Raw genomic sequence first — 72,089 nt, forward strand, 5'->3', positions numbered from 1 at the left:
TGGAAGAGCTAAATGTACATTCGGTGGTGGCTGGTGAATTTTATTACTGGAGGGGTGTAAAGAAGCATGAGGGACTTTGCACAGTGAGGGACCCAAACCCTGCAAGGGAGGACCCAAAGGAATGGGAGAAAAGGGGGCAGGAATGTAAAAGAAATTGTTTTTAAAATAACTGTGTTGAAAAGGTGCATTTTACAGCAAACGTGAAAATTGGTTAAAGAGACACAGTTAACCATTCCATCCTCATGCAATGGCTACACCATACCCTTGGTATCTCGGAATGACCACTGGACTGGCTGACCTCTTCCCTCTTCCCAAGTCATCCTGGGTACCTTCTGTTCTCCTCCTTCCCTCTCCACTTGTGGTGTCCTCCAGGGCTCTATGCTTTCCCCTGGCTTTTCAACAACTACCTTGCTCCCCTTGCATGTCTCATCAGCTTCTCCTCCAGCTTCCAGGCTTATGCAAATGGCACACAGCTCTTTTTCAAACTCCCTGCTTATCCTTTTGCACCCCCCATCATCCCTGACTGCCTATCTGTCATCCAGTCCAGGTGTGCCTTCAACGATCTCTGCCTCAATGCCTGTAAAATGGAGATCCTTCCCATTGGGACCCCTGGTCCCTTCTTCTTCCCCTCACTCTGGCCTTCCTCCTTGGGTACTCCTCCTGGACCTTCAACTGAAACCAAGAAACCTTGGAGTCATCTTTGACTCCTCTCGCTCCTTCCTCCCTCACACTCAGGAAATTGCCAAGAAGTCCCACTTTTAGCTATTCCTTCTCAAAGGAATGTTACTTTTTCTCACTTTACCTCAGAGGCTCAATGCGACCCAAGCCCTAGTTCTCTCTAGGCTTGACTACTGCAATAGCCTCCTCCTGAATCTACCATCTTCCACTCTGCGAGCCCTCCATCTAATCCATAATAGGGCAGCAAGACTTATCCTTGGCCATAGGCCCAGGGACGCATCTCTCCTGCACTAAAAAGTCTTCACTGGCTCCCAGTTGCTGCATGGATCAAATTTAAATCCCCCCTGCATCATCCACAAGGCTGTCTGGGCCCTGTGACCACACTATCTTCAACTTTATTTCACTAAATACTCTCCCCCTCGACCATTACATTTGTTTGGCACCAACTCTCTTTGTGTAAAGCATTTCGCTAAACAGAGAGTAGGTGGTTGTTCACTTTCCTCAGCGGGCTCCCTCCTATGGAATAGCCCATCTCCCCTCTGTGCCTTGAGCAGGATCTTGTCAAATTCTGGAAGCTCCTTATGTCTTTACTCTTTTCCTCCTCCTTCCCTTCTTCTATCCTCTGCTAATCCTGGGAGGATATCTCAGCGGCAACGTGCTCACCTTGTAAGCAAGACGACACAAAGCAACGCAGGTTTGATCCCAGTGTCCGCGCTTAGAAACCTCTGTGTGTTATAAATGCGCAACTAAGATAAACAACTCTTGTAACAGCACCTCGATGCCCCTGGGCTGTGATTGATTGATTGATTGATATTCTATTTCTTTCGTGCTCATACACAAGTGTTTCAGAGCCCGAGTGTGAGTGCTGTAGTAGTATATAGTGTTTTATAGTGCCTTGGAGTGTGTAGCACTTCTCTGAATGCAAAAAATAGTGCTTTATAGCGCCTTGGAGTGTATAACGCCTCACTGGATGTGATGTGATGGCATTTTGTTGCCAGCAATAATGTGGCATACACATATAGCCAGTCTATGTTGCCAGCATAACATGTGAGTATGTGGCTGGAGACAGGATTTATAATACAGCAAAAAGCAATGTGAGGCTGCAGCTTTAAAAGTGCACCAGAATTTTTTTTTCTCTCTCTTCTTTGAAATACCTCATACGTAGAAGACTGCATTATTCATCTAACTAACTGACTTAATTAACAATTACTAATTACTAGAGCTAACTTATTAACATTATAATGTAATCTCTATGTGCACAATGGGGTGAAAATACATATTCTGAAATTTGTTTTTCAAACGTGCACTGAATTTTTTTCTCCTTTATTGTTCAGTGTTTGCAATAAGCAGAGAGCCTGCATAACAGGAAATGATATTGGATACAGTTGCTCACTGTGTAACTGGCCTATTGTACTAAAGGAAGGGTGATGCTAACTTCAATTTGATTGGAGCAGGTTATCTGCAGTTTTGCTACGTAAGCAAGAACTTTGCTGGGGGAACAAGGGCAGAGGGAGAGTTAGTTCGGGGAATGACTGGGCTCCCAGACAGACGTGCCTAGTCTCACTTAGCGCTGGCTTGAGAACTCTATGTTTTCGCCACACACTTCAAACATCCGAGATAACAGAGGCAATCCATGCTGACTGGGCTTGTTCTTCTGAAGCGCGCAAAAGGAGGTTGTGTGGGAGAGGGAACTGCAAATCTTTGGTAAGCATACAAGGTCGAAGTGAGGTTATTCTTGTGTGATTGTTTGATGGATGTGGTCTAAAACTAACAGGCAGTCAGAGTAGCAAAGCAAAAGAAAATCCTCTGCATTTTTATTCGTCATGTGTTGAATTATAAAATGTGATGCCTAGTTTCAAAAGGATTTATTTGCACTGTATCTGTGGTTTTGTTTTTCTCTTCTCATTTTGTTACAGGTAGTGCTGAGATGTAAATGATAAGAACTGTATCATGACATTGTAATTGTTTGCAATATAAGATATATATATATAAACAAATGCTTCTGAATTTTCATTGTTTTGGGTTTGCCTATGCGGACGTCGGGAAGATTCGTGTTCTTTAGTGATACAGCTGCCAATTTGTTCATGCAGACAGAATAACAGATAGACTTAGCGGTGATAAATAGAGGTATGCGTGTGTTCCCCAGTGCATGTTGTCTGGGGAAATCTAATACGAAATTATAGATTACTGGGGGTCTATGAACCAGTAATGAGGCCTAAGGATGCATAGTTCACTGGTGTAAATAAATCAGTGATACCGGCCACAGGTTGTAGGTGGCACTCTATGTAAAAGTGTGGTGTCTCTGAATGTAGGTCCAAGGCCCTCTATAGCTCACAAAGTGTATTATAACATTAGAGAAAGTTTTGTGTATGATGGGGCTTTTATGTAGGGAAGGAAAATTATGCTCACCACTAAGTAATTTACTACCACCAAATACCGCCACCAATACATATTACTCGATTTGCCAATATAATATAATAAGGTATGGTCTCTAGGATGATGTGAGGACAAACCCAATCTAAACGCAAGGATAAGTATTTCTAAACTACCACTCTTCTTTTGGCAGTAAGAAAATACGGCGAGACCCCAAATTTACACAAAATATCCTAAAGCGCTTTAAAAATGCAAAAATAAATAAATCCCACAGTTGCTCTGATCGGTGTCCTGGGCCCTTATGCATCCTTGGGGACCTGACCTCCCACACCAATCCTGCCCAACTTCTGTCAATCCACAGCGCTTGCATCTGCACACCCTCCACCCTGGAGGTTTGCACTTACACCTCCCATAGCTCTAGTCCATGTAGCACTCAACATTCCTAGCACTTCATCTATGGCTCCCCATGAGCTGGGAATCCCCAGCACGTACCCCCTCTTCCCTCTTCCTTGCTGCACTTGCACGTTCTGAATACTCACAAGGCATAGTAGGATTGTCCCTTCTACCTATTTCCTCCCTCTGCTCTTAAATATTGTGTTTTAAATGTTTTTTCTCACCCTTGCTCCATCTCTTCCCTGTGGGTGCTTTGAAAGAGTATTTTCTTAATTGTATACGCGCCTAACAAGTAAACAATAAAATAAATACAAATAAATGCAAGTTACAATCAGTTAGGTAGGGTTAAACGCATATATCCAACATATACCAGGCCACCAACAGCACACAGGAGCATTGTACAACATTTTCCTGATGTCTGCCCCCACAATACATAACAGCACTGACATTATTAAGCACACATTCAAGATCCCTTTGCTCACGTTATATATGACAGTACTGCCAGCACAAAACTATATTCACGCTGACAGTGTCCAATTATCTCAGCATGCTACTGTAATAACACACGTTCATGCTGGCTGTGCCATATGCCAGGACTGTATAGTGAAGTCCAGCACTATTCCAAGGTAGTGAACACTATTTAGCTCTCAACATTTAGGCTGCAGCAGCCTCACTCTACCTTGATTAGCTCCTGACACACGCCTTAAAGATAACATTCTGACCTATCATGGGCTTCCCTGATGTCACAAGCTGCTGTAGGTTCCATTAAGAACACAGGCAGCATCATGTATAGTGTAAGGCTTATACACTGCATAACACAAACTATGTACACTGTAAGAATTCACGCTATGTGCATTACACAACAGACTGCAGCGTGAACATGTCGTCATGCAGCCAGTGCCTGTATATGCCAGGATTGTCCTTAGAAATACCAGGCACATAATGTAAACACAGTTTCTGGTGCCTGTGCCTGCCATTGACAATCTAACACCCCCGGCCCAGCACACACACACACCCTACCCCCAATAATTTGTAGAGTGCCTTTCAGCAAACCTGTGCATGTCTGAATAAGCAAACGTGACCATGTAACATTAATCTCGAGTATGCGTGACAACTTTGAATGCATTAGCAAAATAGGCATGTCATTTTCAAATCATTTCCAAGCTCTCCCGACACAGCAGTCATTTTACAGATGCCATTTTAAATGAAGTGCTGCTAAATGTTACATTTTGGGAGAAACAGCCAGGTTTTAGTTGCTACAGCACAGCAGAAAGTGCTTCGTCCAACACCTGCCTCTTGATGGCAAAAACATCCCACCCAGTATTTTCCAAATGGTTCTATTGCACTCCACCTCCCATTGGGCCAAGCTTCAGGGACACAACCCCAGCAAAGCGCAGCATCAGCTCCAAACACTTCCCCTCTAAGCACTGTGTATTCAATCGGCAGTAGGAGCACAACGGAAGAGCATAGGAGAAAAGAAAAAAGGCAGAAGGCCCTCAACAATGCCACAAGAATGACGGCCATGAAGAACTTTCCAATAATAAAGACTGCCTGGGCCATGTATCCTGTCCCTGTTAAGGCGCTAGCAACACTACAAGCAAAGTGAGTCTCAGTATTTACTCTTTTGCCTCCATCAATTCTCTGCTAAAAATGATGATCATTGCATACCCAACACTCATGGCAGCACATATCCAAGGTCGACTTGAACATCTGAAGGGAAATATTTAATTTCAGTGTCAACTCGTTTGCTTTAAGATGGCGAGAAAAACGCTGCAGACAGAGACCCGAAGATTCACCGCCTGGTTTTCATTCAGTCAGCTGTACTTCGAGCTGTGCCAAGTGTTGCGAGTGCATGAAAGAAAAAAACCGAACTAATGTGCACGAAATGATTGCCCTGTGGATTACTTCATGTAGTTTTCCTTTCATGCATTCATATATCCAAGAGCAAGAACATGAAGATTTAAGGAATTTTAAGAAACCCTTTATTCGTTCTTTATTCAAGAGGGAGCCCCTTCATTCACAGCGTCAGCAGGCAGCACCCCAGGCCCAACTCTGCATATGATTCATAAATGCACACAAGTAACATGACCCAGGAGTCCCCTCCAATCCCCTCAAAAAACATGCTTTTAAGAGACTTTAGCTAGTAGTTGTTTAAATTATGAAACTTGTTCATGCAGTAAAACACCAGAGAAGCAATGGTGATATTTTCTATTGGCATCTTTTTCTAGATTCGTACTACCAAATGCATCTATTAAAGAACATGTAAGAACTCTGTAAACTGCATTGTCTTTCCCAGTGCAATTATTAAAGCAGTTGGCACACATTCCTTGTGCTGGTGGATTAATCTGGTAAACAGATACCCAACGTGGCATGCTGACATAAAAACCAGGGTATGCATTATTTTACGGATTGTAAAAGAGATCACTTCTTGCAAGACCCACCTATCATGAACTACTAGCAACAGTAGCCGAGGCATCTCCTCCGTAAGAGCGAGAGGATGCCAACCTAGCTTCTGGATTGATCTTAGCCTTCCATCACTGTTCACTATGCAAACCTCTGCAGGCCTTCCTATCAGACTGTGTTCAGCGCTCACCTTATTCGTGCTGTCACCAACTCACCCCAAATCATTACCGTCCCTATTTCCTGTCCTGGCTTTTAATGTGATATCACTTTGTATTCTGGGACATGCAGTTCCAACTGTTCTAGTGTGAGCATGCAGTGTTGAATCCTAGCATGGAAAGCATAGGGGGGCTCAAAAGTCTGCAATGGATAAAGGTTACCCTTATACTGTGGGGCCAGTGATTGGGCATGAATTCAGCAGATATTACCTATTTCTTTCATTATTTCCCTTCTACCACCAGATCCTCTCTTCCTTGCGCCCTAGAACCCCTACTAATTTGGATCATCGTTGACTCTTATGCATGTAACTTGTTATCAAATCATAAACCAATAAAGTCATGCTGGCATTCTCTGGGCTTGTCGTGGGTAATGGTTGGCGCTCGCACAATAAGAACAGTGTATACCCTAACACTGTTTCTGATTTCTGGCACTGCATGCTGCGAATTCAGGCTAATGGTTGATAAAAACCCATCCGTCCTAATTTTACTTACAGGAATACATGCACACAGATGCACAAAAAAGCACTAATCTAATCAAATCACTTACATGTCTCCACCATCATCCTGATTTGCCACCCTGCCTTTGGGTGCTGAGGCTGGTCTTGGACACTGATCCTTAAAACAGCAGACACTTAGTGGCTCTGTCACATCTATCGTGGACTCGGTAGGACACAGGCCGGGTCCGAATGCCTTACCCTCCATCTACAGAGCTAGAATGGAGGGGCACATGGCTCACTCATGTCCTTGTGCTTTATCTTCAGTGCATTAAAGCACATGCCTAGAGCCAAACACTACACATGAGAGCACACTGGCTGACAGCACACCAGTGCCAGATGACTGATTGGGCATGGGCAGCCATAAAATAATATGAGGGTTACTGAGCTTGGATAAAGGGATTTGAGTTCTCAGCTTTGGTCGTCATCACCTACATCCACCACAAGGCGTCCTGGCTAGCTGGGACTGAGTGAGGAACCCATTAAGCCTGAGAGTGGAGTCTGCCATAAAACCCAATAGTTGCTATTCTCCATGCTTTCTTCATTCTGCAGCAACAGTGGCATGTGGTATCACAGAAACATGTGTCCTCTCCTAACTCTTGCACGTGCCTAGCTGAGCCCTGCCCACTCATTGCCAGCTCCCCCACCCCTTCACAGTACACATTCAATTTCAATTGGTTAACGAAATAGACAATCGATATTGAGGGAGAGCATGACTGACAACAGGCACTGGCTTTGGATTGGCCAAGGTCTGCTGTCAGTCACACAGAAGTAGCATGCTGAAAGTGAAGAAAAGGATGCCTCTGGGGCTTTTCTTTCTTACCAACCCCCAGGCATCCTTTTCAGCCAGGTTTTTTGGCTTTTCAGTGCCACCCAGGACTGACCTGCACTGTGCATGTGCAGTGGGGATAGCTGATTGCAGCGCTCCCTGCTGCACATTCATTGCAGCACTACATTGTCCACGAGTAACAGAATTTTACTGTTACTCGTGGACATGGTGGGGGAGTGTCATTGTTGGTGGGGCACCACCCCTCCCAGCCTCATGTGCCAGCCGCACCTGTGTAGATTTGGACCAAATCTATCATGGGACTCAACTGCAGTATATAGGGAGCAGCATCTAAAGGAGAGATAGCTGGAGAGACCACTGTTCCAGGGTGTATGTCTGGACTGTACTCACTGAATGGTGAACTGGGGCATGTTGAGGCCATGCACAAGAAAACCAAGCAGCAAAACCATTCTAGTTACATTCCTAAAGCCCCCAACAACATGTCTCATGAGTTGTATGACTGCTATCTGAATTTTCCAATTTTGCAACAGCTGCCTGAAAAGTGAGCGAAAACGTCAGATTTGCTGGTTTCCTCATTGATTTATGTCATGTTTACCAAAACCCTAGGATTGTGCACAAAGTGCTTAAGAACTGTAACCCTTTATATGCCTTATCTGAGGTCAGACGTCTGAGCCTTCCACAGAGTCATTGTGAGATAAGGCATGTAGAAACCATTCCCAAGAAAATACAGCATGCAAAGCCCCACTATTCACTTCCCTCAGCATAGAATGGCCACAAACAGCCATGTGCTATAGATGGGAACACTGTAAGGAAATATAGGCACATTTAACTGAGGGTGGGATTTCAACCAACGCATCTTGAGGGCAGAAGCTCCAGTCCAGCGATACCTGGAGGTTCTCAAGTCCTGCTAGGGCCTCTAATGTAATGGTTATATAGGTGTGTGAGGCAGAATCCTCTGATGCTGAGGCTGGTCACTTATGGGAGTGCATTTACATAATTCTGTCTTTGTTGAGCCTTCTCACCCTGGGCTGCAGTTACTGTGTCCTGCTAATAGATGGTATCATGCAAAAGTTAAGTCAAAACAGGACCCTATGGTCTAGCTAACAGATTAGATTTACAAGTCTACCCTTCTGGTTTGTCTTTCATTTTTTTGTTTGCGTGTTTAGGGGGTTGCCACCTGCTACCTTATGGCAGCTTCAAAGGCACTTGAACATTAGACATTTAAAGCAAAACTTTATAATGAAACCTCAACATAATATAAAATGACTGATCCAACTGCTATAAAAGAAAACCAAAATCATATCCCCTTCCCGCCTCGAAGAAGTTAATGGGTACATACAGTAGCACTCGGGTACATTCTAGTTAACATGCACTTCTCTTTGGGAAAAGAACAAATTGAAACAAGACATTAAATAACATGTTTCTACAACTTACCTCTTTTATTCTTGCTGGCATATTTTAGATTCTGTCTTTCAGTTCTTTTATAAGTCTGACTCTCCCTTAACTCAATACTTATTGTCTCTTCCTATGTCTCCTTCTATCTCTGTTCTTTATACCTCTTGAGTTATTGAGTCCCAGGTGAAATGAAGGAGGATGAACCAACATGGTGGCTGGATAATGAGTGCCAGGCAGAAAAACATATTGAGATGCTTGCCCAGGAAAGTGTACCGGTGTTGAAGAAGGATGCTGACACATAGGTGGCATTGTTTTAGTTATAGACTTTTATTTTGAAGTGAAAAAGTATCATTACTATCCCTAACTTGTAAGAGAGGTTTATCTGCCTCAAAAATATTACTAAAAGGGTCTGTCAGAACGTCTGTCCAGGTCAATTCCACCATCCTGTGTCAAAACCTACTTCTATCCCTCGCACTACAACTAAAAAGGTAACTAACAGAAAGTTCATTCTTTTAGGAGAATGGCTCCCTTCTCCTGCTTCTTGGATGGGGTTCAATGAAATGTTCCTTCTACACAAATATACCATGGGGAATGACTCCCAGGTTTCAGACAGTCTTTACACAATTTACTCTGCAGGAGAATGGTTCACGTCTCCTGGTGTGTCACTGTCCATTTTCCAATTCAACCAGGGGAATGACTCCCTCACCCTGGTATGGCTTGATACAATTCACAACAAGGCCAGGGGGAATTACTTGCTTTCCCTGGCTCCTTCACCTCAACTCTCAGCTCAGGACCAAGAGAATGCCTCTCTTCACCTGGTCTTCTTTGGCACAGTTCAACACAAGGCCATGGGGAAGGACTCCCTCCCACTGGCATCTCTATCACAACTTCTGATTCGGTACCAGGAGAATGACTCCCTTCCCCTGGTACTGCTTGATACAGTTCCTTCTTTCGGCTTCCATCTTGATATTCACGTTGCCACTGTGACTAGTTTTTCAACAATGTCCCAAATCGTGTCAGTATCCCAGCGCCTTCTCTGGGTTCTAGTGGTCACCTCTTGAGTACTGTGATGTTGAAGAATCCCTTGTGAGTTGTGTTCATTCATTTTGGGGTCCCAGATCCTTCTCTTGTAACTAGTAAACTTATCTGTTCCACTATAATTTATTTATTTATTCAAATAAGTTCACAACCAACAAAGGCTTTACATATGTTTAAGAAGAGAGGATCCAGAAAGCTACAGGCCCATAGCACTTTTGGACATTGTGCGAAAAATCCTTGCTACGCAGCTGTTGGACCACTTCAGGATTTGGGCATAAAGTGCGCCCTGCGCAGACACCTTCCAAACAGGTTTCCAAAAAAACAGAGGCATGGCAATAAACATCTTTATGATAAACATCTTGAAAGCCAAAGTGAGAGAAGGCGCACCAAGCGTGTATCTCGCATTTGTAGATTTATCGAAAGCCTTCGACAAAATAGACAGAGCGAAACTGTGGTTAAAACTATGCAACTGGAAATGTCCTTTGGCAATTTTGGGCCCGATAAAAGCCCTCCACGCTGAGACCAAGATCAGGGTGAAATTGAACAAACAGGGAGTCCTGTCCGAGGAGATTGCAGTTAAGCGAGGAGTCAAACAAGGTTGCCCTTAGCGCCAGCTCTCTTTATTGCCTTTCTTGGGGACCATCAAAATGCTGAGGAGAAAATAAGAGCATTTCCACCAAAAATCGGGAAGGCTCCTATTTCGCGACTTCTTTATGCAGACGACGCCATTATCATTGACCAAACCCAAATTGGTCTACAAAGGAAACTAGCAAATCTGGCAAGATAAACAAAAGAAAATAATGTGGAAATCAGTACAGCAAAAACGAAAGTACTGGTCCTGGACAAAACAACAAAGAAGACATCAAGACATCCCAAATGGTTTCTCGAGGGAACCAAACTGGAAGTCATTGACCAGTTTAAATATCTAGGGGTGACCATTGATGGGTCATCCATAGATAAAGCGATGCAAGATCAGCTCTGGGATAAGGTGAAAAGATTAACAGCTCAAACAAGATCGGTAGACAACAAATTTGGGAAATTCTCCCTCCTTCCGGCGATCAACTTTTATAAAGCTAAAGTTGTACCGTCTATCACCTATGGAATGGAAACCTCAATGAACATACTCAACGTGATATGGCAGAAGCTGGAAGGACACATTTGGAAATCGGTTCTAGGCCTACCGAAATCGACAACCATGCCAGCGATCAGACGAGAACTAAGCTTAGTCTCTCTGACATCTCTAGTTGAGCAGAGCAAGATGAGACTATACAGGAAAATCATGATGGCGGACACCCTGCCAATTTATTCCATCATCGGGGAGGAGCTTAAGAGTGGCTCATGTAAGGCGCTCAATAAGTGGGCGTCAACACTCCAAGAAACCCTCAGAGTAATATCATGCTCGGAAGAAGATCTGAAAACCAACCCAGACTGAGTAAAAAGAAAAATGGAACTTATGGACTGGATCACGACGATAGATCCAGCCAGCGCAAATAAGCTACTGCTTCATTTACCACCGTTTTTCAATAAAGTAAAAAAACCCTTGAAATACTGCATGAAATTCCCAAATAAAATCTTGCGAGGAACTTTTTCTTTTTTTAAAGCTAGATTAAACTTGCTGACGACGCATGAAATCCTGGCAATTCGGGTCCTGACGATGGGCAATAGTTGCCGCCTTTGTAAAGACAATGAACAAGTGGAAACACTGATACATCTAGTGTTAAGATGCCCAAAGACACAGCAAAACAGAGATAAATATCTACAATCCTACATACAAGGGGCATTAACGCTAGATGAAGAGACAGTGGGGAACAGACTAATTTCAGGAGAGACAACGAGATGGACACTAACAACGGTGAAGTTAATAGAATTAGCCTTTAAATCAATCACACACTTTTCGACAGAGGGAGCAGAAATAACGAAAATCCCAGAGGGGGAGACTGAAACACTCAAAGTTGGATCCGAGACCAGAACAAATCACGATATGAATATGCCAGTGGAAGAGCCAGCCATGGGCTAATAGGATTAACAATAGAATTTCTTAAAACAATTACACGGTGCTGAACTGATTTGCAGAGAAAAAGACTCTAGTAAAATTCGAAAAAAAATGTTTTGATTAAAATCAAGATAAATAAAAAAATAAATATATGTATGTTTAACAAAAAAAAATCCAGTTTCATCACATACAATTAAAAAAGAAATGCCATCAGATTCGAAGTTCATTGTAATAAAAACAGTTTCTATAAAAACAGAATCCCATCAGGCAATTGTTTAAGAATAGATAAAATTAATTCATAAAACTTCATCATATGAAAAATTAGATTAAAATTATTTCTGTAAAAAGAGATTCCCTTATTTCATTCATATTCTCGTTATTGGTAGTATTTAATATGGTCAAATATTTAAATCTTAAGGAGTTAAGACTCTTGCATGGATAAATAATGTGTTCAGCATATTCTATTGAAAGTGTACCAGTCTAGATAGCCTTTGATCTCTTGCAATAACACATTTTGCCCCCATTATTTCTAGAGTGTCACACATGTTAAATTTAAATAATAAATACCTCCCAATGGTGTTGCTGTCTGGAAAGGCAGCCTGATATATAGGTTTTCCAGAGGCATCGACGATTACTGCAGAAATATACCACTGTTTACCTTTGTTGCAAGGTTAATCATGTCTCTTTCTTTCCCAAAGTCATGCATCAACACTTTCAATAGATGTTTAATCTTTGCATGTGAGTGTTCCAACTTCACATAGGCATTTTCTTTTGCCCATTTAAGATACACAGTTCAAATAGAATCTATTACACATAAATCATGGTGATTTCCCATATTATTAAAACATTTCATCAACTGAACAATAAAAGTGTCACTATCCAAAGTGCTCAGTTTTACATATAGCATTGCAATGTTATAGTCTAAACTATTGCTAATGCACATCAAATTACACTCAAGTAAAATATATTCACGGGGCACGGATTTTGGCATTCTAAATAAAATCCTTAACATTTTTGCTTCGAACTTATTCATTTCAGTTTAACAATTTTTGCCCCATATTTCTGCAGCATATAATAGGCATGGTAGAACTTTGGCAGAATACAGCAGTAAAACTGTGCTAACAGAGAAACCCCCTTGTAGGCCTATAAAAGGACTCCGTGCCATGGCAATCTTCCTACATTTTATTTTGGTCTCACTCCAGTGCTATTTCCAGCACAGATTATGGTCTATTAGTACACCTAAATATCTGTAACACTCTACCACTTCAATCTGTTGGTTATTGATAAACCACTTTACATTTTTTGGACAAGAGCATTTAGATTTTCCTAAGAAATTAATAGCTTTAGGTTTCCCAATGTTCATTTTTAGACCATTTGAGACTGCAAACTTCTCTAAAGCATTCAACTTAGTCTGCAGGCCTTTTGGGGTGTAGTCTAACAACAGGAGGTCATCCGCATAGCCCAACCAGCCTAGTTTCAAACAGCCTATTTTGATGTCATCAGAAGGTATTGCATTCAGGCAGTGGTCGAAGTGGGCCTGAGCAGTCGGGAGAGGCGCTCCTCTACTTCTTTTTTTTAAGTTTTACTGTTCCTATACTTTTATTTTAAAAAGAATCCGTTCCTGAACGGTTTCGTTTTAAAACAAAAGTGTAGCAAGAAGTTAAAACTTTCACTTTCAGTGCACTGCACTGAGCGTTCCCCTAAACATTAGGAGAATGTTTTTTGGGGTTTGTATTGTGCGTGTGAAGGTGTGTGGCGATGGGGTTCGTTGGGAGGGGTGAAGGCCAGTAGGGAATATAATTCCACTACTTCTTTTTGTGTACTTCGACCACTGCATTTAGGTCAAACGGAAGGTCAGCTAATTACAAGTTAAAAAGCATAGGTGCCAAGATGCAGCCTTGCTTAAACCCTCGCAATGTTGTTATAGATTCTGATATTTTTCCTTCTCCATCTTGTTGCACTCGCACAGATGTATCTGTATACAGAAGATGAATCATGGATAACAGCCCAGCCGGTATTCCCCATGACTTTAACTTAATCCACAGATTTTCCCTTACTATGGTATCAAAAGCTGCACTGAAATCTATAAATGTGCCGTAAACAGGCAATTTGCGGTATCCAGTGATTCCCTCGAATACATAGCATCGAATGCAAAAGCCTCGAAAAAAATGCATCGAAAAAATTCATTTTTTTTGTAGGTAAAAGTTTTTCTTTTTTAAAATGCGTTTAAGGGGTAAAAAACGGCAGGTGGGGGAGGAGCCAACATTAAAAAAAGAAAAAAAATGCATTTTTTCTATTAATTTCTTTTCGAGGCTTTTGCATTCAATGCTTTGGATGTCAAGGCTATCACTAGGAACCGCAATTTGCATCTATTCCATGAGTATTCAACTGTGGCCACTAGGTTAGCAATGTTGTGCGAGGTGGATGATTTTGCACGAAATCCTGATTGGTTTATTGACTTAGGGAGAATGTGTTTAACTGCTATCCATTGATTCAGTTCTGTGAGGAGGATTTTTGCAACTGTTTTGACAGGGATGTCTACCACTGCCAGCATCCTATAATTCGCTGGATCTTTCCAACTTCCTTTTTTATGTATGGGTAGGATGACACTTTCTCGCCATTTTTTTGTTACCTGACCATGCATTCCTATCAACTGAAATAGGACGTTCAGTGCTTGTGCTCATTTCTCGGGGGATAACCGGACCAGCGCCTTGCAGGTGCTCTCTGGGCCTACAGCCCTAGAGCTATGTAAGTTCTTTATCACTTTTGTCAGGGCATGACGCACGTAACTGCCACTCTAGAATGCCACATTAAGTTGGACTTCATCCTCTTCAGTTGGTTTGGCTCCTAGTGTCTTGTTCACATGAATAATCCATTCTTGTTCTGCTACACTATTTATTGGCAGAGTTTTCTTTTTGGAGCCATTAACCACAGACCATATGCCCTGATTATTATTATTCTTGGCAAATGAGGCTACAGTACGCCAAGTTTCATTTGCCTTGAAATCTTGATGTTGTCGTATCCACAATTGGTGTTGTTTTTTTAGCTGCTTTTATTTTTCAGGTTGCATCTAAGCATTCAGAATTCTTGAGATCTCTAATCGTTACTCTTAATGTTTTCTTGGCCTCGTGTATAACTCTATCAAAGGTTTTCTCCTTAGCATGGCAGGCATTCCATCTCCCACTATTACTTATACGTTTTTGTATGTTTACTGCTTTAATAGTTTCCAGCATTTGATGAAATGTTTGGATCATTATATCATCACAGTTGTCTATTTGAGAAGCTTTGTTCTCTATGAATTTGGTTAACTTGCATTCTGCTACCATTCTACCTTTGTCTAGTTTGGCTGAGGTCAAAATAATTCGGGTACCTGTGATTTTAATACCTATATTGCCATTCAATTGATAGTTACAAATGTTTCATTGCAGGAGTAGCTTAGATTCTCAATATGGCTGCTACGCGTTAAAATGTACTCAAGAATAGGAATAGCTGAGCACCATACATTAGTAGTTGCTATCACAGGATTCACTAGTTGATCAACTATTTATTAAGATATCTTTGGATGACACCATACTTAGAGAGACTATTGCTTGAGATAGTTCCAAAATATGTGTTCTATTTAACAACACCAGTTCTTTGGTTTGATCCATTGCCTGGAATCGTAGAGCACGTATATGGTTCTGAGAGTCCTTCACGTGAACATTTTTGGTGATCTTGTTCAATAGGTCATGGTTAATTTCAGTTACTGCAGATTCCATCACAGATTTCATAGTATTAGAGACGGATGGAGTACTATTTAAAATGTCAGCATATTTTTCATTAAGACATTCTCCATCTCTTATTTCTTCAAATACATTCTGTATATCGATCAACGATGTGCTCAACATCCCTGTGTCTTTTTTTGCCTTCTTTTTTCTCTTTATGATAGTTTTGCAAGCTCCCTGCCAGCTGTCAGTAGGTTGGGAAAACTCCATCTGCATTGGACTCGCTAAGAACGATCTAATATCGTTAATACGTACCGTTTTTAATGGTCCTCTTGGAGGTGGTCTCTCAGTGTTAGCATGTACAGCCACAGTGTGGGCCCTGGCTCTATCCGGCTCTCTGGAGAGCAGGGTGGGTTTCTGTGACTGCTTCTTTGATATATCCTCTGTAGGGTGCAGTAAAGTTATGTCTCTCTCAATGTGAGATGATGAACTGTCCATATGAATGTATCCATATTGATACGTGGAAAGGTCCTATCGCTATACATCGCAGCTTGTGAGCTTTTTTTCTTCTTTTTAATGGGATTTTGTTTTCTATTCAGTTTACCGTAATTCCTGTTCTTTTTTTAATTTCTTTTATTATCCATGGTAAAGCTAGTATTATTTTCAGTAATATTATATCCTTCACTTGCTTTAATAGATTTAACAGCAATATCCATGTGTGTCATGCTTCCAATAAATTGATGCAAAGTATTTTGATACTTTTATGTAGTAACAGGGAGTGCACATCAAGTTTGCGCTCCATGTTGTCACACTGGTCAACTGGTGTTGTTAAAAGGTTTTCTGGTTCTTCAGACATTTCTCCAGATCGCATGCTAACCAAGCTCATGTAGGGTGGAGAATCAGTAGTACTGACATGGAGCAGATTCCACTCTGTGTTGTTCTCTATTGTCAAGCAAAGAGTTTCATCTAAGCTAATAGGTAAGTATTTTTGAATTATCTCACCAGTAGAGGGATCCACTTCAACTCTACTGGTGGAATTAACCAATGGCACAATGTCATTGGGCCATACAGGTGCTATTTTCATTAAATTAGTGTCTTGGTGTAGCGAATTTGACAAGTCATTGTAGGAACGGATCACACTATCTTTATTATTACTACATACGTCCGTCACTCGATCTGGTGGCACAAAGTCTTCTGCATCCATGTCTTGAGCTGCTGCATTTAATATAGTAGCAGCTATTAATGTTCCTGTCATGCTTTTTTCAGCTATCACCCTAAGAGACAGCACTTCTAAAGTGACATCAATGGTCATGGGGTAGCAGTGAGAGCACACTTTGATTGGTAATGCAGCTATAGTGTCTACCTCAGTCAAAATCACCTCATTAGGTGTGCATTCACTTCTTTCCAGTGGATCACACACTATGGAGGGTGCACACCCGTTACTTACAAACACCCTTTCAGTAGGTCTCTGCAGCAGCTGAGAAAAAAGCATGGAAGGTTAGAACTCAAATCTTGTAGTAGTTTGCAGAGGCTATTTTCTTCTTCTATCACACTAAGTGGACACAACTCATCATTTGCAGTCCACTCGATTTTACGAAATAAACTGGTCATCTTGGCAAATTTCACATCGTTTAGCAACCCAGGTTTGGAAATAATTTTACGGGCACAAGCCCTACTAGGACGTACAAGACGGTCAGTGGGAATTAAGCCTAAGTGCTTCTTCGAAGAGCGATGGGCAGAATTTGCTCTTTGTGTGCGTTTGTTACTGATGGCTGATCTAAGTTCCATCAGTCTTCAGTAGTCAACGTTGCACCGTCTGTGTGCAGAAGGTTGTCCGAATGATCAGAATTCTAATCAGACGCCGGCTCCCACGCACAGAGGGTTGTTAAACATTGCTTTCTCACATGTTACTCAAGATAACTATATCAAGCAGTCAGAAATCTTCCAAAAATATGTAGAGGGACAAACCTCGCACTAACGCCAAACAGCCAAAGGCAACACCACAGAAAGCAAGGAGACCACACACCACCCTGTGAACAGGGGGCAGTAAGCAAAATATTCCGGACCTGTGCAAGTGCTGTTGCATGTCGCTATCCTGTGAACATCAAACAGCCACTTCTAGAGGCACTACCGCAGTGCGCACACGCTGGTGCGCGTACACACCTGTATTAATAGTGCACAATAAATTAGGGGTAGGAGCCACATGCAAAAATGCCTCCACAAGTGATTCCAATGGCATTCACAGATTCCAAAGGTGCCAGGGCAGCGTTCCTCACCAGCAAACAGTGACTTCTACAGGCACTTCCGCTGGGCGCGCACCACTATAAGGCAGAACACTTCCTCTATTCTTTGGTTTACTCTTGTAGGGGTCCCATTGCTTTCCCTGCTGGCCAGTGCACTTCCCTTCCCCACTGTTATGGAAGACAGGGTCCCAGATCCTTCCCTTGTGGCCAGTGGGTTTCTTTTCCCAACTGGAGGGGAGATTGGATACACTCTTGACCCTTCAGCGGTCTGTCAGCGGTATGTCTTGTATGAAGCCAAGTAAGGATTGCGTGCATGCCTCCTGCCTGCAACCCTTTGTCACGTCCGGGTCTCCATTACCACCCTGTACCTGCTCTCGGGCTTCAGTACGTCGCTGGGGTTTCCATGGATTGCGGTGCATCTTCTATGTTGGCTCGGTTTTCCCTGTCTGCTTCTGCAGCTCTGCAGTGTCTCCAGCTGCTAGGCCACCCAACTCTTCTTGCTCTTAGCATTGTGCACGAGACTGTTCATGCAGAACCCTGTGAGGAATCACTCAGCCGATCACTGGTGTCCTCGGACCCTCTTCTCTTCGGGTCTGTAACCAGATTTTGGATTTCGTAGACCAAACACTCTCTGCATCTGTTGCTTCTCCCAGCAGGTGCTGCAGCTGCAATCCGCGCTGGGGTTGACGACTTTCCTTGTCAGTTATTATACAATTCAGCCCATTCGTAAGGGGTGGGCTGTCAAAGTCCCTTGTTACTTTTGACAGGCTGACCTCTATGCCTCCTTTGGGCCTCCTAGTCTTAGCACTTGCATTGGGAGCAGTCGCTGTGTTTTCTGTGTTCTTCCTCATCTCAATGTTTGCAAGGCTATTTGTTTCTTTTGCATCACAGTAGTATATGGTTCGGCTTTCAACAAGAAGGTTGCTTATGGAAGGATGGGTTCGAGAATGTGATGATGTTTTATTGTTCTCTGAGCTAACCCTATGGTTGTCCGAAGGAAGGAGTTCCACCCCATGAGGTCCTCCCGCATTAAACCACCCCTAAGGGGATTGTTGGGTAGCATCCTCACTTCCTTAGCCTCATGAGAATGGGCTCTCCCTTGGGGATTAGTGACGACACCTTGTGAATCATCACAGAAGAAGCGTTTAATAAATGACCATCCAAACATCTTAGGAAATAATGCCTTTTCCTTTAGGGGAACAGAGTCTGAATGTTGTGAATTCACTGGCACTTTAAGAAATACATTTATTTCTTTGGCACTGAGAAGGAAGAATTGAATAGAAAAGACGCCATCAAGTGAAACAGTCTAAAGCAAACAGCAAGAATCCTGCGTAATACAACGTTGCAAACCACATGAAATTAAACATACTTTTGTTATTAACATGAGCATCAAAATAAACAAATACAATTCACCTGCTCCCACTAGTAGTCCAGAGATTACAATGTTGCCATTTCCCTTAAATGAAAGCATTACCATCACACTGAAAAGCTCCACTTGAGTACTAACGTGATTTTTCTGTATTTTATTTACATGCTTGGAAAATAAAGGGACCCAGTTCACAGCTGGCCATGTCAGCAGGTCTCAAAGGGAAGGGATGGAGACCTCACAAGTCCAGGTCAGTTTTAAAAATCCAAGATGACTGAAGGCCTTGATATCATGTTAGGCATGCCCAACATCAGCCTTTATGGCCACATGCACATGGCCCCATCACAGATCAGCTCAGCCACACTACAAAGGTACAACCTATGCCTTTGAGCAGGGTGGGGAGAGGTTGAACTATTAAATTCAGCTTGCTCAGACAAAGAGTGTGAGGTATTCTAGTTATTATTTTTTTTATTTGATTTAGTTGATAAGCCATCTTTACAAATATATATGGTTTCATCATTAATATTACTATTCAGTTAACATTTAAAAAACGTGAATATAAACATAATTCTTGACATATAAAAGAAGACTGTTTTCAAAATATTTCATAGATCTTCCAATTGAGGAGTGTCATAATCATTTAATTGCAAAACTTGGAAAAATTGATGTTCTCATTGTATTTCCATGTTGGGATTTGCAATAGAGAGGAAGGCAGCATCCAAAATATTCATAGTCGCAATTCTAACTGAGATTTTACGTGTAGCAAATATCTCAACCCACAGTTTGTTACTGCTCGTCTGTATAAACATTGGCGACATGTGAGCTAAGAGTGTTGAGCATTGAAATGCAAAAACTTTACATTTAGTAATGCTATGTCGCAGCGTTTCTTTATACAATTCGACTGACAATAAGCTAGTTCTTTTTTGATCAAGCCACGTCTGGCCAAGATTTAATTAACAGGCCACAGGTTGAGGCAAAATCTTAGAATCTTCATTCTTAAATGGGACGATGGACAACGAGATAATCTGCCATGATGCGCAATCGTTTGTGACCAAATACGTTTCTATCAAAGTCTCTTAATGTCAAACATTTTTCTTGCGTAAGCAAACAATCGGCCTGATATAATTTAACTTTGGCTCGATTTGGATTTGTAAGGAGAAGATCAATAGAGCTATTTGCATTAGCTAATGCATCCATGGTATGTGTTCGCCATTTCAGTGGAAAAATCTGTTTGGAGGTCAACAGGTGAGTGGCTAAAATGGAAAGACTATTTCGATTACTCATTCCCAATAAACATTTTTGAAGTAAGGCACACATTTTCCAAGTTACCTGAACATGTATAGATAATAGACCTAGTTCAAATTTAAGAAGCATAGAAGGTGTGCTATTTGGTAGGCTTAGTACATTTTTCCAGAATCTGGATTCAAATCGATTCAAGAATTGTTGAGTTTGCGGCAGTGTTGCTTCCATGCCACAAGTAATAATGGGTATAACCTTTTGTTGATAAAAGGTCATAAGGGGTACACATGTGAACTTACCAAATGTGTGTAAAAGAATTCTCGCTTGAGATGTTAATGTGAGAAGTTTAGAGGTCAATATTGCTCTCTAAGTTTTATCGGATATGGAGTTATTAAAGTTCACTCCTAAATATCTGTATTCCGATACAACTTTTAACTTTTGTTTTCCTATTGACCACTTAAACTTATTTGAGAATTTTAATTTTGGTTTCACAAGTTCAATAATTTGTGTTTTTTCATGGTTTATCGTTAGATTGTTATTAGATGCATATTGGGCAAGTTGGTCTAGTAGCGTCTGTAGACCACTAGGGGTCTGAGACAACAGAACCAAATCGTCAGCATAGAGTAACCATGCTATTAAATGATTGTCAAGTTTTGGTGCGTCAGCTGAAACAGCAACGAAAGATTCTCCCATGTCCAATATAAAAAGATTGAAAAGTGTGGAGGCAAGTATGCACCCCTGCTTGAGACCCCTTTCGGTCTTAATGATGTTAGATAGGAGGCCTTCCATATTAATCTTAATTTGGACTGATGTATTCGTGTGGAGGAGAGTCACAATTTTCACCAAGGATTGAGTGCAACCATATTTGATCAATTTAGCTTGAAGTAGCTCTCTATCAATCTAGTCAAACACCACGCGGAAGTCAACAAATGCCATGTACAGAGGCTGCTTCCGCGTGGCGTAGGACCCCTTCAAGGCATTTAATAGTGTTCTATTGATTGCAGTGCCTTAACGGGCCACAAAACTCGTCTGAAAGGGATCTCTTCTGTGTGCTGCCAATGACCAAGCATTCAGGTCTCGAAGAACTAGCCGGCAGTATATTTTCCCCGGCACGTCTAATAAGGCGATTGGCCGGTAGTTCATAGGACTCTGACGATCACCCTTCTTATAGATAGGCACTATGATTGAGTGCACCACGATTTCGGTAGTTCCTGATTGTGTTGTATTAAGAGGAACATGGTATAGAGAATCGATGCCCAAAGGTCCGGATTCTTTTTTAAGGTAGCATTAGATAAACCGTCCGGACCTGGGGCTGTAGACGAGCTGGCCTTGTCAATGTAGATTCGAATATCATCCCCATCAAAGTCCAAGTCAAATCTGGAGATTATTTCAGTTGAGCTTGTAGGAAAATGAGCCATAGGAGCTGCGTATAAGGACAGAAAGTGGGTGGTCCAATATTGTTCCGTCACTCCATGAATTTGAGAGGCTAATTGTGATGTATTAGTGGTAGAATTTATAAATTCCCAGATCTGGCTTGTGTTTTTGTTCTGGATCTCTTTTAACATCAATTTGCCCACTTTCTGTTGTGTTAGAATTTTATGTTCGTAGACCCAATTCTTACATGCGGTCTTAGCAGCCTGGAGAGCAATAGATCTTAGTGCCAATGGTAATAACAAGACTTGTCTTTTTTTGCTTTCTAAAGAGGGATTTTCTGTTTTGAATCACATGATCATATTCATATGTTGTATATGATCTGGATTTATGAGCAGAGGCAACAAATTGCATTTGGTCATAGTGAGTCATGCTGTTTAAATAACGTGTTTCTGTGCAGGTCTTAAGGCTAAGTTTTAAGTACTCTTGATATTGTAAGAGTGACCTTTCGGTCCATCTCAATCTATTTAGAGAATTGTTCATTTCAACCATACCTGATAACACATTTCTTTGTGATTGTGCAGCCATATCCATCTTTAGTTTAAATGTGAGAGGAGAGTGATGACTAAAATCTGTTGATATTACTACAAAATCAAATACATAATTAAACAGATTTGCGTCACATAAACATAATCAATAATGGCACTCTGAGTTCCTCGATGCCAAGTAGCATGTGGGGGTGAATCAAGAGCTTTGGTGCCATTCAATAATATCAAGTTCCAAGATTTAACAAAGTTGTTCCACATCTTTGCTCGTTCATCGTTTTTGAAGATTTTCTCAAATAAGTGCAAATTCAGATCTCCTGCAACAATAATATGTACAATGCCACAAGATATCATGATATTCTTCATTACACTGGTTAGTTCTTTGAGAAACAACATGCTTGAGATACCCAAGGGATTCCAATAGAGATTAACGCATGCAACTCTCAGTGAATCAATGGTCAAACATGTAAATTGTATGAAAGCGTTAGAGACGGTTTGTGAGCTCGATTGGATATTCGCTAATGAATTTGTGGCCGTAAATATTCCAGACATGGTCTCCCTTTTATCGCTCGTATGGCAGGTTGCAAATGAATATCATAGTTATCCCAAGAGGGAGAAGTTGTCAACCAAGTTTCTTAAAGCAATATGAGATCATAATCTCCTAGGATACTTTGACATTTGTTAATTATGTGACTAAATCCTCGAGTATTCCAGCTAATTACCGAGATAGTTGGTTGATGTATTGAAGTTTCTAGTTACATTCTCGTAATATGGCTGGATTCTCAGAGACCATTGTCTTGCTCTATGGAATTGTGTTTTGACGTCTTGTTCGAGTAACCCTGGGGGGTTTTGAGAAAAGATTTCAATGGGGTTTTCATATCAATATTAGTTGAGATCAGAAAGCCTAGATCATGTTACGCAGCTTTGGCCACCCAAATGGTGCTTCGTATAATGAGAGATTTAGTCCATATTAGGGCTATGCCAAGATTATGCTCATTAGGAAATTTGATCTGACCCAAGTCATGGAAAGGTACCAGTTCTGCATGTGAGTAGCAAAGATTGTCTTGTTTCCACTTTTAAGTTAGATTTTGATAAGGGTGCTACATAGTGCCTTGTATTCGTTGCATGATGTGGCATAGATATATGTGGGTTAATGATTTGCGAAACTTTTGGATTATTAGTAAAATGACTGTGTAAAATTGTAGGAGGCCCATTTTTGGAATTCATTTCCCACAAACGTGCAATAGAATCCTTAATTTCATCTAGGTCCTCCCTACAAAAGTTATTGGAAAATTTGGAATGTATTAGACGCTCAGATGAATGAGTCTCAGAGTTAGCAAAGGATACTCGTTTGTAAGTGGGATCAATAGTGTCATTGAGAGGAGCTTGTGATACAGAAGAGGTGGTAAGTACTGCCGTACATTTGGCCAATCCATTTGCCGTAATGGGAAGACAAGCTGGTTCAAACTTAAACTGTTGCATATATAGATCAATTTCCCGCCTTAATGCTGCTCTAGAGACGACCATCCCTTCTAAAGTCGAGTCTCCTTCTTTTTGGTCATTATTTCGGTGACAATTCTGTGATGATGAAAGCAAATTCTTAGTTTGAGTTGTATTAGTGGCCTGAGTTTCCTCCACTATCTTGATTAAATTGTCAAGTGGTGGGGGGATTGGAATAATTTTAGGAGGAGCATGACAATCAGGTTGTTTATTTTTCTTCATTTTGGCCAGTGTAACATATTTTTTTTTCATTATAGTGATCTATTACTTGATCTAGCCAAATTATTGATAACCTGTCAAGTGGAGGAGCTTACATTAGATTTAGAAGCTTTCACATTTTTTAATTTTTTTTCTTGTGTTTTTTTTAACTTTGGTTTTTGAGCTTGCGACTGATATGAAGTTTTTTTATCGAATACAGGATAAGATACCTAAGAGGCTTGCGTACTATTCTTAGTTTCAACCGTCTTGCCGGTATTTTGATCCTCATGTATAGCGGAACTAGTGTCTCCTCAGCAGCTTTGTCTGTTATTATGCCGCTAACATAAGGTACTACACAAGTTGACTTCATGATTTCATTATGCGAGGGTGGAATTGCTTCATTTTTTTCTAGTTCAAATCCATTTTTCTCTACTTCACATTCACAAGGTACATTGTTTTCCACATTTATAATTTTATTCTGGGCCAGAGTTGAAGTTACCTCTTTCTGCGAAATAATTAGACTATTAAGTTGTTCATCAATTCTAACTTGATTTTGATTCATAATTGTGAGCATGCTTTTTTGCTCATTTACTATATTATCAAATGTATCCGTGTAGCCATTTAGTTTGTTATCTATCATCTCAAATAGCTTGGCAAAAGCCATCAATGTGACGTTCATTACATCTAAGGTGATTTCCGTTGTCTTAGTCACTGGTGAGACTTTTGGTGCTGCAAATGATTTCTTAGTTGGCTTGTGAGGAGTTGGTGCAATATATGATTTAGCTAGAGCTGAGATATTGCAGCTTGAATGTTGGAACATATCATATCAGGAGCAAGAATTAAGTGAATTAAGTTCAATAACTGCTTCCTCTATGGGAGTTGAGATATCAGGAATCGCAATAACTGGCACACATGATTGTGCATTGCGCAAAACCATGCTATCTGTAATAGAAGTATTAAAATTCACATTATTAGCATTCCGTGCATCAGATTTTTTAGATTCGTAGGCAGTTTGAGCCTGCTCTTGTATGGACTTAGTTGGCAATATTTGAGGTACAGAGCCATCAGTACATGGTGTGGGTTCCTTTATAGCCCCCCAGAGCCAGGTGAGTGCATTCGCGTACGTTTAATCGCCTATTCCACCCTTCTGGGGGCTTCCATGGTCCCCCTGCCCCCCCGGTAGCCCATCCGCCTCCCATTCCCTCCTCGCATCCATTTCCTTATTCCCCGGCCCTCCCCGCCTCCCGCTCCCGCCCACCCCCTCCCATTGGTCAATCGAACCCACACAAGCAGCCTAACGACTCGCTTGCCTGCCCCGGCTCCCTTAGCCCCCCAGAGCCAGGTGAGTGCAGCCGCGTACGTTTAATCGCCTATTCCACCCTTCTGGTGGCTTCCGTGGTCCGCCTGCCCCCTCGGTAGCCCATCCGCCTCCCATTCCCTCCCCGCATCCATTTCCTTATTCCCCGGCCCTCCCCGCCTCCCGCTCCCGCCCACCCCCTCCCATTGGTCAATCGAACCCACACAAGCAGCCTAACGACTCGCTTGCCTGCCCCGGCTCCCTTAGCCCCACAGAGCCAGGTGAGTGCAGCCGCGTACGTTTAATCGCCTATTCCACCCTTCTGGTGGCTTCCGTGGTCCCCCTGCCCCCTCGGTAGCCCATCCGCCTCCCATTCCCTCCCCGCATCCATTTCCTTATTCCCCGGCCCTCCCGCCTCCCGCTCCCGCCCACCCCCTCCCATTGGTCAATCGAACCCACACAAGCAGCCTAACGACTCGCTTGCCTGCCCCTGCTCCCTTAGCCCCCCAGAGCCAGGTGAGTGCAGCCGCGTACGTTTAATTGCCTATTCCACCCTTCTGGTGGCTTCCGTGGTCCCCCTGCCCCCTCGGTAGCCCATCCGCCTCCCATTCCCTCCCCGCATCCATTTCCTTATTCCCCGGCCCTCCCCGCCTCCCGCTCCCGCCCACCCCCTCCCATTGGTCAATCGAACCCACACAAGCAGCCCAACGACTCGCTTGCCTGCCCCGGCTCCCTTAGCCCCCCAGAGCCAGGTGAGTGCAGCTGCATACGTTTAATCGCCTATTCCACCCTTCTGGTGGCTTCCGTGGCCCCCTGCCCCCTCGGTAGCCCATCCGCCTCCCATTCCCTCCCCGCATCCATTTCCTTATTCCCCGGCCCTCCCCGCCTCCCGCTCCCGCCCACCCCCTCCCATTGGTCAATCGAACCCACGCAAGCAGCCTAACGACTCGCTTGCCTGCCCCGGCTCCCTTAGCCCCCCAGAGCCAGGTGAGTGCAGCCGCGTACGTTTAATCGCCTATTCCACCCTTCTGGTGGCTTCCGTGGTCCCCCTGCCCCCTCGGTAGCCCATCCGCCTCCCATTCCCTCCCCGCATCCATTTCCTTATTCCCCGGCCCTCCCCGCCTCCCGCTCCCGCCCACCCCCTCCCATTGGTCAATCGAACCCACACAAGCAGCCTAACGACTCGCTTGCCTGCCCCGGCTCCCTTAGCCCCCCAGAGCCAGGTGAGGGCAGCCGCGTACGTTTAATCGCCTATTCCACCCTTCTGGTGGCTTCCGTGGTCCCCCTGCCCCCTCGGTAGCCCATCCGCCTCCCATTCCCTCCCCGCATCCATTTCCTTATTCCCCGGCCCTCCCCGCCTCCCGCTCCCGCCCACCCCCTCCCATTGGTCAATCGAACCCACACAAGCAGCCTAACGACTCGCTTGCCTGCCCCGGCTCCCTTAGCCCCCCAGAGCCAGGTGAGTGCAGCCGCGTACGTTTAATCGCCTATTCCACCCTTCTGGTGGCTTCCGTGGTCCCCCTGCCCCCTCGGTAGCCCATCCGCCTCCCATTCCCTCCCCGCATCCATTTCCTTATTCCCCGGCCCTCCCTGCCTCCCGCTCCCGCCCACCCCCTCCCATTGGTCACATCAAGGGGACTTCCATTCATAGCCAATCTCCCCAGGGCAGCCCCTGCCCGGCAGCCCCATCGGCTAAGGACCCCAAGGCAAAGAACGGCTCCAACTTGACGGCTCCAGATCGTATCTGCAGGTATCCGCAGGAGAAGCAAGAAGCCAACAACAAGTAAGTGTGGCAAGGGCAGGGCCAGAAGCAACTACTTCAAGCCATACTACCCTACCACCCCTCTAACTCAGCATCAATCCCTCTATAGTCAAACTCGGAATCCCAGCAGTGCATTGTTCCCAATTTCATTTAGGTGTTGCGCCCAATAGCCTCTCTGAGGAAAGTTACATTTAGAAGTGTTCCCAATTGCATTTAGAAGTGTTCCCAACTGCATTTAGAAGTGTTCCCAATTGCATTTAGAAGTGTTCCCAACTGCATTTAAAAGTGTTCCCAACTGCATTTAGAAGTGTTCCCAATTGCATTTAGAAGTGTTCCCAACTGCATTAAGAAGTTTTTCCAATTGCATTTAGAAGTGTTCCCAACTGCATTTAGAAGTGTTCCCAATTGCATTTTTGAAGTGTTCCCAATTGCATTTAGAAGTGCTCCCAATTGCATTTAGAAGTGTTCCCAATTGCATTTTTGAAGTGTTCCCAATTGCATTTTTGAAGCGTTCCCAACTGCATTTAGAGGTGTTCCCAACTGCATTTAGAAGTGTTCCCAATTGCATTTTTGAAGTGTTCCCAATTGCACTTAGGTGCTGCGTCCAATAGCCTCTCTGAGGAAAGCTGCATTTAGAAGCATTCTCAACTGAATTTAGAAGTGTTCCCAATTGCATTCTGAAGTTGCGCCCAATAGCCTCTCTGAGGAAAGTTGCATTTAGAAGTGCTCCCAATTGCATTAGCAGTGTTCCCAATTGGATTTAGATGTTGCGCTCAATAGCCTCTCTGAGGAAAGTTACATTTAGAAGTGGCCCCAACTGCATTTAGAAGTGTCCACAACTGCATTTAGAAGTGTCCCCAACTGCATTTAGAAGTGTCCCCAACTGCATTTAGAAGTGTTCCCAACTGCATTTAGAAGTGTTCCCAATTGCATTTTGAATTTGCGCCCAATAGCCTCTCTGAGGAAAGTTGCATTTAGAAGTGCTCCCAATTGCATTAGCAGTGTTCCCAATTGGACTTAGGTGTTGCGCCCAATAGCCTCTCTGAGGAAAGCTGCATTTAGAAGTGTTCTCAACTGCATTTAGAAGTGTTCCCAATTGCTTTTAGTAGTGTTCCCAATTGCATTTAGAAGTTGCACCCAATAACCTCTCTGAGGAAAGCTGCATTTAGAAGTGTTCTCAACTGCATTTAGAAGTGTTCCCAATTGCATTCTGAAGTTGCACCCAATAGCCTCTCTGAGGAAAGTTGCATTTAGAAGTGTTCCCAATTGCATTTAGAAGTTGCACCCAATAGCCTCTCTGAGGAAAGTTGCATTTAGAAGTGTTCCCAATTGCATTAGTGGTGTTCCCAATCGCTTTCTGAAGTTGCGCCCAATAGCCCCTCTGAGGAAAGTTCCATTTAGAAGCGTTCCCAATTGCATTAGCAGTGTTCCCAATTGGATTTAGGTGTTGCGCCCAATAGCCTCTCTGAGGAAAGTCACATTTAGAAGTGTCCCCAACTGCATTTAGAAGTGTCCCCAACTGCATCTAGAAGTGTTCCCAATTGCATTTTGAAGTGTTCCCAATTGCATTTAGTAGTGTTCCCAATTGCGTTTAGGTGCTGCGTCCAATAGCCTCTCTGAGGAAAGTTGCATTTAGAAGTGTTCCCAATTGCATTAGTAGTGTCCCAATCGTTTTCTGAAGTTGCGCCCAATAGCCTCTCTGAAGAAAGTTGCATTTAGAAGTGTTCCCAATTGCATTAATAGTGTCCCAATCGCTTTCTGAAGTTGCGCCCAATAGCCTCTCTGAGGAAAGCACTTAGAAGTGTGCCCAATAGCCCCTCAGAAAAGTTGAATCCAGAAACGCACTTAGAAGCTGCATCTAGAAGTGTACCCAACAGGCTAAATTGTGAATCTAGAAGTGCGCCCAACAACCTGTCTATGCAACTCTAACTTAGAAATAACTAACAGTATAACTGCGCAATGTAGAATCTAAATGGTGACTACAAAGTTGATTTAGATCCACGCAAAACACCGTCCCTGTATAAAGGCGAATTGGAAAAGTCCACCACTACCGTGCCCTACTCAATCCTATCAGTATAACCAAGAGTACCACTGTATATTATAGAATCTAAAACTGTGACTAATAATCTAACACCCCCTCTAAGCAAATAGAATCTAGAGGCTGACCGAATATCCCCCTGGGGACAAACGAACTTAAAAGTGTACCCAATAAACTAAAACAATCTCTATCTACAACTGTAACTAGAAAAGCACCAATTAAACCTAATACCATCTTTGAGCAGTTGAACCTTGAAGCGTACCTAAAAGCGTGTCATCACCGATCTTAGAACTACAATCAGAAAGCCCTCCTAAACCATCCTTTAAGCTTACACCAATCATGAGTGCACCCACTCCACCAGAATCAGTCAGAAACATCTCCCATGGACCACCCCCTTCCTCCGATCAGTCTTCCTTCCCATCCCGACCCCTCAAACCCCCCACCCTCTCCCTCTCTCCCTGCCTTTCCCCTCTCCAAACACCAAGCCAGGGGAGCACGATGGCGAACCACCCACCCTAAAACCACTCTTCCCCTGAACCCCACCCCCGACCCACCAGCACTTCCCATACCCGCTCCCCTCACTATAATACCTAGCACACCCCACCCTGCAATCACCCACCTCCCGCCCTCCCCTCATACCCCTGCCGCCCTCCACCCCCGACCACACCATTTCCCCTCCCTAAAAACTGCACGGCTAGCCCCAGCAAGAACCGAAGCTGCCTCCTGCTCACCCTCCGACCCCCCTACTCTCTCCCACACACCAGTCGCAGCAAAGAAACTAAAGAGGAAACGTTCTTGGTCCCCCTCAATCTCCCAGCACTCCTCGCCTCCCCTGTCTCGACCCATCACCTCTATCCCGCAATCCCCTCCTTCCCCCGTCGCTTCTCCCTGCCTGAAACCCCTCTCCCTCGATTTCTCATCAACTCCAACTGAAACTCCTAACCGCCAACATCCCTCTTTCAAACCCCCCCAACCAAAACCCGACCATCCTATCACACACAGCCTCCCAACCCCACCCGAACCCAGCCAATCTCACTGCTCGCCCACTATTCCCATCTATCATCACCCACCCTACCCCTTTCCGTCCACACCCCCCACCACCGCCCCGTCCCGCTCCAACACCGAGACCATCCTTAGCTGCCGATCCTGCATCCTATTTAACGCCCGATCAGTAGCAAAAAACAGACATTCCATCTTTGACCTCCTCTCCTCTGCCACACCAGACCTAGTTTTCATCACTGAAACCCGGTTCTCTGATGACTTCGGCCCAATCGCTAATGAAGCTTTTCCTCCGGACTACTCCCTCATCCCACTGAACCGCACGTCCAGGGGAGGAGGGGTAGCATTCGTCTTCAAATCCCTCTTCCGCACCTCAATCATCGACAACCAACCCTCCATTACATCCTGCGAATCGCTCCTTGTTAAACTATCCCTCTCCCTTTCACTCTCGTACAGCTTCCTAATAATCTACAGGCCCCCTGGCTATGATAGACACTTTGCAAACAACCTTTGCGACTCCATCTCCACCCTCCAACTAAACCATCCCAACCTCACCCTTCTTGGAGACTTCAACATATGGCTCGACATCCCCTCCAACCCCATGACATACTCCCTGATTGACGGTTTAGATGCAATTAATCTCCAACCCCACATAAACGGGCCGACTCATTATAAAGGACACACTCTTGATGCCATCTTCAGCACCAACACCCTGATTCATCTAATGCCGCCCACACCTATCATCTGGTCCGACCACTTCATTCTCTCGTTCGCCATCCACTCACCTGAACCCCTTCCCATACTCATATCTGAACCTCCGAACATTCGCAAAAGCTGGAAGAAACTAATAATCACCCCGGACCTAGCCGAGGCACTCCTCCAGTCTCCACAACCTACCTGCCATCTCAACAATCAACTAACCCCTGAGGCCTTTGATTCATGGCTCAACTCATCCCTGATGCGCCTGACCCCCTCGTGCAAACCATCAACCCGACTTGGCCTTTTCCCCAGATGGCTCACTCCTGAGTTAAAGAACACTAAACGACATTACAAATACCTAGAACGCAAATGGCATAAAGAAAAAACCCAAGACAGCAGGACCACCTTGGCACGACTCCTGTACCAGTACAAAGCCGAAATCCGGAAAGCAAAAAAGGCCCACTACAACTCACGAATCCTAAACTGCAAAAACCCATGCAAAGAACTTCACAAAATTATCTCCGAATTCACCAAACCGGCATGTAACACAACCACCCCGACTGCGTCACAATCACTATGTGACTCACTCTCCCTCCACTTCTACTCCACGGCCATTGAAAGGACAAAAACTCTGACCACCAAACAGGCTCTCTTACAACCACCAGGCAATCCTCAGCCCGTACCGGCCAGCCCACCAACTGCGACCACTACGCAACCAACTTTCGAATCCTTCAGTCCAATATCACCAGAACAATTTCTCAAACTCCTATCCGACCGCAAACCATCTGGATCACCACTGGACCTTTGCCCAGCCATAACCCTTAAAGAAATCTTTGCCTCCACCTGTGCAGGAGAACACGCAAGATCTATCATAAACGCCTCCCTTTCTTCCGGTATCTTTCCAGATGCATTCAAATTAGTGCACGTCAAACCTCTGATTAAAAAACCCTCACTCGACCCTCTCGAGCCAAAAAACTACTGCCCGATCTCTAACACCAGGTTCCTTGCCAAACTCATTGACCGAACAGCCTACTCCCAACTAAATGCCTTTGTTGAAGCCAACAATCTCCTAGACCCCGCCCAATCAGGATTCAGATCTTGCCACGGAACTGAAACCACCCTAACCTCGATCTGGGATGACCTAAAAATGACTGCTGACTCTGCAGGATGCGCCGCACTAATCCTTCTCGACCTGTCAGCCGCCTTTGACACGATCAATCACTCAATACTCCTTGACCGCCTCCACTCCCTAGGAATCCGTGGAACCGCCCTTAAATGGATAGCCTCATTCCTCAAAGACAGGCACCAAATAACGACACTCTCCAACTTTACATCACAAGCCCGACCAGTTGACACAGGAGTGTCAAAAGGAGCATGTCTATCCGCCCTCCTGTTCAATCTCTACCTGATCACCCTCCCACCAATAATTCGTGCTCACAACATCCTGTGTTACAATTACGCAGATGACACTCAACTAATTCTAAAGTTCCTGAACACGAAACCCAACTCCCAACCTGACCTGACCTCTTGCCTCCTTAACATCGAACGCTGGATGACCCAAAGCCACCTCCTGTTAAACCCCTCCAAAACAGAAATCATGGTCTGCGGCAACTCAGATTTTCTTCCGCACCCACTACCCTGGCCACCCGCCATGGGCAACTCACCGACCCCCTCTAACACAGTAAAAAATCTTGGGTGCACCCTGGACTCCGACCTAACACTCTCGCGCCAAGTCAACAATGTCTCAAAGTCCTGCCACTACCACCTCAAAAACCTTAGGCGCATCTTTCCATATCTCTCATTCCCTAACAGAGTCGCCGCGGTCCAATCAATCGTCATATCCCGACTGGACTATGGTAACCCCCTTTACCTCGGAATTCATGGCTACCAACTGAATAAACTACAAAGAGCACAAAACGCAGCAGCCAAAGTGCTTCTTGCGCTCGGTCCAAGGGACCACGTATCCCCAGCCCTTAAGACACTGCACTGGCTTCCGGTAGCCCGTAGGGTGGCTTTCAAAACCCTATGCCTCACCCATCGAGCTCTACATAAAACCGGACCCCATTATCTTCAAAAAAAGCTAACACCTTATCACCCTACCCGCACCCTTAGATCAAGCTCAGCCGGCCTCCTAGTAATCCCTAAAACAAACTCAGTCAGGTTAGGCGGAGCATCATTCTCAGCCCTGGCCCCAACCCTGTGGAACTCGCTCCCACCCCACATCTGCCTAACTCAGGACTTAACGGCCTTCCGCAAACTACTGAAAACCTGGCTCTTTCCCTAAAACCAACCAGCCCCAAACCAGCATCATCACAATAACACCGACCGAACAAACCACCAAAAAGTAACCGAACCAGATTGTAACCTACATTGACAAACAGAACTAAAACGAATAAAGTAGATCTAAACAGGGAAATGATTAGATAGAAAAAGAATCACTGAATAATGGAAAGAAGAGAGCGTGGAGAGCGGATGAACAAGGAGAGCGGATGAGCATAGAGGGCACGACCGGATGAGTGGAAAGAACGAATGAGTATGGATGAGTATAGATGAGTATGGATGAATGTGAGGATAAATGCTGTTGGCAAATGAGCCTGGAGAACGTGCAGAGCGCAAGATCGTGCAGAGCGGAAGAGCGCTGAGAACAGAGGCACATATAGAGCGGAGAAATGTGGGGAGCAACCGAGTGGGGGGAGAGACTGAGTGTGGGGAGCGTATGAGTGTATGGAACATATGAGTGTGGGGAGTTATGAGTGTGAGTAGCGGATGAGTTTGGAGAGCCGATGAGTCTGGAGAGCGGATGGGTCTGGAGAGCGGATGAGTCTGGAGAGCGGATGAGTCTGCAAAGCGCATGTGTCTGGAGAGCGGATGAGTCTAGAGAGCAAATGATTGTAGAGCGCATGAGCACGTGGATTCAGATGAGTGTCGAGAGTGGATGAGTGTCGAGAGCTGATGAATGAAGAGGGCGGAAGTATGTGGAGGATGAGAGGGCGGAGGAGAGAATAGCTGAGTGTGGGGAATGGCTGAGTGTGGGGAATGGCTGAGTGTGGGGAATGGCTGAGTGTGGGGAATGGCTGAGTGTGGGAATGGCTGAGTATGGGGAATGGCTGAGTGTGGGGAATGGCTGAGTGTGGGGAATGGCTGAGTGTGGGGAATGGCTGAGTGTGGCAATGGCTGAGTGTGGGGAATAGCTGAGTGTGGGGAGCAGAGCGTACGAGTACGCAGAGCAGAAAAATATGTTGAACAGATGAACACGTAAATCAGAGCCAACGAATAGGTAGAACGGCTGAACTAATGGATCGGACGAGCACGATGAGGAGAGCGGTGTACATAGAACGGACGAGTATGTAGAGCGGACAAATATGTGGAACTGATGAGTAGGTGGAACAAATGAGTGTATGGAATGGATGAGTCTATGGTGCCGATAAATATCTGGAATGTTGCCGACAAGTGTGTGGAGCGGGTCAATACGTAGAACGGATACATTTGCAGAACAGATGTGTATGTGTCTGTGTGTGGAGCGGACGAATGGGTGAAATGGACAAATGGGTGGAACGGACGAATGGGAAGAACGGACGAGTAAGTGGAGCGGACGAATACATGGAGCGGATCAATACGTAGAGCGGATGAATTCATAGAACGGATGAATGAGTGGAGCGGACGAATGTGTGAAACCAACAAATACGTAGAGCGGTCGAGTAATATGAACGCATAGGCAGACTGGAGTGCATGCGCGGGGAGGACAGGAGTGCATGCATATGGAATACATGAGAGCATGCATGAAGCACACTGAAAATGAGGGATAGACTAGAGCACGCAAGACGAACTATGAACGCGCGAGTATGTTCCTGATCGCATAAATTGCGTGACGTACATAATAAGCATTGGTATGCGGGAACATTTGAATGAACATATACCATACCACACCCCACGCCTACTCTCCTCTTTACACCACCACTCAAATAGAACACATGGATACTATGACACCATTCGGTATAACTGTTCTCATATCAACATCTCACGCTCACTCCCAATCACTCTAAGTAACCACCGCTGGTTTAACACCCCCAGCCAGGCGTTTCTCCTCAGGCCTAACGCAGCCACTCTCGAGCTGGATAAATTCCGCCAGAGCGTACACATTCTCCTGACCTCTCAACCACCACACCTACCGCTATGAAGCAGCTACCACATTAACCCCGCACCAGCTGCACACATACTTTGTGCGCACACGCACCTTTTGACTCTCTTCACCCTCTCTACTGACTCGAACCTCGGTTCCCAAGGGCGTTCAACCTACCAGCGCCTTCAGACCATACCAATGGTATATAAGGCGCTTTATAAATGCAAAATAACAATAACAATAACAATAACAATAGAAGGCAGTGGGTTGGATACAATATTCCCAAAGCCGAATGTGCGAATGTCAACGTTGTTTGTTGAAACAGATTTCCTCTTTATGGATTTAGTTCTTGGATGAGTTGTTTGGGCGATTGGCGTCGAACAAGTGTTCATGGTCCCAACTTCTTTGGGCAGTTTGTTCGGATAGGGTTGAGATTCAGACATTATAAGCTGCCGTATGAGAAGTGGCACGTCCGTAGTAAGACGATAAGGTCCTCTTTCTCTATGCACCATGCGTGCGCGCAACAGATTTCAGTCAGCACAACAATTCCAAGAAGTAAAACTTACCAAGGCAACCAATTAGTGTGTCGGAGAAGCACTGCACCCTAAGCCCTGGGCGCGGTGGCGAAGCGGCAAAGCGGTGCTTCACGGTTGCTTCCTCGGTGCGCGCGCACTGGTGCGCGCTGGTGCGCATGGGTGCCCAAATTTGTACATTTGACGTTTGTGGACGTGGCTTAATAGCAAAACAGCTAGATATAAAGAAAATAAGAGTATTTAGACTCTAGATATAAGTAATATGAGCAAAGTATAAAGTGTACTATTAGTTGCTGGCAGTTTAGATGATCAAATTACCGTGAGATAATTCGTTGAGAAAATAATTTGAAGAAAAGTTCTCGCAGAGGTCCAAGGGGAGCCGGAAAAGCAGTGCTTCACAAGTGCTTCCTCGGTGCATGCGCGCTGGTGCCCAAATTTGCACGTTTGGCATTTGTGGGCGTGGTTTACTAGCAAAACAGCATGAGATAATCCGTTGAGAAAATCATTTGAAGAAAAGTTCTTGCAGAGGTCCAAGGGGAGCGGGCAAAGCGGTGCTTCACGGGTGCTTCCTCAGTGCGCGCATGGAGGTATTCTGGAAGAAGCTATAGGAAGTTATTTGGAAGAGATTGAAGAACTAGAGGTTTATTGAGAGGATAGTTGGAAGGAGAATGTTGTAGGTTGGAGCGAGGAATAAATATTGAAAAGGAGAGTGATTACCATCTGGGGAGAGAGTTATGGAGGAGGTTAAGGGGAGAGTTAATTCTACCTTCTACAGAGAGATTTATTGGAGAGACTGGAGAATGACATACTAAGGATGTTGGAAGGAGAATTGTTACCATCTGACAGGAGAGTTATTGAGGGGCTGCAAGAGTGGAGAGTTATATGGATAGGAGGATTGAAGGAGGTTGGAGAAGGTGAGGACCATTGCCAGCTGGGGAGGGGAGCAGAAGGTAGAGAGCAGATAGATTTGCAAGACATGGGAAGGTGGGGGCAAGAGCTGTCCACTCGACTAGCCAGTGTTCAGGAAGGTTCAAGTGGGGCAGGTTGGTCAGGGATTTCAAAGGTGGGAGATGGTACAGAATGATGCATTCTTTCTCAGAGACAGAGAGACTCTGACGGGGCAGCAAACAGGAGTGGCATCTTTGGGACAAGAACCCAAGCGCACGGAGGTGGTTATGTTTCTGTAAACTCCTTAAGCAGTTCCCTAAAATCCTGTAATAGTGGATTGTTGTTCAGTAAGATATACCTCTACCTTGAGACATATGCGAGGAGACTTAAGACTCTGCAAAACTGTGACATGTCAGCCTTGGAGGACCTGTACCATTGGCTCTCTGAAAGTTAGTTCAGAAACCCTGAAAACGTGCATTCCAAAGGCAAAGACAAGGGTATTCTAATACAAATTCGTACAGGTTAGGTTAAGCCCAAGTCAGGAACTTTGTAAGAGGACTTTTTTTTGCATACAATACCTTATTGTGGATTTTAAGTTATGCTTGTTTCTTTGGGACTATTGGGAGAAACCTTTAGTTTGCCACACCTTTTTAGTGTCAACACCACTGAATTGTATTTCCTTCATGAACACCGAAGAGAATATTAACTCAACTGAAGTCAAACCTAATTTTAGTTACATATGCTCCCCTTATCATTTATAGTTATCTTCTTCACCCTCAGTGACCAGAACCATGTTTATCTTTGTTTAAATAAGAAAACACTTTGGTTACACCAATCAACTTGTCTTGTGCTGTATCCCTACTCAGTGCACTCTGACATTATGTACAATTGTTACAATGCAATTAGTGGCATTCTAATATTTTGGTTGTGGCTTTGGTGTCTCAGATGGCTTGTCATTTGTTGTACAAATGTTCGGTGTCACTCTTAGTTAACATGTCATTAGTGAGTGATCAATAACCTTACAGTGTCACTGGTTTGCATGTGGGCATGTTTATCTGAGTAGCATGGCTCACAGGGGTGTTAGGTAGGTCTGTGGATGTGTGATTGATACCTTGCTCATGCTTTGTCAAGAATAACTTGCTTGCTCGTTGTCAAGCATAATAACGTTTTTAATAAACAGCCTTTCTGTGCTTGTTTGAACAGGCTTATTGTGTATGTGTAGTTTTGTTGTTGTACAATGTTTAATGTCTTCCATGTGTGTGTGTGCATTCATGTGTGTATGTGTGCTGAAGCTGATAATATGCATTGCTCAATTTATTCATGAATGTTGCTTGGGCCTCAGGCTTAACTGTGTGCTTGTTGCTAGGACTGTGCCCATATTGCTAGCACAATGTCATGTGGAATGCAACTTGTTCCACATAGCTGTGTTATGCTAGTGATATAAGCGTGTGTGGGTGTTTATAAAGAATTGTCAGAATGACGTAATACTTTGGGATTGCCAACTGATATTACACATCAGCTGCCACTGTCTTGACTTGAAGAAGTTTGCATCTAATCCGAGTACAGGATTCCTGCAATATATGTAAATGGCATTGGATTGTTCAATTAGCCAGTTCAATATGTACTATGTGCTGTGTTGTGGCAAAAGGTGCAGCACATTTCCTGCACTGTAGGAAGCTTGAGCTGATCTTCTTTGCCACTGCAATTATTTCATTCACAGGATATCAATTGCTAATAAAAGGTGTCATCACAAGAGGAGGACATGTTGAAAGCAAGGACTACATATGGTCTTGGAAATGTACAGGGCAGCAATGATACTATATCTATTGTCACCACATACAAAATAGAGACCCCAGGGTTTTACACAAGTTGGTGCCCCTGGAATATAATGCTTTATAAACAACATACCCACATGCAAACTATATTCCACAATGTTAGTGCATGAATCTTTATTAAAGACATACAACGAAATACTTATTTATTAAATTATGTAAATATACAGAGTAGGACACCTTGTAAACAGTTTTTCCGGCAGATTTCACAAAAGAACATCTAAAACATATATTTAATATACATGTTTAAAAGAATAGGCTTGTGCAAACACCAGCTACAATCTCACTCATTATTGCTCACATACACAGATTCATACTTAAAGTATCAAGTGCATAATAATTGAGAGAAACAACATCTCTTTGATATTGTATATGCTGGCCGATGGAATACCACTTCAGAATATAATCGTATCAACAAAGGGGGGGTTAACAAACAAATTAAATTACTAAAGGGTTAAAAGTCCTCAAAGCCAGCCCTACATGTTCCGTTCCTATTAGGCAAAAGTGAACAATTCACTGGAACTTCGCCAGGGGCTGTTATACACCTATGGTGAAATACAGGGTTCAAAGTAGAACCTACTCTATTTGTTACCATACAAATTCAATGTTTAATATGATATGTTAGAAATACTACATCCATCCATCAATTTATATATTGCTTTGAATTCTATATGCTACAAGCACGCCAATATTCCATGCTGCGTAATCTTGAATGGTTCAACTTCTCTCAATCTTGAATAAGCTCTTTAGAATTTCTGCAAAAGACCATACGATATTGTATTACTGAGTTTATAATTAGCTCATGTTATTATAATTATTAAAAACTGTGTTATCAACTTTTAGTGTGAAAAGCACAGCCAATTGTGTGGGGAAACCCTGACAAATGTGGGTGCTCTCATTTACACAAACCGTCACCAAGTGGCTTTAAGTGGATACCTCACCACCTGACCATACACCAATAGTGTGGAGGGCCATAACAGAGTAGGAGGAATAACTCCCATACTCACATCCTCTAAATGACAGCACTCAAATCTGTAATTGCAAGAAAAACACCTCATCATTGGATAAAGGTAGTGCACTTCCCAAAGTGTTGCTTCCATTATTGTCTGCAAAACAAGTTCATTGTATCTGTATTACAAACCAAAAATCTTAGATCATGAAGTGTTTCAATGAGCTTTTGGTGTAGTGAAATGACCAAAATAAAAAGCTTCAAAGGAGAAACTGATCCAACGTGGGAATTCTAAAAAATTGGCCAGACAAGTGTATCGAAGAGCTTCTAATAACAACCATGAAACATTCCTTGAGTATAGACCAAAGGACAAGAACACGGCAAATGTAGTTTCCGTCAGCACGTTTACTAATATGCCTGACAGAATCAAGAAAGTGATTCTCAAAAACTGTAGAGTATTTGGAAAGGACACGTTTAGTCTTACTCCCCGTATTTTTGCATTCAAAAGAAGCAAAAACCTTACAGACATTTTAACAGAAAGTGACATCCGTTTATCTCTGCAAAGAGAAATGACCCTACCAGAAATGTGGGGCTTGAATGAAGCAAGAGGGCACACACCCTGCAGCAATTACAGGTACTGTACATTAACTAAGAGAAGTACAAAATGTGATCTGGGTTTAACAACATTATAGCAACAACGTGCACTGACAAATTGCAATAGTATAATGGTCATCTATGCAATTTGGTGCCCCTGCAAAACGTTGTACATTGGTAAGACTGAGAGAAAAATACATAATAGAATTACAAAACACAATTGGCTGCATACACAATAAAGTGGAAAATGCACCGTTGGTGAAATATTGTTTAGAGCATAACCCTAAACCTGCAGAAATTCTGAAGAGCTTACTCAAGTTTGAGAGAAATTGAACCATTCAAGAGCATGCAGCATGGAATAATATCGTGCTTGTAGCATATAGAATTCAAAGCCATATATAAATTGATGGATATACCATTTCTAACATATCATAACAAACATTGCATGTTTATGGTAAATAATAGAATAGGTTCTATTTTGAACCATGTTTTTCACCTGATGTGTATAACAGCCCCTGATGAAGTTCCAGTGAATTGGTCACTTTTGCCTCATAGGAACGAAACATGTAGCGCGGGCTTTGAGGACTTTTAGACCTTTACTAATTGAATTTGTTTGTTAACCTCCACCCCCCTTTTTCCCTTTTTGTATACAAATATATTCTGGAGTGTGATTCCGTCACACAGCATATATCATATCAAAGAGGTGTTTTTTCTTCGAACTATTGTGCACTTGACACTTTAAGAATGCATGTTTGTATGTGAGTAATGATGAGTGAGATTGTAGCTGTTGTTTCCACATGTCTATCTTTCTAATATGTATATTAAATATATGTTTTAGATGTTGTTTTGTGAAATACTGTAGCTGAATTGTATATAAGGTGCCCCACTCTCTGCAGTTTCATAATTTAATGAATAAGCATTACATTGTATGACTTTAATAAAGATTTTGTACTAACATTGTGGTTTATAATTTGCGTGTGACTATATCTATTGTCACCAGCCACAAAGTCCAGCTGTAGATGTTAGATAATTAGCAATATTATCCCAGAAGGGAAAGCACAAACTACTTTTTTAATGAAAGAATATTGAAAAACATCCACAAGCAGCATTTTCACCAAGTATGTGTTTAGTAAGGATACTCTGTTACATGTTCTGTTATATTTGTGTCCACATTCAAAAGCCTACTTCACACTGACCTAGTGCACATGCATTTCCTAGTGCAAGGGGGCTGGGCTCACTATCTGGAACCAAGTTGCAACCCCAGAATAGTTTTCTGAGGTGGTAGAACACCATAGGGGTGGTGTTGCAACAGGCTTCTGTTTGGAAGGATAAAATCAGGTCTTTTGAGTTCATCCCAGTCCTGTATGTGGTCTCACATCATATGGGAAACAGCAATAAGTGGGCACCCCCTGACTCAGAAAAAGACAACAAATGTCCTCTAAAATATGTACTTCATGGGGGTGTGGCCTGGATGCTTAAGTGAGCAGATGTATGCGGTTACCAGACAATTGGTCGAAAAAAATTGGTCGACTGGACAAATGGTCGAACCAATTTGGTCGAAAACCAAATGGTTGAATTTTTTTTTATTTTTATTTTCACCCCTTTTTTGGGTTTTTTTTGGGGGGGGGTCCAGCCCAAACCCCTTTTTTTCTAAAAAACCCTTTTTTTAAAAAACGAAAACCCGAAAAATAAATATATCATTTAAAAATGCGACCAAATGTCTTTCGACCAGTTTTCAGTCGACCAAATGTCTGGACACCGATGTATGCTAGCTCAGCTCCCAGAGGACCTCTAGTTCAGACTCTGCTAATGTCACAGCGGAAGAGATTGCGGCACAGTGCTGGATGAGGGTGCAATGGTGCAGCTCCAGTAATATGTTTTGGGGACATTTGCTACCGGGGGCCTGCACTGACATTGTTGTGACTGTGTCCTCTTCCCTCCCACATAGCACTGCTCTGTGTAACAAAGATGGCCGCCGTGGCTCATATATGCTAACCTACTGCGTGCTATACACTGCTCCTGGGTAACAGGGGTGATCTTCAAGGTTGGAGGGGAGGCCTGACCAGACTTCGGGAGACCCCGGTCTGGGCACATCAGTCAGACTGCATGCTGTGCTGCAGCTAGGATTCATGCCCCTTGCACTGTGCCACACTATTGTTTAAGCTGAAAGATGAAGGGTCTCCTGACTTTGGATCCTGTGGTGTCACGAGAACTTTTGTCAGACCTGGATAGCTTGGCCCAGAACTGGAAGTGCACTGAAGCCTGCTGTCCCACTGATAAGTGTTGTGCCTAAATTATAATACCTTTGCGGGTATATCACTACCACGTTGAGACCCTCAGTGATCATGCCGACAGGTAAGCCCTCAAAACATAAACAGAGTAAAATTGACCGGTTCACGATGAGTGGCCAATCCCAAAGAAATGTGACTGTGCTACTGCGAATATCGTCAATTACATCAGGGTCTTCAGGTTTAATGCAGCATGGGGAATTGGATTACTTTGTCCTAAATGCGATTGCTATGCTACGGGAGTTCTTGGAAATTAAGGTGGGTAAAGGCCAGGAAAAGGAGGTGCATGAAGTGTTATCCTTGGTTACAACGCTAAGAGAACAGGTGATGGAACTTACAGAGCATACCCAGACACTGGAAGTTCAGGTGGAAAACGCTGACTGCAGGGCGAGAAGGAAGAATGCATACATAAACAGCCAGCCAGAAGGTAAGGAGTGCGCTGACCCCACGGATTATGTACAAAATCTGCTGCTGTGATCAGTGGACACAGGGAGATTGTCCCATGGGTTTGTGGTGGAAAGATCACATTGCACATTGCAGAATAGGCCCCCACCATGTGTTCCTCCACATGCTTTAATCAAAAGATCATGAACTACAGGGACAAAGAACTGATACTTCAATATTCATGAGAGGGAGGACAACTCAGTGGTTAATTAGAATTTGGCACGCTTCCTGACTATCATGGCAGGTGCAACTGAGTTGCAGGACATTCTCAATATGCTACATGCTACTGTTTCTGGCTAAACTCAAGTTCCTACACAGTGGGAAGATGTTGTTTTTCGACAGGCCAGAGGAGATCCTGACATGGATGCACCTACAAAACTTGAACATTGTTTCAGATTTTGGACAAACGTCATAAAACACAATACAAATACATAAAAACAATTAATAACACCATACATTGTCCCATAAAACGTTAAGAGAAATATGATCACATCAACACCACCCCGAACCTGAACCATTCAAAGCCTAGACCGACCAGTGTCACTACATTTCCTACCCAGTCCCACACCCGAAGATAAGGTTCCGACGCACCTACCAAACGAAACAATACTCACTATGATACAGCTGGATCAGCGCAGCACCAACAAAGCGATTTGGCCCACGAGGAACCAGCAACAAGCTAACCCACAGATATACAACTCTAACGGAACCATAAGTACCTGGATCAGGATACAGACCCCACTAACCCAACCCTCAATCTTCTGCATATTTAACCCACACAAACCCACACAACCATCTCTCTCCCAGCTGTCCGCACGCACTTTACCACACCGCATCAACAACACATAAACATCACCCACAGCACTCGAGGCCTCGCCCGATCCGATACTAGCACCAAAGCCCAACACTCGGTGTATACCGAGCTGAAGCTGCCAACAGCACACCACTTCTCCTACTCTCCTTCTCCCTTCCTCCTGACTAACCCTACCCGTCCTTCCTGTTTACAGATCCGCCAGAGTGCCTGGGGACCAATTCCATTGGTGACAGTGCGCTATACAAGTACCTTTAACATAACATAACATAACATAACATAACATAACATCATAAATTGCTGCAGCCATATTAAAGAATATAGATCATTCATTCTGCTCAATATCAGCACATCAAGGATAAAGTGCAATAGTTAAATGAATTGGGCAGACCAGTTTGAATGTCACACATGATAGTGCAAACAATCAGGCTAAGATAATTCATATGTACTCATTCCTGCAGAGCCATTCCCTGTGTATAAATGATGTGAATATATGCTGCGTATATATGCTGCCACATTAATGAAGGTCGATTTGTGCGTTGTTGTTTTGCATAATAACAAAGCATCATTAACCGTGTCTAACAATAATCGTTTTCACATATAACATTCTCAAGTATTGATGTTTGAGACACAAGAACAGTGTTTGAGACACAAGAACAGAGAATGGTGTACCGTTTCCACGGTTTCGGAGCAGTGTGGGCATATATCTGTATATTCTGGATTCCATTGCTTTTTTACTGAACCAAAAAGACAAGGATCCCAATCTAAATCTCATATACAATGATCTTAAATATTGCACTTGTAGGATATCCAAGCATACTTCATAAAAGATTTCTTGTTTTAATGCCCAGTACATTTGCACAAGCTCAGAATTCAGATTATCATTTGATTATAAATTTAGTGTCTGTAGGCTGTTTTCACCAGATCTTTAGATGCATTATTTATGGATGTAGGTTTGTCCAGAAAATCACCCAGATCAAAATAGAAAAGAAGCAATTTGATATGCAGGTAGCACTGGAGTGAGCTGCCGCCAAGTTGGGAGAGGACATCAGGGAGTGCCTCTCTGAGTTTCTCGAGCAGTGGTGATGATCATTCCCGCAGCCAGTACAACACTGGCATAAAGCCTATTCATATGTTGTGATATAGCAATTCATATCCATTTTAACAGGGAAATTAGCGGTTCCTGTAGACAGAAACAAGAGTTTTCTGAAGATGGTGTATTCAGTTGTTCCTAGTTTGTCTATTTTCATATATCCCCAGATCTCTGAGCAATAGATGGTGGCTGTCTTGGCCTTATGCTTGTAAGTCTCAATTGAAGGGGTAAAAACCACTAATCCATGGATTTTCAGATAGCCTATTAAAGTTTTAGCAACTCTATCTGAGTTTGTTCGGCTTTGGCACATTGAACCACCCACACTTGCTTTCAAACCTCATTCCAAAGTAGTCGCATATGGCCACCTGCTTGAGTATTTGTGTCCTCAACTGGAATCAGCATATTACAACCCTTGGCTATTAGGGTATAGAAAACCATGGCTTTTTTTTTAATTATTATTAATTTCCAAGCCATTTTCTATGCAATATTCATGAAAGAGTGCAGACTGCTTAAGCATCATCAGCAAATAATAGTAGCAAAATGTTGTCCCTTCCCAGAGTTGGAGCATCAGTGTCCAGCTTATCAATTAAGTCAAAGACTGAGTTGATAAATAAACAGAAGAGGGTGAAGGACAAAACACAGCACTGTCTCACCCCCTTCTGCACTAGAAAGTGTGGAGTCAAGTCTCCTGCCAAGTTCCATCTATATATACTATAGAGGGTAATTATATTTTTTAGCAAGAGAAATGGCTCCCCTGCAAAGAATAATTTCTCCCAAAATTTATATCTGGGGACACCAGCAAATGCACATTTGAAGTCCACAAAAAACATGTATAATATCATCTTCCTTGTTGTAACAAAGAGTCTTAAAGACAGATTGATCGTAGATACCCTCATTGGAACCTTGCTTGTCGAAAGTGAACAACCTCAGTCTCCTCGATCCACATTAACTAAATGTTTAGGAAGATTTCAGCACAGATTTTACTCACAGAATATAATAATGGGATAGGCCGATAATTGGCAGGCTCATCTCTGCTCCTTTTTTATATATTTCTGCTTGCACCCAGGTCAAAAGGACTTTTGAGAGGCCATTGATGGCATAAAATCATTTCTGAAAAAAACGGCACCCATGGCTCACTGTCTTATACAAATCCACAGGGAGGTTATCCACTCCTGGTACCCTCCCCCTTTTTGGGCACCAAGAGCCAATCAAATCTCTTCCTGAGAAAAGGATCTTCCTTTTCAATAGCATCCAGGAATGGGGCAATATTATTAGTTAAGAAATCTGGACGGGTCTCCTCATACATGGCTCTGAAGTGGTTCAGACATTTGGCCTCATGAATACTTGCAATGATGGAATGTTCTGCTTCATGGCCCCCCGGCTTCATCTATTTCCAAAACTTGGTGTTATTACCCCCAAAGATTTCCTCAGGCAGATCTCACCATTTTACTTCTGCAAATAATTTCTTTTTCATGACTAATAATTTTTTTGGAACTATCATGCAGTATTGGATGTCTTCCCTGGTATGATTGTCTGTGTTCTTAGCATAATTAATAAGTGCCTGTTTGACTCCCCTGCATTCCTTGTCAAACCAAGGATTATGTTTTAAGCTGTTACTTTCTACTTGTGCAGCCTTCCTGGTAACCGAGGATACATTGTGCCTGCCATTTCACCGCATAGCCTCAAAATCTAATCCTCACTAGTAACCTCGCCACTGAGAATTCATTCCATCGTTGACAGAATTGCATAATACGTTCTTGGTAGGACTTTATCTAAAAATAGTTTACCCCATCTAAGTGTTTTCCTTGCATCTCCATCTATCCTCGAGGACTTGTTTCTATTTAACATCTCATCTGTGGTCCCTTATGCTGTGCTACTGCCAATTCAAGAAATAATGGTCTGTGATCACTTTCAATTCTTTCAAGTACCTGGAGTTTTTTCACCAGGCTCCATTTATCCACATGAATCGAAATGCAATCGCTGTGGGAGGTTTTATCACTCGAGACAAAGGTTGGTAAAGACATGTTATCAGGGGTTCTACCATTGAGGGGAAGCATTTCTACATGCAGAACTCTACTTGTTTTTTTCACTTAGGGTGGGTTGAATGTAGCTTTGGAATGTCCAGGCCTCGTCCTCTTCTTGCATATTGCTATCTAAAGCAGGGGTGGGTTCAAACTGAACATTAAAGCCATCCACCAAAAAGACGTGTAGATATCATTTATATGGGGCTTGACTTTTCTCAATGGTATGTTTAGCATGTAGCACAGTACTTATGCTATTATTAGAATTTGGTGTATTGTTTTAAAATTGAATAGTGTTGGACCAGAATTCAAAGTAATCACCAAGTCCTGTTAATCCTGTGAGCCAGAATACGATTCACTTGTGGGGTTACACAGAGAAGAATTGACCAAGATCATAAGACCCCCCCCCGCCCACCCCGCCCCACTTGATCTTGCTAGCGTTGCTTCAGCAGCTGCTTTTGCAAAGGTTCTACAGCCCTGGATGTAAAAGGGCTGAACTGCACAGGTCTCCTGAAAACAGATCATGTCAAATGGTCTGATCCACTCACACCAATCATTATCTATTCGATTTTTTGCCAGCCCTGTTATGTTCCAGCTTAATATGCTCACATTTCGGATATCATTATTGGGAGAGACTATTTTCCCCTGTGAATTAAATCCTATACTTACATCATTACTAGCATGTATTGTATGAGCAGAGGGCACTGTTGAGCGGGCTGGTAGTAGATCTCGCAGATGAGGCAGATATCCTGCAGCTTGGAATAAACTGGGGAAACAAACGGCCCTGAGCATGACCCTTCAGAAATTGGGGTTGCTTCTGACTCAATCCAGAATGGTATTTCTGGATCCCCTGAGCCATTTTCATGAACTTAAATGTGTATAGACATAGTGTATATTGGGTAGGATGCTGTCCCAAACTTGATGTGCAACAATGTGTGCCATAGTTCATGATATGATATGGCATTTATAACGTTACGTTATGGTTATGAACGGTATGGGGATGTACAAACAGGTTTGGAATATGGGTAACCTTATAAGGAGCTGACAGAATTATTTGCGCAAGTTCGCAATCCACCTCTGCCAGGATCAGCCATGGAAAAAAGAGGACAAGCAATAGCTGGTTTAGTAATGATAGCTATAACCCAGGATATTACATAAATGTTACCGTTGATTAAATGTATAACGTGGAATGTGTGTGGCTTGAAAAAATGTGTGGAGCGGTGCAGGGTGAGAGCTTATCTAAGGAAGTTGGGGGTGGTTATAGCATTTCCACAAGAGACACACCTGTTGACTTCTATATTGCGCTCAGTGATGAAGAAATAGGGCGGAAACTGCTAAGGCTCTTCGTATTCTGCATATTCTAGAGGTGTGATCATATTGATAGCGGCAGAAGTCCCATTTGTGGAAAAGGAAGTCGACTGGGATGAGGGAGGGGGATACATAACTATGCAGGGTACCCCGAGGGAGAAAGATGTTTGCCTCATTAATTCATATGCACCCAGTGTCAATACTGATAATATTTTGCTGAATGAATGGACTAATGCGTAAAGTATGGACACATGTTGTGGTTCTGGGGCACAACCCTAATTGTGTGCTGGACCCGGCTCTGTATTGGTCTAGGCAAACTACGACACAGTCAACGGAGGTAGGGCCCTGCATACAGTTCTGAAGAACTTGAGTTTGGTTGACGTGTGGAGGGTTAGCAACTCGAACAGACAAGGTTTTTCTTTTTACTCACACCCACTTGATATTTTTACCCATATTGATCACTTTTTTTATTGGCATGGTGCAAGTTGCTTCCTGTAGTGGAACACAGTATTGGTGGTGGACAATATCAGATCATTCGCCATTGGCAATGAATGTACAACATACGAGAGGAAGGTCTAGTATACTGACATGGTGTCTTAGGGCAGACCGGCTAATAGATAATGCAATATTTTGCGGTGAGTGAAGGTTCAATGGGTGACACCTGAATGGAATGGGACACCTGCAAGGTGGTCGCGAGGGGTGTCTGTATGTCGACTTCGTGTGGGGTGAGGGATGTGTTGATTGGCCCGCTGGGGAGTGTTGAAAGGGACATTGCTAACTTGGAGAACAGTCCATGTGGTCCTATCAGATGTGAAGCAGAGCTTCATAGGATGAGAACTAAATGCTTGAAGAACTGAGAAGCTCTGGGCATGCATGATTACAATGTATATGCGAGCAACCATCACCCTGAGGGTGACAAGGCTGGTAGTCTTCTGGCATGGTTTATAAGCAAGGAGACACTTAGGTCACTGTTGTGTCAGTATGCACTCATGCGTGCCTGGAGGTTCCTTCCCAGGCAGATATGAATGCTGTGTTCATGGAGTTTTATAGTGTGTTATACTCAAACTCCACTACTCATAGCAAATCGGAGATGAAAGATACAACGGGGGAACAATAAGATGCACTAGATGTACCCATTAAATTACAGGCGATAATGGGGATAATAAAGAACTCCCTAATTGGAAAACCCAGTGTCATGTACCACCTGGAATTGGGGGATAATTTGTTCAAGATCTTCTGACAGGCCTATGAACGGACGACTTTGCCTACATCTATGAAAGATGTACATGCACTTTTCCCCTCCCCCTCTCCCATGCATTTGCGCGTTCTCAATGTCACTGGGCCTAGTAAGATCGCTGTTTTGTTCTCCCCTGCTCCCCTCCCTTGCCTTGTCGCACTCTGAAACACTTGTGTACGAGCGCGATAGAAAAAAATTATCAATCAATCAAAGAGGTTCTTATAGTAACGGTACATAAACCAGACAAGGACCCTAAAGACTTGGGCTCTTATCGCCCTCTGTCCATGCTGAATATGGATGTTAAAATACTCAGTGTGCTGCTAACTACCAGGTTGCAGCCGGTTGTGCCAGAGTTGGTGCACCCACACCAGGCAGTCTTTATGCCTAGTAGAAATACGTCACATAACTTTAGATGCCTACACCACATTATAGCACAAACTCGTGATACGGATCGACACTAAGCAGTGCTCTCCTTGGATGTGGAGAAGGCATTTGATTCAGTCAGTTGTCAGTGTATGGGGGCAGTGTTGGAATTTATTAACCTAGGACCAGAGATGAAGCAATGGAGTTAAGATGGGTGGGCTGATCTCAGGCATCTGGGACGTGGCAAAGGGCACCAGACAGGAATGTCCAGTGTCCCCGATATAATTTTCTCTAGTGTTGTAACCACTTGCATGCATACTGCTCTGCGACATGTTGCAAGCCGGTATAGTGGTAGATTGGGAGACACACATCGCCACAGAGATCCGTCGCCTCATCTCATACAATAACCTTGATGCAATCTTTATTACTGAAACATGGCTTACCCCATCCTCCCCCCAGGTTTTCAAAGTCCTCATACACCCAGGCTACTGTATCCAACATGCCAGATGGTCATGAAGAGCAGGACATGGAGAGGAAATCTTCCACAGGATAGATTGTCCATGCTCCATCATCCCTTCTCCCGGAGGTAGCTCATTTGAAACACTAAGTCCATAACCTTCCAACTCTTCTACAGACCACCTCACAGGAGTAAGTCTTTCATTGCTGATATCTCCAACTTACTCTCCTCTGCTTGTTTGTTTGTTTATTTATTCGTATTGCACACCAGACCCAGAGATATCAGGGTGCAGATGTTACAAGAAAGTGTGCAGCTTATTACAGGAATAAATACACAATGCAAAGGCAACAATTACATGTTATCATAGAACAGGTAGGAACTTAACAAAAACGCTAAGTCTAAGACCTATGTAAAAATTAGCACACAGTAATAATGTCTCCGCCACACACAAAAAAGGCTAAACCCATGACTTACGTCCTCTCCATGTCACCTGTGCAGACAAGATACCACCAGACGGGTCTTTCCACGCTGCCATCCCACTGTTGATCAGCATTCGACCAGGGTTTACAAAGGTCAGGCTAAATGTGCCCTCCCTCAGCGCTGCTCATTCAAAATGTTTCCTGTCAATAAGCTAGAAGCAAACTTCACAGACTTCCCCACTGCAGGGAAAGCCTCAATCCTCCTACAATTATTTAATAGATCTGCCATGAAACTGTTGGCACTCATGCCCTCTAAAAACCAGAAATGCTAAGACTAAACCATCCGCCCCATGTACACCCCTGAGCACTCCTCCAATAAATGCTCAATCAGTACCCTAAAGAAACAGTGGCACAAACATCATAACGCTGGCGAAATCACCAACCTCAAATCTCTCAGTAAAACAGTAGGATTCTGATTACCAAGGCCAGCTGCTTATTACTCCACCATCATTGTGGTAGGCTCTAAAAGGAGCAACACCCTATTTAAAGTAGTAAAGCATTGTACCAAACACTCACCAGATCCCAAGGTGCCAGAAACACAGGAACATGTGATGGAATCAACAACATGCTTATTGAGAACATAGACAAAATCCAACACATTATCAAACCAACCTCACACAGTATTACCCCCTCTGCCCCCTTGCACTCTAGGACACATACTGCCCTTATGGAAAGAATTCTCCCCTCATACTTTAGAAAAACAATTACTTCCCTCAAACCTACTTCCTACTCTGATGATATCAGCCTAACCTCCATTAGTAAGCAATTGATGGGCCCAGCACTCAAGGCACTGCTCCACATCATTAATGCCTCCCCCACAGAAGAGTCATTCCCGGACACCCTCAAGACTGGTCTCATAACTCTTGTATTGAAGAAACTGACCTTAGACTCAGATGGCCAACTACCAGCCATTACAAACCTCCCATTTATTGGCAAAATCTTAGGAAAAGTAGTTGCTACAGAACTACTCACCAGAATTGAACAACTACACCTCCTCCACCCTAAGTGTAGTTACGCGACAGCCACTATCTAGGTGGTAGATGATACCCTCCAAATCATGGATAAGAGAGACTCATGCCTCTCATCCTTCTTGACCTCTCGGCAGCATTCGACACTAATGACCACTGCATCCTCATCTCACTCTTCGTCGACAGGTTGGGATTCTCTGGCACTGTCCAGAATTGGCTTATCTCCTACCTCTCAGGCTGACACCAGGCTGTCCAGATGAACACATTGTGTTCCAAACGACTAGCAGTCTCCTGCAGAGTCCCAGATGGCTCCATCCTCTTGCCAATCCTTTTAAACCTTTACATGGAGCTCTTAGCAGATTAATCAAAGATTCCAGTATAGCCATCCATCAATGCACGGACGATACTCACAACAGAAGCAGCAAGTTATATTTAGAACAGTGAATGGAGAGGTCTGTTTTAGAGTTGATGTTATTTGAGATTTTGGCGGTGCATGTGGACATAATTGAGTTATTTTTGTTATGAGTTTGTGGATCACCAGATTTTTTGTTCTTGGCACTTTGGTGTGTTAGCAATGTATATAGGTTCTTTGATAACAGCATGTGGGAAAGCACATTTATTGCCGGAAGTGCGTTTGTTTTTTAATGCTTTTTTGCCACTTGAGGATGATCTTAACAGATCAAAACATTTGCATGTAGTGGCTGTGATATGGGGAACCATTGGAAAAACAAACATGTTTTTGTTCTAATGAATATGAAAAAAAGATGTTGGAATTGAATGAGGTTTAAAATTAAAAATTCCATATAGAACACTACATAAAAGTGATTTTTGGAAAACCAAGAAAGCGGAAAACTGTTTTTTTTAGCAACCAATAGGTGTTGGACCTAGGAGCGAAACAGTGTCTAGCTGATCAACAGGTGGTCCTGCTGTTTATCTGTACATTATTCATCCCGGACAGGGAAAAACAATCGGGACACACATTGAAGGTGTTGAAGATTGGTCCGCTTTTGTTTTCTAAAACCGGTGTGTATGTCCTCTCAGGTAACTGTGCAGTTGTGGTCTCCTCTAGAGTGCCCACTAGTTGCGAGACCACAGTATAGTTTTTTACTATAAGGTTGTTATCTTGTGGGGATACATCTCATGGGTTGGGGATGCAGTGAGGGTGGGGCGGTGATTGGAAATGGGGTTATATGTGTTAAAATGCACTTTGCTACCTACATGTTCTGTTAGGAGCATGGTATGCTGCTTACATGGGTCTGTGGATGGAGTTGGTTTATGCTGTCCAGATGGTAATGGGTGATGACAGTGTACTGAATAGGGCGAGAGTTACATTTTTGAGCTGGAATATTAGGGGTGTGAATAACCCAGTGAAAGCAAGGAAACTATTGGCATATGTTGAGAGGTATAAGGTCCAAGTGTTGATGCTGCAAGATATGCATGCAATAGGGCTATACACGAGGCTTTTGCTAAAAAGTGAGGGAAGCACTGGTATACTTCACTAATTACTCGATGCAGTTGAGCAGAGTTCTGTCCTTGCTCAACAAGTCAGAACATTTCTGGGCCATTTCCTGAAAGTGTGATCGTTCTGGAAGATTTTTAATAATACATGAGGCACTGAATGGGGTCACATCTCTGATAATGAATGTATACAGACCAAATGTAGATGACTCTAAGTTCTACTGCTACATTTTTCGACTGTGTGATGCAACACCTGATGTTCTAGTAATATGGAGGGAGACATGAACACTATCCTAGATATAGGAATGGACTGGTAAAACATTACAAATGGGGTCCTAACTGGGGCAGCGTTTTCGCTCTTGGAGGGTATGGCCAACAGGCAGTGGGTAGATGCTTGAAGATATATGCATGGTGCAGTGTGCTAATACACATTTTATTCAATGGCTCACAATATGTCATCGCGCATTGATTATTAAGTGGTGGCTGACTATCTGCTCGGGCAAGTTGCTAGGTTTGACATAAATCTGCGTACGTTCTCTGGACTCTCACCCATTAAGCTCACTGTTGCATTGTGTGGCAGAGTACTGCTGGCCTTGCTTGATTTGCCTTTGAACTCAATATTCTGGAACACATCAACATATTGTTTGAGACAAACCAGGGGATAGTGGATACTGTTGGTACACTGTGGCAGGCGTTCAAGGTGTATACATGTGGGGCAGCAATTAGCACAGAATCTGGGGTTTCCTGGGTCATTTGCAGAGAGTTGGAAGAATCAGAGGGGAAATTAAGGATCTCAAGCAGCAGTTGGCCAAGTGGCATAATGTAAGAACACTGGGTGGCATAGAAAGAGTTGGACAATGTTCCCAGATAGGGAGACAACATTTTTCTCGGTGACAGCAATGGCTAGAAGGTATGGGGAGGCAGACAGACCAAGGAGGCCTCTTGCTAGGCTTTTGTGGGCTGATCTGCAGGGCGAGGTGCCATTAGCAGCGAGGGACTATAATGGGGTCATCAATATACCGAGCTTGAGAAGATACTGGAAGCGTTTCTCCAGTTCTCTGAGGCGCTGTATAATTATATTAGTTGTTCTTTTATAAAAACGCTTAATACCATGGACCAGATTCTAAGCGCGAGCTCAGGATTTGCGCCGCTGTTGCTAGGCGTTGTCTTGCTTCCAAGACTAACACATTGCCCATGAGCTATACTTCCGGTCTAGTTTGCTACTTGCCAGGGTAAGACTTGGAACACCTTTCACTCTCGAATGGACTTCCAACATCTGAGGTGGCGCAGAAACTGGAAGAGCCTATTACACTGGAAGACATACTAGTGTCATTGATATGTTGCCTAATGGCAAGGTGCCGGGTATGGATGGAATCAGAGCAGAATTCTATAAAAGATATAAGCATAACTTAGGTCCTTATAAATTACAGCTGTGGGAAGAAACCCTGGGTAGTGGGATCAGTGCCACCAACGCTGAGGGAGGCAGTTATACGACCTATGTTAAAAACAAAGAAGCTGGTGGAGGAGCCAGGGTCCTACCATCCTCTCTCACTGATCAATTTAGATACAAAAATGTATGCAAGGGTCCTGGCCACATGGCTGCTGCCCTTTCTGGTGCTTCCCAATCAGTCTGGCTTCCTCGCGGGAAGATTAACGGCACTGAAACTGTGTTAGCTTTTCAACATTGTGTCTCAAGTAAGCTCAGAGACACAGGCAGTGGCAGTCACATTAAATGCTGAGGAAGCATTTGACTCGGTATCATGGAGCTTCTTGTTTGATTTGATGGGGCACTATGGCTTTGGCACAAATATAATCTAACGTGTTAGACCACTATATAAACATCCACTGGCAAGAGTTATAATTGGGTGTTCCAGCTGGGCAGCAGCACGAGGCAGGGTTGCCTTCTTCCCCCCTTCTCTTCACGCTTGTTATGGGATGATTGGCAGACCTGTTGAGGCACACAAATCGGAAGAGAGTGCTCAAACGGGGTCTATGCCTGATATTGTGTCACTGTTTGAAGACAATGTCCTGACTTACGTAAGAGACCCACAACTAACTTGCCCCAAATAATGGAGGATGCACTTTTGTTTGGTGAACACCTGGGTCTGCTTATAAACTGGACCGAATATGAGGATTTTCTGCTAACAGACAGCATGGTTCTCTCAGGTGTGGGGCTGGGTCTCAGATGGGCACAGCGAGAAATCACATATTTGGTGATCACAGTGTCCAGGGATAGGGAGCAGCTATATAAGAAGATTGTGGAAGCATATATGTGGGTTCAGTCTAAACTGGATCACTGGGCAAGGATGCTGCCAAACTTGCTTTATTATTTCTTCACTGTCCCCATAGTGCTAAAAAATAATTCTTCAAGAGGTTGAACTCCATGGTGTCTCACTTCATATGGGATCTAGGCGGGGGGTTGCATATGAAAGTGGCAGATACGGCCAAATTGTACTCCATGGATAGGCTACAGGTACCAGACCTTAGCTGTACTATCTGGTGACACAAGTCATTTTTGGAACATACTGGGGAGTGAGTATGTTCACCCACACATACGAATTGAGAGGAGGAGCATATGGAGAATTATGGATGTTAAACCCACACTGGACAAGGCAATGAGTGGGGAGTAGAAGCATTACGGGGTGGAGCAAATGGGAGAGATGTACATGGATGGCCTGTTTGTCACATCACAGGAACGTCTCCCTTCCTAAAAGGTAGAGGGTCTTGTGCTTGATGTACTTGGTGGGATGTTGTAGTCAGTATTTACTGACTTACTGCCTACCACTTCCCTTTCACTTTGTGTGCTCTCAGAGTCAGAACTCGAAAAACTCACATGAGCTCTGTAATTTTGTTCTAACTTGTTTAGACTGTTCATATGTATTCATCAAAGTATAGACCTCTTTGTATAGATAGTTATATGTTTCCCTACAGAACTGTCTCAGCTTTTTCTTTTCTAGATCAGTGTGATACTGTGTTAATTTGGCAATGATATCTCCCAGTACCTTGTGCAGTTCTGATGTATTGTAAGTTTTCAAAAGATCTCTTTGGAGTTCATCAATAGTTTTAGTCAAATTATCTAAATCTTTTGAAAGTTCTTGAATAGTTAATGCAATTATTTGTAGAACATATTTATTTTGTGTTTGCTTGTTTATTTGTTTGTTTTATTTGTATGGTGCTCCAAACCCAAAAGGTATCCCGGCACAGTTGTACAAGTTACATACAGTGGTTACATAAGGCAAAGAGTATACAGTAGTTACATCAGGGAAGGAGTATACAGTAGTTACATCAGGCAAGGAGTATAGGTGAACAGACATTACAGTTTGCATGGCGTAGACCTAGCAGGTTGTAAGAAGAGCAGGAAGGATGTTACAGTGGAAACCAGCGCAGCTCAATGACAACCACCTGGAAACTTAGCATGCTGTAGATGGAAGTGTTCAGGTTAAGGACAGGGCAGGTCTCAATGTCCATGGGGCTTGTTGCTGGAGGGTAGATTATTCTTGTGCAGCTAGCCAAGTTCTGAGTTTCTTTTGAAAGGAGAGGTAAGCTGTCTCGGATCTGATGTCAGGTGGCAGTTTGTTCCAAGTTTTGGCAGCCAAGACAGGGAAGCTCTTTCCTCCCGATTTCTCTAGTTTGTATCTGTGGATGGTGATTTGGTTCAGCTGGGTGGATCTGGTGGGTCTGTCGGAGTGGTTCTTTAGAGAACCTACAGTTGAGGTATTTTGGGGCAGAGTTGGCTAAACATTTGTGTGTCAAAGATAACGTTTTGTAGATGATTCTGTTTTTAATCGTAAGCCAGTGGACACTTTGACATGTGGCAGTGATGTGATTGACTTTAGGTATATTCAGGGCTGATCTTAGTGCGTTATTTTGTAGTACTTGAAGTTTGCTCAAGTTGCGCAGACTGGTTCTGTTGTAGAGGGCGTTGCAGTAGTCAAGCTTGTATAAGATAAGTGATTTGGCATGGATGATGCAACTGTTGGGTGAGAGGAATGGTCTGCAGGCGGTGATAGGTTTGGCAGTGTAGGCAACTGAGGATGCAGTGGCGTTAATTTGTTTGGTGAGGTTGGAGTCTACATAAGTTCCCAGTGTTTTAACTGATGTGGTGACTTGAATGATGTTCTTATCGATGGTGAAGGATTGGAACTGGGGGGATAATTTGTTTAGACGGTTTTCTGCACCAATCAGAAGGAGTTCTGTTTTGTCGTCATTCAAACATAGGCCATGAATGCCCATCCAAACTTGAATGACTTGGAAGATTTGGTTCAGGAGTGTGGAGTCTGTGTTGTAGTCACCTGAGAGAGGGATGAGTATTTGGGTATCATCTGCATAGTTGGTGTAGGTGATACCCAAAAAGTCTAAGTGGTGAAAAAGTGGCTTTGTAAAGATATTATACAAAGTTGGCGAGACGCATGATCCTTGAGGTACACCACATGGAACTGGGGCTGGGTCAGCAGTGGCTGTGGTGGAGAAGGCTCTCATGGTCCTGTTGGAGAGAAAGGATTTGATCCAGGAGGTGACTTTGGTGGAGAAATGGGCAGCAGAGGACAGATGAGGATTTGTTCCCATCTATGACAAATTATTTGCTTTCTTTAGAAAGTATGGGTCTAAAAGGGTTCCTCAGAACTCATGAAATGTGGTGTACTCAGTAATATCTCCCCAAAATTACTGCATGTAACTTCCTATTGATCCCTCTACATTTTCAACATCTATGATTTTTTAAAATTTGAGACATACTATGTTCACATACTCTTTTATATTGTTCAGACAATAGCAACATTGAGTGTGGGTGAAGGTTTAAAAGAGGCAAGTGGGAAGGTTCACAACATAAGTAGTGTAGGTGAAAAGTTAGTCTTTCGTAGAGCTCTGCATTGTTATATATATATATTTTTTTTTATTTATTTGTGTATAATCTTGTTAGATTTTTACAAAGACATTTTTCGTAGAAACAGTAGAAACACAGTTTGTGAAGTTCAGAGAGTAAAATATTATTGGCACTTTTGTTGCTCGTGCCTCGTGGATTTTTTGGGCTCTTTTGCTGTTCGTACCTCGTAAAAGTAAGACAGACGCCATTTTCACATTTTTTTTGAGGTTTCAAGTTTTAGAATTCCAAGTTTCTGGGGTCGTGTTCTGGTTTTGTTAGTTAGTTTGTTATCTCAGTTTGGGTTGCTGTTGGAGTTGATTGAGCTTTTCCATGGTGATAATTAGAAATGTTGCCGTTGGTATTAGCCATCTAGTTTGGGCTCCTGTAATAAGGCGGTTCCACCATGTATCTTCATCCTCAACAAAAGTGTTAGTAAACAGCTGGCTGAAGTAGGCGTTTCTGTCTTTTTCTATTGCCGGACAAACCATCAGGAGATGTCTGACAGATTCTGAAGCTTATTTTGTTTTCTGTTTTCAGAAATTCTCTGAAGAAGGTTAAAAATGCATTGAATCTTCAAATACATGTTAGCCTTTGATTTGTAATAATAAGTCATATGATTTGTTTGAAATGTGTGTGTGTCTAAGGTATTTTTGGTATTTCATTTATTGTTTTTTCTCATTTCATGAACATACATATATAATTGAGAATTTTCTGATAATGGGGTCTCCATTCCCTGTCACCCAATTTCTAACAAAGAATGTGTCAGTTTTATTTTTCACTCCCATCCTGGGGCACCCCAAAACTGTGCTTCCCAAAGAAAATGCAAAACTCTATTATTTGTGTTGGGCAAAGATGTATCCTACAATGGTCATCTGGCAGCAAAGGTGGTGGGGGTGATACTAGTGGTCTGATTTCCAAATTCTGATATTTTTGTTGTTACTTTCTGAACTTACTGGCTGTATATAAAAGGCAATGCAAACATATGGAGGAGTACCTTTACCTCCTGTCTCTGCAGCTCTGCCATTATCCTCCTCCTTCTCCTTTTTGGTGCCTGTGATTTTGAGAATCACATGGTGCAGCCTGGTTACAGAAAGTTCTTAATCCTTATCTAGTTAATCATCATCATTAGGATCCAAACATGACGGAAAGTCGTGTTGGGGGATAAGGCACTTTCTGGTTTCTGGGATACATGTAGCTCGCAGGAAGAAGGCTGGGAGATGTGGGTGAAAATCTGAAGGAGATATGCTTGTTCCTTTGTAACCTCTCACATGTGGGGTGAGTGACACAGACAAGAGACATGTCCACGGGATTCAATGCAGTCTTACGCCTGCCACATACTGAAAAATGAACGGTCTACTGATTTTCCCTGAGTGAAAGCCTCTCCAAGAGCTGTCATGTCTAGCTCCACATGAATATAGGTTCATGTAGGCACTAAGACCCACACATATTACTCTAATCCCAAAAGACTAAAAGCTCCTGCCATACACCTGTTGTACTTGTCCTGATCTTTCAGCTTGTTGACATGTCCAACTAAATAGACTTGCCTGGACGTAGCACCAGTCCCATCCATGGAGTGATTTAGGTGAAGCGTCATATTCGCTTCCACCCCAATCTCAATCTGCCCTCCGTCATTTTCCTCTTCCTTAAGTGGCCCCACCAAACCCCTGTCTCATCTACCCCGGCAACACTGCACTTCCGTGCACCCTTCCCCCCTCCACAACCACATGTATGGGCCTTCGGATACCATCTATTACACAACCACGACTAGAAAAGGAACAGAAAAAGAGGTTGCCTCCTAAAGAATAAGCACTCCAATAGTCCTGTAAGTCACATGCACCCAGGATCAGGGAAAAATCATATCACTTACAACCAACCTCAAAACCATGTATCCAATTAACAGGATAAAAACTCCCTCTTTAACTGAGAACACTGTGGTTAATAAAAAGGCACATTCCAATTGGCAATTTCTGGGGTCTCCTTCTGTGATACAACATTGAGGGCATGTTCCCTGTAGCACTGCAGTTCATTATTCATTTCCAATGCCTTCTTTGCTTCGAAACATTGCATCCCACCACAATCAACCCACCAGTTCAAAAGGCAAAGCATATCTAAACAGGGAGGGATTGCATAGCTACGTGGCTGGGTGAGTGACCTACGTAAAGAGGAGCATCAATCACCCCAGGTGTTCCCTCCCAAACATCTCCTCCTGAACAGTGGCAAGTGGAGTGTGGATGCATCCAAAGACACTGATGCCCCTTGGTTGTAGTGCCATCCCAAGGCATGCACTGCCCCTTGTTAGAATGGATATCTAAACTCTGCTCTGGTAAAGAGAGGTTTAGGAGGCCACCATTGTTAGTGAAACAGGGAACAGTTCTGGGAAGATAGTCAGACCAATTCACGGTTGATTGTAGAGCAGACAAGGTTAAGTCACAGGAAGAGCGGGGGTGATCTGAGGTCTTTGATGAGCACACACAGTAAAACACCAAGAATGGCCCTTAGACAGTAGAATGTGAAAATATACAATCTACTAGGCCCAAGAACAAACACAAGTGAATAATGAAATGCAAAGTAAAAACACCATTCAAGCAACACACTTTGTTAAATATATACAGTCACTTTGGTCAATGCAGTCAAGTGCAAAATCCTGCCAAAACCTGTAAGGGAAAAGGGCAGGCAAACTTTATAGCATAAACAGAAAATAATGTTGGTCTGTCCATTGCTCATATCCCTCACTTCTACTAATGAACAAAGATATTTCTTAACAAATTGTTAACGTAATCTACAAATTACTGGGCAACCACTAATTGGTATCAATCGAACACTTTCCAAATGTCCTTTGTTCTTGCTTTGGTATTTATTGCATATTGGTGATTTTCATACTCCTGCCAACACGTGTTTTGACCTCACAATGCATAGGTCTTCATCAGGGCTGGTAAATCACCCTTTTAAATGTCACTGTTATAATATTATCATTTGATAACACCAATAAATCAAAAATAGATCATTATTCATAAACCATCCAAGTAAACATTACATCAATCAACATGGTACCAATAACAATAAAGAATGCATACTAAAAAAAACATGAATAAATGTTGAATACTAACCAGGTTATGTACCAGGGGTGTGTTCCTCATCAAGGGGAAGCAGAAATAAAAATTACAAGAAAATATGTACAAATTAAGCTTGTTTCATATTACATTGTGACTTCTAAAATCCAGTGCCATACACTTATCAACGTGTACATTGTGAGTTAGTTCCCCTTAACATGTACACATTATCTAAATGTGGGCCCACAAAGCTCACCCGCTGTGCATCGGTGTGTCCGCCACCACCTTGAATACCAATGATACTAATCTCCTCTAATATGTTTTCTCAGACCCGCCTTTTCAGCATATAATCTCTAAACTGTATGCACACACATTCATGCATGGATCAACTACTTCCTATTAACCAAAGTATCCCTAAAAAAGTATGCATTGATACTCAGGCGTATGTCAAAAGCTTCCTAATCATCTTACCTATATTCTTAGACAAAATGGCACCACCTCCAATAATGTTCTATTATTTGGTTTTGGACCACAGTGCTGGTTAAACAGCCTACGACAAAATATCATTGTCAATACAGTAACATGGTTGGGGTAGCCACAGACACGTGTGATAAACCCTCATATTACCACAAGCATCTACAGGTGTTGAATCTGTGTAAAAACTAGACTTTACCTCTCCTGAACCAATAATCAACCTTGAGTCAATGACCATGAATATATCACTTCCCATTAGACTTTCCTGAATCATTTATGGACCTTGTGGCAATGGTGTTGGCCATGTCGTCTCTAGTTAACCTGTAAATGATGAGTACATCATCACACAAAATGTACTATTGTACATTGTTCATTATAACTGCTATATTTATTTTCTAATGGTAAATATAAATATAAGAACCTGTTCATCTTCACCAATGGTACAGGCCATCTACTTACCTATATCGTGCTCTTGTGAGCACTATCAAACATCTCCTCCTCTTTGGTAATATCAGCTTTGTGCAAGAGCGCCATGCATCTCCACTGTTTGTAAATTTGCTAAGCTACCCGATAGGGAACGTATGGACTTTATGCATTGTACCTGTGTCAAGGCGGTCATCAACCGTGCAAGTGTAACTTACCTAGGCTAACTCTGCGTTCGTTGCCATGACAGCTAATCTCTCTTCTCGTTCTCAGTAACCATCAGCTCCTATGTAAGTGCTGTGAATACCACGGGATTCTTCAAACGCGCATGCGCGTCTTCCCTACGCTATCTCCCAAGTGGTTCCCTTATTTAGTTCACATTGTTTGCTGTATAGATACTGCAGAATCAAACGCACATACGCATCTTGTCTACGCTATTTCTTTGGTCGTTGCTAAGGAAGCAATTATTCTTCACTTGCTATCTTACCATGACTATCGCCGTGCCTTATCATGCTTATATAATAAGCAATACGCTTTAATTTCATGCCTAGTTAAGGGAAAAAGTAACCCTTTAAGGCTGTGAGCACGCTACTCCAAGCACGTTAATGGATCGTTTGATAGAAAATCATTTCTTACTATAGAGCTGCGTAGTTAACCGTCTATGCGAAAATTAAAGACTACATTTGCCAACTTAGAACCTCTTGATCAATGGTTGTGGACACAACAATGGATAGACATCCAGGCACAATTTACAACCTCCCAATACATATGTTTCAAAATGTTAATTAATACATTTGTTTCCAAACTCATTATATCTTACGCAACGTGTAATTTATCTGCTTGACAAACAGACAACTTACATATGCTAATGTATATCACTTTTTCACAATGGTGTTCAATGCTAATGCATATCAGTTCTTCCAATACTGTTCTAAACTTTTATAATTTTGTGAAACACTTCATGTCTTCAACATTCAATTGCGAGCATTGATACCTTATAGGAATACCCTTATAGGAATATCTTGTGATCTGAATTCAAGCCACTTAGCACTGTTCTATTTTTACAGATCTTTCTAGCCTCCAATTTGTGAAGCTATTTATGTTTGTCTCCCGCTCTTTGGTTATATGGCACTGCTCTAGAGTGGGTATCACCAACAAGCCAGCCTTGGGTTATGCAGCATTTTCAGTAATGAACTGTCATCAGCGGTGTATCTTTCAATGATCAGCCTCAGCTACATTCTTTAATCCAAAAGCACATGTTTGCTAGGGTTAAGACTTGATACTCGCTCATTTGACGGAAGCCAATGTCTCCTTTTTGTTGCTGCAATTTCATCTTATCCTAAGAAAGGACAGCCCTATTCCTCACAGATCACACAAAGTCTCTAATTATGTTATCTTACTTCGTGTACACATCTGCATTCCTGTTTACACAAAGGGAGCTTACAAGCTAGAAGATCCATGAAGGTTGTTTTTCGGATCTATGTGATCACTGCACGCCCGTTAATTCAGATACAAGAATGCTGAATACGAAAATCACGGCACGCTGTGTTCACTTAGATCCCCATTTCCTGCATCACTCATACCAGCTACCCCTTTACACATACTTATCTCTGTGCAATTCACTAACCTTCTTTCCCGTACCTCGCCTTTCCTCCTTCTCCTTCTAACTTCGGTTCACAAATCCCAAAGTGGGTAGGAACTTCTGCCGTTGCGTCCTTTTTTTCTGTTTGTTAAACTTTATTGTCTCCTGCAATCCATGTAATGGAAGCGTGGGACACCCCAGCAACCCCCGAACCCATTATACCATTCAAGGGGAGAGGGGGACACCCCTGCAACCCCCACAGCCCTTGTTCGGTATAACTGGATACAGTATTTTCATCACTGCCGAATGTGCAGTAAAAGCGTATTCAGCATTTTTTTGGGATAATTTGTAGCAATACCATGTTTTTCTACATCCACATGTTCAAGTTTAGTTTTGGCCAGCATGCAAAGATCACCTCTAGGTCAATCATAAATATGTCCAGATTGTACATCGATGCATTGTATGCATGGTGTACAGGATCCCCAGATACATTATCTCCATAATTTCCCACATTAAGGGGAAGTCAGCATTACTGTCCTTGCTAACCATCATGGGGATGAACATCAGGTTTGATTAAGCTCAGTTAGTCTTATATTCCGAGATTTTATCACATTTCTTTAAAAGGTCAAGCAGGCTGTTAGGGAGAATTCTCTGTTTAGGCTGAATTTCCTAACCTAGTGAGTCCCCCAGCAGCTCTGCTGGATTTTTGGGGTTTATTTTTTTCTCCTGCCAAGAGTGAGACTCTTTTACCCTCACTCTTGGGCATGATTTGAGTGTGTTTCTTTGAATCTAGATGTGTTTAATGGGCTATGGCGTCTTTTACTCCATAGGGCTTCATGTGTTCAGTGCAGTGACACAGGGGTGTCATAGTGACCCCCCAGTATAGACTCCATACCCTGGGAATGACTACTGTCTCCCAGGGCATGTAAAGTCACCATTGACTTTACTAGCCTTAAATTCTGAATAGAACCGGTACAAACCATCATATTGTGGATGTACTGGCTGGGGCAATTCAATTGCCCCAGGGTCTGTTAGTCGAGGGGGCACGTCTCGTCCCCCCTGATCGAGTTTTGGCTGGTGGCAGTGGATACTACTTTTTATATTCAACCGCGAATATTTTCCTATGGGATTTCCCATTGTTTTAGGCTACTATCTTCATTTAATTATTTACGGTAGCCTCGAATATACCGCTGGTTTATTTAATTAATATTAATTCTCCGGTTGGTATTTTTTGCCAAAACTTGATTCTAAAATGGCATTTGTGTTCTCTTCTGTGACTCCAACCCAAGTCGAGCCCTTTGTTCCACTTTTTGGCGGGCTTCTCCACAGAAGCCCTCCAAACTGGTGCCACTCTGTCTGGGGTACTTAGGAGGGGTGGAGGGGGTTTAAGGCACCCTGGACTGAGTTGCCTAGGCAACTCAAGTCACACTCCATCCTGATTGGCCCAAGTGGTGAGCCGGCCGGCTCACCACTTAGCATGTTTGAGTGACAGCTAGGCTGAGTGAATGGGGGTTTTCTGCATAAAAGCACGGCTTTGGGGACTGGAACTTCAGAAGTCGCCACAGGACCTAAGAATCTGATGAGGGAGAAGCTGAGCCGACCTGCCACGACACCACCACCGGTGGAGCCCTGCTGGACCGTCTCACCACTTTTCCCAACGACAGAGGATATCTCCCGCCAGAGAGTCTTCTTCCTTTGACTGGTGGGGATAACCAGTTTCACTGTCTTTTTGCCTTCCCGACGTACCTCATGGCCGCCTTGCCTGTGCCAAACACCCCGGCAACCGGGATACCACGTTTTACCACGACCGCGAAACAAAGGTACCACCTTTAACCGGAAAACTCCACGGCTGGTTTCTTCCCTGGTAGTGCAACGACCTTCATCTTTCCTCCAAGTCGAGATCTTCTCTTCCCCTAGACGACGACGCAACTTGCACCCACTACCAGGAACAACTGCCACCGCTGGAGGATCCTTCCCACTTAAGATACCGTGTCCCGCCTGGCTTCCCTTGCTACCGACTGTACGGGGTAGATTTAGCCCCCGGCTTTCGAACCTGGGTTAGCCTGGGACACCCTGGCTAAACTTTCCTAAGCCTCTCTAAACACTTTTAGAACCCTCTGCAAGACTTTCTAAGCCTAGTGTAACTGTGTGATCTTGGGCGCATTTGTGCTCTGCTCTCTCTAAGAGTGGGCCCAGCCTTTGGACTTTGGCTCACCAGTGACTTTTGCTCTTCTGCCTTGCTAACAGTGTTCCTGAACCTTAGAGTGGTGTACTTTTCCATATTCTGTCTTTTTCCCTCCCTTTCTCACAAACTTATTGGAGAGCCATCTAGTTAAGCACTCACCTCTGTATGAAAATAAGCAGTGTTTTACTGTGACTTATCTGATAAGGAAAAAGGGGCGTATATATTACAACAGTAACTGTGTTTAGAATATTTTACAACAAGAGTGCTGGAGTGTTTCAAACCGTGTGTTTTTAAATAAATAATTATATACTTTGATACCAAAGCTCTGGTCAGTGTTTGCTTGTATTATTGTATCTGGGTACCTATTGTGTATACTTTGCATACTGTCTAACTCTTCTTGAGGGAGGCCTGACTGCTCAGCCACAGCTGCCAGGTAAATCTGGGTGGTGCAGACTGCTACCAAGTGGGTTTACTGCCAACACCTGTAGTCTTAAATCTTTTGCAGTGTTCCCTAAGGGAACTGCACAGGTTGCTGCCTAACACAGGCTCTGCAGACTACTGACAGGTTCCAAGATTGTCAGTAGCATGTCATATGAAAACAGCATTACCGTATGCTTGCAGCCATCTATTGTAATTCCACTCCCTTATTGAAATTGACAACAATTCAAGCTTGATTTCGAAATGGATATCTGACAGTCGGCATCCTTATTTGGTTCCTTTTGCTAGAGAGGTCTGACTCTAGACGATCCCATTTGTGTTATCACTCATTGCTGCCCCTTCATAAAGTGCTCGCACATTCCTGTGGATGACCTCTCTATGAGTTACCCATCCATGACTGCAATGACCTCTGGATATTATCAAACGTATTTTCTGCATCCAGGGAGACCATGGAATGGTGTTGCAATGCGCCTTCTATATTTTTGTATTTATGTATTTATTTTATTTATTTATTTCTAAAACACTTTGGACAAGAGCCCTGGGGCATAAAAGCGCTAAGACTGACAAACAACAAAAAGAGGAATAAGAAAAAAGGGGAAAAAAAGGAATCAGGAAGAGGTTTCAGTGGTCAGGGTGAGTGAAGTAGTTCTCTAATGTATTCAAAAATAATAGTTTTCAATTTGTGTTTGAATGTGGAAAGCCTCGGACACGTCCTCACGTCAGGAGGTAAGGATGAAAAGAATCCATCTTTTACCAGTGTTAGTCTTGACTTGGGGATTTGTAACAGATCCGAGTTGTTACACCTTAAACTGTGTCTGTCCAGGAGCCATGTTAACTGCTCAAAAAGGTAAGAGGGACTTTTCCCAAAAAAGCACGAATGGGCAATACACAGGGTTCGAAACATGACCCTTTTCGCTATAGGCAGCCAATGTAAGGATCTTCGTGCTTATGATACACAGTCAGTTCGATGTAGACCCACCGCAAACCTCACTGCATTTTTTGTACAACTTGCAGGTGGTTAAGTTCTCTCTTTCCCACCACTTGCAAGAGACTTTCACAATAATCTTGGTGGCTGCCAATGATGGCTCTAGCCAGAGTGACACAACTAGACACCTCAAGGAAAGGCCTAATTTGTGCCAATAGCTTGATGTAATATGATGAGCTTGATACTAGGCTGCTAATATGAGCCCTCACGGTAAGCTCTTGATCGATAATTACTCCCAGGGCCTTCACCTTTTTAAGGGTAGGTAGTAGCAGTCTGTGATTTGGGATGACGAATAAGCCTGATTCAGGGGCAGCCCCCATGATCATGATCTCTGTTTTGGCGTTGTTTAATGCTAAGCCATTGTACAACATCCAGGAGTGGATATGATTGTATGTGGTGTTAATGACCACAGTCACTATGATGTAGTTGCCAGTAAGTGGGATGAGGCACTGAGAATGATCAGCATAGCTAGCATAGCTTGTACCTTCTGCGTCTAGTTGCTCAAACAGTGTGAGCATAAAGATATTGAAAACAGTTGGAGACAAGCATGATCCTTGTGGCACACCACAGGTTAAAGCACAGCCGTATGACATGCCATCTTCATAGAAGACCTTGGCAGTAGAACCGACAAGAATGAAAGCACCCAGCTAGCCGCTTCCTTAGTAAAGAAAGCACTGTCTCGTAGGGGCTGATTCATGGAATTTGTGCGCCGAAAAACGGATCCCTGATTGTGAATGTTGGCATGCCCACACCTAGATAGAATTCTGAACAGTGGCCTGCGTCGCATCTAGATAAAATTGTGAATATTAGCATGTCCACACTTAGATAGAATCGTGAATATTAGCATGTCCACACTTAGATAGAATTGTAAATGTTGGCATGTCCACAACTAGATAGAATTGTGAATGTTAGCATGTCCACACCTAGATAGAATTGTGAACACTAGCCTGCATCGCATCTAGATAGAATCGTGAATATTAGCATGTCCACACTTAGATAGAATTGTGAATATTAGCATGCCCACACTTAGATAGAATTGTGAGTATTAGCATGTCCGCACTTAGACAGAATTGTGAATATTAGCATGTCCACACTTAGAATTGTGAATGTTGGCATGTCCACACCTAGATAGAATGGTGAAGCTTGGCCTGCGTCGCATCTAGATAGAGTTGTGAATATTAGCATGTCCACACCTAGATAGAATTCTGAACAGTGTCCTGCGCTGGATCTAGATAGGATTGTGAATGTTGGCATGTCCACACCTAGATATATTGGTGAACTTTGGCCTGTGTCACATCTAGATAAGAGTTGTGAATATTAGCATGTCCACACCTAGATAGAATTCTGAACAGTTGCCTGCCCCGCATCTAGATAGGATTGTGAATGTTGCCATGCCCACACCTAGATAGAATTCTGAACAGTGGCCTGCGCCGCTTCTAGATAGGATTGTGAAGGCCAACAAGTGCCACGCTTAGACAATACTGTGAATGTTAGCATGCTAAAGGTCAGGTAACCCACTAACCAATATAACCTCAAACTCTGCATACTTATCTCACTCAAAAACTCACACAACCATCTCTCGCATCACAAAAACGCACGCATTTCACAACACTGCAACAACACATAAGCCGGAGCAACAGCACACGCGGACTGACACCGATCCAATACCCGCACCAAAGCTCAGCATCCGGTGTATACCGAGTTGTAGCTGCCTACAGAACACCACTCCTCTCACTATCCTACTCCCTCTTCACCTTACTAACCCACCCCTCCCTTATCGTTCACAGATCCGCCAGAGCGCCTAGGGACCAATTCCGTTGGTGACGGTGCGCAGTACAAATACCTTTAACATTTATCATTTAACATTTAACAAATGGGGATTTGCGGGCAAAATGGCGCACAAATCCCCATTTGTTAAACAGGGATTCGCGGGCAGATTGGCACACATATCCACATTTTTCCGGCGCACAAATTCCATGAATCAGCCCCTTAATCTGTTAGCAAGGATGTAATGATCCACTACATTGAAAGCGGCAGTGAGATCCAAAAGAATCAACAGCACAGCTTTACCCTTGTCCATGTCTTGCATTATGTTAGTCTTTAAATCTAGTAAAGTACATTCTGTACTGTGTGCACCACGGAAACCAGATTATTTGGGGCCAATATATTATGCATATTGAAGAATTCTTGCATTTGACCATGCGCAATCTTATCCAGAATCTTTAAGAGAAAGGGAGAGTTTGTAATAGGTCGATAGTTCCCAGCTACACAAGGATCCAACAAAGAGCTGTTTACAAACAGCTGTTTACAAACTTTGTGTTAAGAGGGATGAGGTACGTGGTGCATGCTTTCACCACTGATACTGGACAGATGTCACCACTACAGCTGGTTGGTTTTATCCCGCTTAAGGAATCCAGGACAGCCACTTCAGTCACTTCCACAAATTCAAAAGGCCTAGTAGGACCCGGCAGTTGCCCAAAAAGGGCAGAGGGTGGCGTATATTTCAATTGAGCTAGCTTGGTTTCAATGTCCCCTTTGATCTTAGTGCTCTTGTCAGACATGGCATTCACAATTTGGGTGCACCAGTTGGAATCTTTTACAATTGTAATGATATTTGGAAAGGGATCTTCAGCCTCCTTTAAATCTTAAAAAGTTCCTTGATGTCAGAGGAGGCTCCCTTAATCCTTGTATGAATGTTTTTTTGCAGCACAAATAGCGTTTTTATGCTCCTTTGCTGCAGCGGCATAACTTGACTTATCCTGTGGCGTCAATGTTTTTTCCATCTCTGGAACGCTTTATTTGTCTTGTATTTCAAATTGTGGATCTCTGATGAGTACCAGTTTTTAGATAATATTGTTTTTTCATTATTTGTTTCAAAGAGGCTAAGCTCTCAACAGCTCTAGTCAGCATCTCATTATAAACTGATGCCAGTTAAGCCGCTGAGTTGTACTGGGCAAGATTGTTCAGTACAGGGGCAAAGAGGGGGGCTAAAGCCGCTGGGTGATTTTAGGTAAATTACGACAAAACACCCTAGCTCGAGGTGGTTTAATTTTCTTTAAGGATGGAGTCATTGGTATCTGAATGCGTATAAAATAGTGATCTGACCAGGGAGATGGGTTGACGTTGATCTTATCCAGCCCGTTTTGAATCTATGTGTTCCCTGGTCCGCGAGTAACTGCACCGATGAAAATGTTGATGCTAATTACAGCGCAGCACAGTGATCAGATACATTACTTTTTCCCTCAATCCTCCAACCCCCAGCCCTCACTCCACTTACCTCTACCTCAGCACACTTATGTGTGCACCGCCGATCCCTTGTGCCCCTGCATCGTCAGTCCCTCCCACTTATGTGGGGTGGTTTTGACGCCGCTGCGTCCTTTGCTGTTTTTTTTCCCTGTCCCACGCTTACCATAATGGCAAGCTGGGGACATGCACGCAACCCCAGACTCCCATTACTGCGACCAAGGAGAGCGGGGGACACCGCCGCAACCCCTGCTCTGCTTGAATGCAGTAATGGGGGTCAGGATTTTTGAAGTGCGAAAAGGTGCAGTTTTCGTACCGGGCGTCATTGTAGAGTCGCAGTAATGGTACGATTGCCCCAATTCCATATGAGGCCACCCAATCAAGAATTGTACCACTGGAATGAGTTGGTTGGAGAACATATTGAGTAAAGCCAAGATTTTCTAATGCTAACTGAATTGTTTTATCCAGTGGGTCTGCTGAGTCATGAAAGCCAAAGTTGAAATCCCTGACAATGATCACTTTGGACTGCTGTTTAAGGGTGGAAGAAATCACTTTGTAAAAGTTCATTAGAAAATCTGGCATAAAGTTAGGCAGACGATGCAACATGAATAGTTTAAATGTTGTGTTATAGTCAAGTTCGAGTTTGGCTAGTAGAATTTCACAGTCCAGTAGTTTCACCACATTCACCTGACAAAAAGGAAAAATAAACGCCGCCCCTCCACCTTTGACATTGATTTGATCTTTTCTAAGGATGTTGTAGCCCTCTGGGACTGCCAGCATTAAAGTGGGCCTGCAGCAGGATAAAGCCAAGATTCCGTGAGAGCACCAATGCCAACACTCTGTTCTTTGATAAAGTCCGCAATGTGATGGAGGATATTCAATATCTGTCTGGTATTAACACTCTCATTCTGCTCACTTGATCTCGGTACAGTATTTTACCTAGGAACTGCTGCACTCGATTCGCCCTGAGATTTATCAGTAACTATTCATCCAAGTTTATCAATGACATCACCCTATAGTTCATACAGTCGACCAGTTCCCTTGCCAATTTTTGAATTACAATAGTTAGAATCTATTCCATCCTGTGAAGGAAGCACTGTGTTGCCAGAGCCTCATTGAACACTTCCATCAGTAATGGTGGTAGAGTTTCTCATTTCCCTTACAGAAATAAGATATGTAGCCATCTGGGCCAGGCAATTTGTTTAACGTTATTACTTTAATTGTCGACTTTACTTATGTTTCAATTTTTTTGCTGTACAAAAATCCTTTTGTCTCTTCCGTAATTTTCTATATACTCAACATGTCAAGGAATTGTGCTCTTTTTCCTGCTCAGGACATCTTATATTGTACAATTGTACGAAGAACTCTCGAAATGCTTTCTCTGTTGATTTTCCACCTTAATGCAGTTGGTTGCATCTATGTTGCCATGTATGCTTTTATGGCTTCGAAGATTTTGAAGCTCTAGTGCTAAGAGTTTACCAGATCCCTCGCCCTGTTCCCTTTACTTGTAGTATTGCCCCTTCATCTTTCCGTGAACCTATTGACCCAGTTCATACTGTGGGGCCACTCAGTGTCTTCTCAAATGCTGTTTGTGAATATGAAACAAATGAAGATTGTGCGGCCACTTAGTAGATTGTGCCCTAGAGATCGAACATCTTCCTTAGGAATTCATGTAAATATGTTTAGATAACGGTCTTTGTTTTCAGTTCATATTGAAAATCATGTCTATGTCTCCCTCAGTATTGCACTAAGTCAACACCCATGGAATAACGCGGGCAGTGCTGCTTAAAACCATATATTATCCAATAGGAATGGAGGGGTTGCAGTAATACTGGGCAACACAAATTGCCCTGCTAAAGCCGCACCTAGCAAAGAAAAAGAATGCTAGCTCTTTAATTCAGATCTAACATTTGCACTGAGTGCCCACCTTGGAGGCAACACTGATGGTGGTGCTCGAATCCCAACTAATACAAAACTATGCACCTGTCTGAGTCGTTCCAGTTCCACATTGTGACCACTCTCTCTCTACATACTTTATACCAACATGTATGCCTACGCGCCACCCAAAACTAATGATAAAGTTGTTTTCTCTGTGCTGTTGATTTATTTTATTCATGTGTTTATTTTGATTTTTTTTATAAAGTGGTACGTTTCAGCTGAACCACTTCAAAGTGCAGGGAAAAGGTGCAAAAGATACCAAATAAATGCTCCTGTAAACGAATGTGCAGGTACATGCAAGCAGAGGTAATGTGAAGAACCATCATTTAAGAGTGCA

The sequence above is a fragment of the Ambystoma mexicanum genome, chromosome 4q, assembly GCF_040938575.1.
Source record: "Ambystoma mexicanum isolate Mex_15411 chromosome 4q, UKY_AmexF1_1, whole genome shotgun sequence".
In the NCBI taxonomy this organism is placed as follows: Eukaryota; Metazoa; Chordata; class Amphibia; order Caudata; family Ambystomatidae; genus Ambystoma; species Ambystoma mexicanum.